The 72,089-nt window shown below is 46.4% G+C and overlaps 1 protein-coding gene across 6 annotated transcripts; it reads right to left on the minus strand.

Moving 5' to 3' along the window:
* Positions 1-19,107: 19,107 nt before the first annotated feature.
* Positions 19,108-58,918, minus strand: LOC138771558 (uncharacterized). 6 transcript variants are annotated; one of them, XR_011359643.1, is made up of 22 exons: positions 49,069-49,078; positions 48,848-48,972; positions 34,230-34,251; positions 34,114-34,132; positions 33,942-33,983; positions 33,341-33,376; positions 32,140-32,178; positions 31,126-31,176; positions 30,910-30,957; positions 30,592-30,630; positions 30,017-30,058; positions 29,438-29,473; positions 25,126-25,164; positions 24,096-24,146; positions 23,570-23,617; positions 23,355-23,402; positions 23,135-23,182; positions 22,717-22,767; positions 22,429-22,461; positions 22,104-22,151; positions 21,902-21,984; positions 19,108-19,649 (listed from the first exon to the last, which is right to left on the minus strand). XR_011359643.1 is itself a non-coding variant. In XM_069951378.1 (21 exons), the coding sequence occupies exons 2-20, from the start codon at positions 48,929-48,931 to the stop codon at positions 22,106-22,108; spliced, it is 822 nt and encodes a 273-aa protein (XP_069807479.1). In that variant the 5' UTR covers positions 48,932-48,972; positions 58,825-58,918; the 3' UTR covers positions 21,693-21,984; positions 22,104-22,105. The 6 variants fall into 6 exon arrangements, 5 of the variants coding, with proteins under 5 accessions (XP_069807483.1, XP_069807482.1, XP_069807479.1 ...); XM_069951378.1 differs by lacking the exons at positions 19,108-19,649; positions 49,069-49,078 and adding an exon at positions 58,825-58,918 and having other exon boundaries at positions 21,693-21,984; XM_069951377.1 differs by lacking the exon at positions 19,108-19,649 and having other exon boundaries at positions 21,693-21,984.
* Between the last annotated feature and the right edge of the window lie 13,171 nt (positions 58,919-72,089).

The following is a 72,089-nucleotide window of genomic DNA, read 5'->3' on the forward strand; positions in this document are numbered from 1 at the left end:
AGCTTCTCTCCTCCATGGTTTTCTACTTTCTCCTTGTTTTTTGAGGTGGGCCGTTCTGACCCACGTGCACCTCGGTGCTAAGTTCTTCATTTGTGTTCACTGTCCCGTTCAGTGTTGTTGGTGTTCGTCCATTTGTTGTCTGTCTGTATATCTCTTCCGCTTCTTACTTTTCCCCCTTCCCCCACCTTCGCTTCTTCCTCCCTCCCCCCCACCCCCCCCCTCGCTTCTTCCCTTTCCTGGGGCGAGTGTGCAGGAGGACGTGAACTGGCCATGGCGTCTGCTTCACAATCGGAATTTCTGGTGGGGACCTTGAATGTGAAAGGTCTTAATGACCCAGGTAAAAGGTCCATCTTACTTAGCTTCCTGAAGGCACAGCGTGTACAGGTCGCCTTACTTCAGGAGACTCATATTAAGGCTAACTCTTTATTCAATCTCTCTAACAGGTGGTTCCCGTATGCCTACCATAGTCACACTGATGATTCCAAAGCACGGGGCGTGAGCATTTTGGTATCCCGCTCCCTTCCCTGGGAGTTCCTTGATTCTCGCTGTGATAGTGAAGGCAGGCTTCTGATGGTGAAAGGTAAAATTGCCTCGTCCATCTACACCTTAGTGTCAATATACCTGCCTAACACCGGTCAGGATTCAGTGCTGAAACGCTTTTTGGAGCTGGTGGAGGACTTCTCAGAAGGGGTGACTGTCATGGGGGGCGACTTTAACGTAGCTTTAGATCCAAAGACAGACACTTCCACGGGTCACTCTCACCTGCCTGCGGCGGTGGTTAAGAGGGTTAACGCATCATTACATGCCCATCAGTACATAGACACGTGGAGAACACTACATCCTCGTGACAAAGACTTCACCTTTTACTCTCCGGTCAGAGACATGTACTCCCGACTAGACTACTGCTTTCTCCATCATAGGGACCTGCATCTCCTTACAGGAGCGAGAATAGGGTCTATCACCTTTTCTGACCATGCGATGGCCACGGTGGAGCTTTCTCTCCCCCAACCCATCCCTCGTCAATGGAATTGGAAACTGAATACCTCGCTCCTTTCTGACGTAGCGGCCCGGGAGGATCTTAAGAAGTCCCTAACCGACTATTTCACGACAAATGCTTCAGACGACATCTCCCCAGGGATCCTGTGGGAGGCTCATAAATGCGTAGCCAGGGGCATTTTGATTAAACACGGTTCTAGACTCAAAAAGGACCATGCCGCTAAGACCTTGCAGCTCTTGGGAAGGGTGGAGGAGCTGGAAACTTTGCATAAACGCACTCCTACGGAAGACACCAGGGTGACTTTATTGCAAACCCGCGACCTTCTGAGAGCACACCTTACTAAGAATGCCCGGTCTAAACTGGCTAAATGCAGGCGCCACTTTTACGAACACGGTAATAAATGCGGGCGCTCACTAGCTAGGGCGCTCCGGACACAACATCAACAGTCCTATATCCCGTTCGTCCAAACGGGCCCGACTACACGGGCTAACACACCAGGGGCAATAGCGGCGGCTTTTAAACAGTTTTATGCCACCTTGTACTCTGTGGACACAGACAATCCGGCGACGCTGGACACGACGTTCCGTGACAAAATCCGTCGATATATTACACAATCGGGAATGCCCGCGCTGTCGGCGGAGGATGTTGAGGCCCTGGAGGCGCCAATTTCAGCTGGGGAGTTAGCACTGGCGATCAAATCCACACAAACTGGCAAATCCCCGGGTCCGGATGGGTTTGGTCTGACATATTATAAGACGTTCCAGGAAGAGCTGTCCCCACACTTCCTGGCCGCTTATAATTCCATCTCACGGGGGGCCTCCCTGCCGAGTGACTCCACACGCGCTCATGTGGTGGTCATACCCAAGCCAGGGAAGGATAGTACCCTTTGCTCTAACTATAGACCAATATCGTTACTTAATGTAGATCTTAAACTATTTGCCAAGATACTTGCCTCACGATTGGTGGCCCTCCTGGACCGCATCATTCACCCAGACCAAGCGGGCTTTATGCCTGGTAGAGAGGCGCGCGACAACACCATGAAGGCCATTAACCTGATTCATAAAGCCAACCTGTCTAGCTCGCCGCTAATGCTGCTCTCAACAGACGCAGAAAAGGCTTTCGATAGGGTTAACTGGTCCTTCATGGTGGAAACATTGAAGTTTATTGGTCTGGGCCCCTCCTTCCTGGCTTGGGTCATGTCCTTATATGCCTCACCAAGCGCACAAGTCAAAGCGAATGGCATCCTCTCGGAAGGCTTTCCGATTCGGAACGGCACTCGCCAGGGGTGCCCTCTGTCTCCCCTGATTTTTATTTTAACCTTGGAGCCATTTTTGTGTCATGTCAGGGCAAACCCGAACGTCAATGGGATGACGATACGGAGGACGCAGTATAAAATAGCGGCCTATGCCGATGATCTGTTGTTCTTCATTACCGACCCCCTCATTGCATTGCCAAATTTAATGAGAGAGTTCGCCACCTATGCCAGACTTTCTAATTTTAAAATAAACTTCACCAAATCGGAGGCATTGAACATCTCCTTGCCTATGGAGATGGTCAATCGCCTCCGTTCTTCTTTCAGTTTTTCTTGGTCTGCTGAGGCTATCAAATACTTAGGTATTTATGTGGCCGCCGACCTCAGTACCCTGTATCAACGTAACTATCTGCCGTTGCTGAATGCCGTCAAGGCTGACTGCACTCGCTGGGTGAAAGGACTCCACACGTGGTTTGGGCGTTGCGCCATTTATAAAATGAATATTCTACCCAGACTCTTGTTCTTGCTCCAGTGCCTCCCCATCCGCATCCCGACAGCCTTTTTCCGTTCCATATCCTCCATCCAAACTAAATTTATTTGGGGTGGCAAACCAGCGCGCATCCGGAAATCATTACTCACATGCCCAAAGGAACGTGGAGGGATTGGACTGCCTGACATTAAAAAGTACTACCTGGCCACAATCGTACACGGGCTTGCCACTGAATAGTGTAGCGTGGCTACCGGTGGAACGCCTTAATGATCTTAAATATCATCCCACCATTGGCCCAGCGTTGGCGACATGCTCAGATAGGACGCTTAGACAAGCTTTCCTGCCACCCATTTCCAGCATGACCCCCATTTTGGGGAATCCCGACTTCACCCCCTGCCTGACGGACAAGGTATTCCGAGACTGGATAGTGGCTGGGAACCATAGAGCCAAGTTTTATATACAGAATGGAGACTGGCTCTCTGCGGAAACCCTACTAGCGCTGACGGAACCGTGTGCCTTGGGACATTGGAGGGTAATGCAACTGAGACATTATCTGCTATCTCTGCCCCAGGCAACCCAATTTACCCGTGCACTCACGGATTTTGAGGAGCTCTGCAACTCCCAGGAACCGCTCAGACACACCCTTTCTATTGTATACCAGTTATTACAGGCCAATCCGGAGGAGACCCCACCACCCTATCTCCTTAAATGGGAAGCCGATCTGGGACTTAATCTTACTGAGGCCCAGAGATCGGGAATTTTCTATCTGACGCACAAGTCCTCCATCAGCTCCAAATTTCAGGAAGCTAACTACAAACTCCTCTCGCGGTGGTACAGAGTACCGTCCAAACTACACTCCCTTATCCCCCAGGTTGACCCTAACTGCTGGAGATGTGGGGAGGCTGAGGGGACATTCCTACATGTGTTCTGGGAATGCCCACGCTTGCTTGACTTTTGGTCAGTTGTAATTGAAACCATCAAGAAGGTGACCGGCCTGTCCATGCGTTTGGGTCCGGCCCTGTTCTTACTCCACCACAGCGAGATCCCTCTAAAGGCATACAAACATTCTTTGCTGAGTTACTTAGTAATGGCGGCCAGAGCATGTATTCCTCTCTGTTGGAAACAACGCTCCCCTCCCTCCCCTTCGCTCTGGGTCGCCAAAGTAAATGACGTAATGTGGATGGAAGATCTCACTGCAGAACTTCATTCCAAAAATAAAAACTTCCACTCCACTTGGGCTCCTTGGACTACCTTCCAGGAGACGGATGCCTATAGAGATCTCCTGCGTACTGCTGATGCCTCCCGGACGGGACCTTTACCTGAGGTAAGATGAAACTGAGTGTATGAAGAACACATCATGGCGCAACAAATGACACCTCACACAGCCCCATAGACCAAAGGATAAAAGCGCTATAAACATGGGAATGGAGCGATTTTAAGAAACATATATTTGTTATACAATGGTTTGAATTTTTTACAGGCCATCAGATACAATGAAAGTTATACATGTTACATATTGTTGTAATCGTAACAACTTGAGGAACATATATAACAAGTCAGTTTTACCCCAGGATGAACGGTGTAAAAACGAAAATCCCCCAAATAAAAGAAATGCGTTTTTTTTTCTCAATTTCACCACACATTGAATTTATTTCTGGTTTCGCAGTGTACTTTATGAAAAAATTCAGCATGTCTTTGCAAAGTACAATTAGTGGCGCAAAAAATAAGGGCTCATGTGGGTTTCTAGGTGAAAAAATGCAAGTGCTATGGCCTTTTAAGCACAAGGAGGGAAAAACGAAAACGCAAAAATTTAAATTGGCCTTGTCCTCTAAGGGTTAATAAAAAAGGTTTGGTTTTTTTTCACATATTTTTATCAGAAACCCCCTGGGGGACTTCTATATACACAGCACTGATCTCCCATTGAGATCAATGCTGTGTATATAATAGATCCATCAGATCAGTGTTCTATTATACTGGCATGCTGCAGACCACATACATAGATTGCCCAGACGGGATCGGCGTCATTCTGACGCTTAGTCCCGGCCGGCTCAGTATGAGAGTTCTCCCCTCTGCAATCACATCACAGGGGGGGAGATCCCGCCACTAGACACCAGGGATAGGGGCCAAGCACTATTCAAATGCAGCTGTTAGCTTTGACAGCTGCATTTGAATAGTTAATTAGCCAGCAGTGGTGATCGTCCGCACCGGCTAATACCCACGGCCCCCAGCTGCACATAGCAACTGGGGACCGCAGGCTGCAGAGAGGTCTCACGTAGAGCTCTCTGCTTCCCCCTTAATGGCCACATGACGGGTATACCCGCCATGCGTTGTTAAGGGGTTAAAATTGATTTTACCCGGAATTCTCCTTTAAGGACTGAGGCAATTTTCTTTTTTGCGCTATCATTTTGTCCTCTTTGTGTCCTCCTAGCGCTTGCATTTTTTTACCTACAGACCCACATAAGCCCTTATTTTTTTGTGACACTAATTGTACTTTGCAATGACAGACTTAGTTTTCCATAAAATATGCTGCGAAACAAAAAAAAAATTATCTGTGCAGTGAAATGGAAAAAAACTTGCAATTATTTTTATTTTGAGGGGTTTTGTGATTACACCATTTGCCCTATGGTAAAACATGTTTTCTGTGTTCCCCCAAACCGCTTGTACCTTCAAATAGCTGAAGGTCAAAGGTCAAAGATCTGTCCTGCGGTCTGTTTGGCAGGTGATGCAATTATTGTGCTAAAAAACTACTTTTAAACTGGCAGCCCTGTGCCCTACGGGAGTGGCCTAGATTGTGTATGCATTAGGCTGGCACACCCTATCTGTCCCTCCTCCCCGCCCCCCTCATCATTAGGAATGCTCCAGGCAGATTGCCTCCTATTCATCAGCTGTGAGAGGGCAGCACATGGGCTGGATCATTAAGACACCTGTGCAAATGTTCAGCATGGAGAAAATGTTCTCGGGCATTCCTAATGATGAAGAGGGTGGGGAGCAGGGACGGAGGGGTGGCGCAAAGTTAGGGCACAGATACTCCCGTAGGGCCCGGGGCTGCCAGTTTGTTTTTTAGCACAATAAGTGCATCACCTGCCAAACGGATCGTGGGACAGATCTTGGATTAAAAGCAGCTATCTGAAGGTACACATGATTTGGGGGGGGCAGATTGTGGGTACAGAGTCGCTCTTAACCAAGTCACAATTTTGAAAAACTGTGAGCTCTTCTTGCAAAATGCTCTCAATGCAAGTTACTCTTAAATGAAGGTACCACTGTACTTCCCATCTTTTTACTTTTGTATTCAGGAAGATTGTGTAAAGCGATGCGCAGTGTGTACAGAGGATAGAAGGAGTAGTGAGTTGAATTAAGAGAGCGAGCAGCAGGCATTGGTGCAGAGTAAGTTGTCTAACCTGGGGGGCTCAGGACCGTGCCAGTTCCTCTTAGTCACCATACGTAACACCCATAGTATCTACCTTACCCTGAGGGACACCTCTTCTGTGGCCTTCAAAAACGAATCTAGTGTCAGGTCTTTACCTCATCTCAGAGGGTAACAGTTTTCAAGGACCTCCCAGCCGTCTGTGGCTTAGTGACCTCTGGTCGGGCTCATACCACGTCTACCACTGGGAGTCCACCCATGTGATTTCTCTCTGTCACCTCAGGGGGGTGAACTAACTCAGGACACTCACTGTCCCCACATGGATTAACCCTTTGCCATCTGCTGTTACCTTGTTTTCCTTGAAACTGTACCTGGTTGAAGAACTGTGCTTCCATGCATGTGGATGATTTTCTGTTAAACAAAGTTACCATAATATTATACCCCTCTCTGCTTTCTTTGTCTTCCTCCCTGTGACCTGACATAACACACACCTGCAGAACACCACTCTACCATCAGCCAGGCACTTTAGTCAGGGGTGCCCCAGGGGAGAACTAGGGGGACTACCATCATCATCTCTTGGACTGATATTGAACATGGTGTAATTATACGAAAGAGACAGCAGGTGGCGCCAGCTGGCTGTATTCCTTACATCATACAGGTTCCTATATTGCATCGCAGGTGGCGCTATCTGGCAGTATTCCTTACATCACACAGGTTCCTATATTACACAGCAGCTGCTCCTCTTGCTGGGCCCAGTGGCGTGTGTCTGTAATCCCAGCTACCTGGGAGGCTCAGGCTGTTGGATCACTTGTTTCCAGGAGTTCTGCTCTTCCCTGTGCTATGCTGATCGGGTGTCCGCACTAAGATCAGTGTCAATATGGTGACTCTGGGAAAGCTTAGAGCTACCAGGTTGTCTAAGGAGGGATGAACCAGCCCAGGTCGGTAACAGCTCAGGTCTCATTCCCCAAGCTGATCAGTAGTGGGACTGCACCTGTGAGTAGCCGATGTAGAGCAGCCTGGACAATACAGTGAGACACAGACTTTTTACCAGGGCTGTGTAGTCGGAGTTGTGGAGTCAGAGTCGGAGCTAGTTTTGGCTGAAGTCGGAGTCGGAGTTGGAGTTGGAAAAAAATGTACCGACTCCGACTCCAGCTTTAAAAAAATCTTTCAAACATTTAGAATTGAGCTTTGATATAAATTTTATAAGTTTTGCTCATCAATATATATTATGAGCAACATTCTAATAGGTCACTGAGCTATTGTTTCTGAGCTGGAAGAGCCATTGTGTGGGGGGAGATCTGTGCTGTTCTCTTCCTGGATGCTAGATGACTGTATATGAGCAGCAGTGTAATATGGAGATATCCTGTGTAATATAGAGGAGAAGGAGACATAAGTAGTGTAGCAGTAACATCTGTCCTGTGGTGTTTTCTCTATTGGAGAAGATTGTGTGTTTTTCTTCAGTGTTCCATGGCTGCAGCTGTGTGTGTGTGTGTGTGTGTGTGTGCGCGCGCTATGGCTGCAGCAGGCTGTGTGTATGAGTGTGTGTGTGCTATGGCTGCAGAAAGCTATGTGTGTATGCTATGGCTGTAGCAGGCTGTGTGTGTGTGCTCATGCGTGCCCCCACAGTGCCCCTCAACATCGCTATGTGTGACCCCTCTATATCACTATGGCTGACCCCTCTGTATCACAGGTATCTGGCATTGTTAGCAGTGTTTCTTTGTGTATGGTGAATATTTAGTTAGAAACATAGAAGACTGTCAGCAGGAAAAGACCACTTGCTCCATCTAGTCTAGTTGTGAGTAGTTCAGGACATGGAGGCTGGAGACTGGCTGCATCCACTGCACACACAGGAGAAGCTGCTTTATACCTAGTATTCCCTTATTCACTCAGAAGTTGCACCATGATCATGTAGGACATTAGGGAGAAGTTGCTGAGCCAGTGTGATAATATTTCCCCTGGTATCTGACCGGCCATTTATGAAGGAGCAGGAGTTGGAGTCGGGAGTCTGAGTCGGTCCTGATAAAATTCAGGAGTCGGAGTTGGAGTCGGTCCTGATAAGATTCAGGAGTCGGAGTTGGAGTCGGAGCTGCGGCTAACCGACTCCACAGCCCTGTCTGCAGGGCCATTTCGAAGGAAGTATTGTGCTATCTGGTGTAATCCAAGCCAGGGTCTATTCATCCTTGTTACACCTAGTCGCTGACTAGAGTGCATCCCGGCCAGCTGTACTGATTCCCCTGGATATAATAGCTCTGCATAGAGCTGTGCTTAGTGCACAACCAACTAAGGTGAGTGTGCAGTTACAGGCACCTTGTCTGCACTGTTTGTCTGACCTACTTTATACCAGGGCTGTAAACTCGGAGCTAGTTTTGGGTGGAGTTGGAGTCATGAAAAATTTACCCACTCCGACTCCAGCTTTTAAAAAATCTTTATAAGTTTTGCTCATCAATATATTTTATGAGCAACATTCTAATAGGACACTGCCCCTATTAGATAAGGGTGAAAAAGTTGTCGGTCACTATTTGGCAGTTTGTTTCTGAGCTTAAAGAGTCCATTGTTTGGGGGGAGATCTGTGCTGTTCTCTTCCTGGATGTTGGATGATTGTATATGAGCAGCAGTGTAATGAAAAGGAGGATGAGAAGCCATAAGCCATAAGAAGTGTAGACTGTGTGTTTGTGCGCTATGACTGCAGCAGATTATGTGTGTGTGTGCTATGGCTACAAGTTTATTAGGTATGCATTAAAAGTACATCTAGTACCAATATTTACAATGAAAGATTCTCCAAACAACATAAGGCCATATCAGAGAGCTAAAAGTCAGTCTGTCTCGTCGTGTCTAGGAACCATCTGTCCAATGTCCACAGATATCAATTCCAAAGTTCAAACACTCACAGAAATTTCTGACAGCTCTCGACCAATTCATAAATGCCAATGCACAACAATATGTATCGTGCTCTTAGTGGTCCAAAACCATAATGTCCAGTTGGAGCCAGGAGACTGTTAGACCATATTTCCCATTAAACCATCTCTCCCAACGCGTTTCAGTACCACCGTACGTTACGTCATCAGGGGCCGTAGGGTAAAGGGTCAGTATAAGTAAGGGTACATAGATCATGTCACATAACAAAAACAATATTCATAGGCATGTTTAATACGCCAATAGGTAATGTGACAGCAATTAATTGTTAATGTTGCCGCCTACTGTACTCACTGTGCCCCCATATAAGCGACCCTCGGGATGATGTCTCACGTGATAATTCTGCACATGTGGACACTGTGTGATATAGAGGGATAGTATCAATGCATGCAGTCATGTAACCTCAAGTTACTCAATATATGTGTACTGTCATACTAAATCCCCTATTAGGGTCTATCGAGACACAGGTTGGTATGTGTAACCGTTTAACCTATGAGCAAATCATTAGACTAGAGCCAAAATCTAGAACAGAGCTAAAAGTTTGCAAGAAACAAAATGGAAGGCCGTAACCTGTTACTTACAGTATGCGTGCAGCTTGGAGGTGTGCTCCTGACATCTGCTTTGGCAGAGTGCCGGGAGTGCCGCCAGCCGCTAACTCTTGTAGCTGCTGCACGGCCCGGCGCGTCTGACGTCACACGTACCAAAGGCGCGCGCTGGAGACTCGTCCCTCCCCCTGCACGCCCGAGAGATGACATGGTGCTCGTGGGAGTGCCAATTCTAGATGTAGCAGGCAAAGTTAAGGGCTTCATTAAGACCGTGAGGTGTGATGGTCTGCAGGGTATAAATCCATCTTGTTTCTTCTGGAGTAATGTTTTATCCATGTCTCCCCCTCGAGGGGATGGATTGAGGCTTTCTATGGCTATGAATTTGAACGTATCATTGTTACCTCCATGGTGTTCGCTGGCGTGTATAGCTAGAGGAGTATCCCGTTTGTTCCTTATATCCCCTAGATGTTCTAAGATACGTTTTCTCCACTCCCTTATAGTTTTGCCCACATACTGTTTCCCACACTAACAAGTAGCCAAATAGATCACAGCTTTGGAGCTGCAGTTAATAAAGGAGCTAATTTTGTAGGTCTTGGATGTTTGGCTACTTCTGAATGTCTTAGTTTTGAGCACAGTAGGACAGGCCCTGCAGTGTCCACAGCTGTATGTACCTGCACCCTGTTGTGTATATAACCATGTTTTGGGTTTTTCAACAGGTGATAGATGGCTTTGTGTCACCTTATCACCTAAACTCCCTTCCGGTAGGTGATTAAAGGATAATCTCCTATGACTTCGCTCAAATCCGGATCCATTTTAAGGATGTTCCAATGTTTTCTAAAGATTTCCCTGATTGGTCCAGATTCACTATCATAAGTTTCTATAATACGCATAAGCCCCTTGGATTCTTCTCTCTTCCTGGGGTTCAGTAGCTCCTCCCTCTGTTTATTTTGGGCTAGATGGAAGGCATCCCTTAATGTATAGTCCGGGTATCCCCTTTCCCTGAATCTGTCCCTAAGGTCTTTAGCTTGCTTAAGGAAATCATCCTCCGCCGAACAATTTCTTCTAATACGGAGGTATTGTCCCCTAGGGATTCCCCTCTTGAAGGGTGCTGGGTGACAACTTTCCCACTCTAGAAGGCTATTCGTAGCCGTCTTTTTCCTAAAGATGGTCGTCTCAAGATACCCCTGTGTGGTTTTCGTGATCTTAACGTCCAGGAACGTCAGGGAGAGCTCATCGATTTCATAAGTGAATCTCAATCCTATCTTCTTATTATTCAGTAGATCGATAAAACGGGAGAACTCTGCTCTGGTCCCTTCCCACAGGATGAAAATATCATCAATGAAACGTGACCAATAGGTTGGCATGGCTCCAAACGTCTCTCTCTCGTCGCTAAAAACAACGTTGGCCTCCCACCAACCCAGGAGCAAATTTGCGTATGTGGGGGCACAAGGGCTCCCCATCGCGGTGCCCCTGAGTTGGTGGTAATAGCAGCCATCAAATAAAAAGAAGTTTCTAGTTAAGATGAATTTAACTAGACAAAGAACAAACTCATTATGCCGTTGCATATGTGTGCCCCTTGTAGAAAGGAAGTGACCCACCGCTTTCAGTGTCCAATCATGTGGAATAGAAGAGTAAAGGGCCTCCACATCAATGCTATCAAGTAAAGTGTTCGGTTCAACTATGAGGTGTTCAATATTTTTTAGTAAATCCATTGTGTCCCTTGTGTATGATGGGAGGGCTACAACAAATTCTCTAAGGACTTTATCCACATATATTCCTAGATTATGCGTGATACTCCCAATACTGGAGACTATTGGTCTAGCCTTTAGTGGTGTTGTCCCCTTATGGATCTTTGGCAGTGCGTAAAATGTAGGAGTAATGGGTGCCCTGGGGAGGAGAAAGAGAAATTCATTCTCATCAATTAGATCTAGCTCTCTGGCTTGTCGTAGGATCCCTTTTAACTCATCAGTATAGGTTTTTGTGGGGTTAGCAGTCAAGATTTCATAGGTGTTCTGGTCCTTCAAAAGTCTGACACACATATCTACATAGTCCTTCCTGTTCAGCAACACGATATTACCCCCTTTATCCGCAGACTTGATTACAAGTTGGGGATTCTTTTGCAGGTCTCTAAGTGCCGAACGTTGGCTGTAGCTGAGGTTGTGGAAGTGCTGTGTTGGTGTCAGCTGTTGAAGGTCCCTAGTTACCAAGTCCTGGAATACCTCAATACAAGAGATGCCTCCCACCGGTGGGAACTTGGTGCTTTTAGGCTTACAATCTGTGAAGGGGCCGCTTCCCCTAGATCTCGTGTTAGTCTCAAGTAGTCCCGTAAGCTCCCTAACTGCAGGTAGGTCTTCTATACAGATGCCAAGCTCCTGGCAGTCCCTTCTGTCCTTCTGTCTGTATGTTTTGTGCCATTTCAGTTTTCTTGTAAACAGATTGATGTCCTTCGTCCAGATGAATGGGTCATAGTCAGTGGTGGGTACAAAAGAAAGGCCATATGAGAGTACTTTTATGTGTTCATCGGTTACGGGGACGGTGGACAAGTTTAAGACCTGGGTCTGTTCTACCGTCCCATGTGTTTTGTGCCTTGTGGTGGTTGTTGACGGGATGGAGGTCCATACTTTCCCCTCCCCCGTTTCTTCCCTAAAAAAGGTTGGGCTGAGGAAGGTGCATACGATGTAGAAGAGCTGTCGCCACATGTGTTGTTGTTATATTGTCCAGATGCGGGCGGTCTACTACGTGACCTATTAGGGTCGTCTCTAGTCCTCCCTGTTCTCCTGTTTCCCTCCCTTGGTTGGGTGTCAGTGTCAGAGGCCTCTGTATCTGATGATGACAGGTCCGTTTCCTGCTCCCTACTCTTCTTTTTTTTTTCCAAAACTGTATAGGCTCTGTTCTCTCTGAAATCCTGGAGATCCCTGGAGAATTGAGCGTGCTTCCTTTCCTTCAGATGGTATTGGTAGTGTTCAACTGATGATTTCAGTTGGTCCTCCTTGTTAGCAAATTCCGGGTCACTACAAAATTTTAGCACAATCTCCTTTTGTTCCGCTAATTTTTTACTAGCTACCTCTAAGTTAGTTTTTTCTTCTTCTAGGAGAAAAGCCAGTGTTCATGTTCATTGCCTATACAAGAAAAACTGGCCCCTACATCGCCATACCTGCCTTTGGTAATTCTCTTAATGCCAACCCCTTACACTTGAGGTTCACATTGGAGTGGAATACCTAAAGCATTTCCTTTATAGACTTAACTTTAGTTGGCAATATACACGAACAGACAGTGAGTACCAACACGTATCACAAGCCCATAGCTGGCAATACTATTGTTCGCCCAATCATGCCATCCACCGCACACAATTAAAGCTGAACCACTAGGGGAACTCACAAGAGCAAAACGTAATTGCTCTGGTGAGGGGATGTGGCTACAAGAAAAACGCCAAGTGTTGGACGGATTGTCCGAACGTGGCTATAAAAATGGATGATAGATCGTGCTGAGAAGAGGGTAGCTGGATGCACACGTGACACTAAATAGGGGAACTTCTTGGTCATTCTTCTACTAAATTCCCCTCTTTGTTGACTGGTTGTCAGGCCAGGCTGTGAAGGCCTCATCCCCTGGAGCAGCAGGAGAAGGATACAGGTAGAATATGAAGCGATAGAGGAGACTGACAAAAAGCTCAACAACTGGAGAACGTCCGGCAGATGAGGAGCGGGCGTGACGCCCCTGAGGATCAGGTGGGGACAGAGATGGCTGAGCCGCAGGTATCACCTCATACATAGACCCACATTAGATTTCCACTGTGGTTATTGGTGTGGAAATGGCACAGATTTTCCCTTTGACAAATAATCCCACAAGATTTCTGCTGCACTTAATCCCTCCTTGACTGTAGTGCTGCAAAAAATTTTTTAGAAAAAAAAAAAGATACGAAGATGGTAAATAAAGATATTGGGGGAGATTTATTAAACCTTATGAGGAACTATATGTTCCTATAGTGCACGGAGCGCTGAGGATGAGAAGGATTCTTGTTTTCATCCTCAGCACCGTTTCCGGGTTATGAGGAGATTAATCCGTATGCTAATAAGTTGTTTTGGTGCACTGTCCAGCCCGCTCTGCTGATATTCATTAGGGGGAGGGGGGGGGAGCGGCCAGGGGGCAGATCAGTACATGTTGGAGCTGTAGCCCCACCCTCAGTGCACAAAAACAACTTATAACATAGGGATTTAACTCCTAATATCACAGAAATTGTGCTGAGGATGAATGGAAGAAACGTAACTTCATCCTCAGCGCCCTGTGTGAGAGACAGTGGCATAGCTATAGGGGTCGCAGCGATCGCCATGGCGACAGGGCCACTTGTCTCTGAGCATTCCGAGAAGCTGCGGCCGCGCAGCTTCTCGGGATGCACAGATCGCTTTGATGTTCCGCCCGCACAGTGAGCGGGCGGAACATTAAAGCGATCAGAATACATGAGCAGGACCTGTCAGCGTCCTATTCCTGTATTCCCTCCCATAGGCTGCCGGCACTTCATACCAGCAGCCTATGGGACGCCGGGACGTGACCTCTCCGGCAGGCGTGATGATGTGACGTCATCACGCCTGCCGGAAGTCCCGTGCCTGTGGCTCGCAAGATGGAGCCAGAAGAGGAGGAAGAGCTGCTGCCTGCAGCCACACAGGTGAGTATGATGTTTGTTTTTTTAGGGGCACCTCTGGGGGCATTATTAGTTCATGTGGGCACCTCTGGGGGCATTATTAGTTCATGGGGGCACCTCTGGGGGCATTATTAGTTCATGGGGGGCACCTCTGGGGGCCTTATTAGTATATGGGGGCACCTCTAGGGGCATTATTAACTCATGGGGGCACCTCTGGGGGCATTATTAGTATATGGAGGCACCTCTGGGGGCATTATTAGTTCATGGGGGCTTCTCTGGGTGCATTATTAGTATATGGGGGCACCTCTGGGGGCATTATTAGTTCATGGGGGCACCTCTGGGGGCATTATTAGTATATGGGGACACCTCTGGGGGCATTATTAGTTCATAGGGGGCACCTCTGGGGGCATTATTAGTTCATGGGGGCATCTCTGGGGGCATTATTAGTATATGGGGACACCTCTGGGGGCATTATTAGTTCATAGGGGGCACCTCTGGGGGCATTATTAGTTCATGGGGGCACCTCTGGGGGCATTATTATTATATGGGGGCACCTCTGGGGGCATTATTAGTTTATAGGGGGCACCTCTGGGGGCATTATTAGTTCATGGGGGGCACCTCTGGGGGCATTATTAGTATATGGGGGCACCTCTGGGGCAATATTAACTCATGGGGGCACCTCTGTGGGCATTATTAGTATATGGGGGCACCTCTGGGGGCATTATTAGTTCATGGGGGCTTCTCTGGGGGCATTATTAGTATATGCAGGCACCTCTGTGGGCATTATTAGTTCATGGGGGCTTCTCTGGGTGCATTATTAGTATATGGGGGCACCTCTGGGGGCATTATTAGTTCATAGGGGGCACCTCTGGGGGCATTTTTAGTTCATGGGGGCATCTCTGGGGGCATTATTAGTATATGGGGACACCTCTGGGGGCATTATTAGTTCATAGGGGGCACCTCTGGGGGCATTATTAGTTCATGGGGGCACCTCTGGGGGCATTATTAGTTCATAGGGGGCACCTCTTGGGGCATTATTAGTATATGGGGGCACCTCTGGGGGCATTATTAGTATATGGGGGCACCTCTGGGGGCATTATTAACTCATGGGGGCACCTCTGGGGGCATTATTAGTATATGGGGGCACCTCTGGGGGCATTATTAGTTTATAGGGGGCACCTCTGGCGGCATTATTAGTTCATGGGGGCACCTCTGGGGGCATTATTAGTTCATGGGGGGCACCTCTGGGGGCATTATTAGTATATGGGGGCACCTCTGGGGCAATATTAACTCATGGGGGCACCTCTGGGGGCATTATTAGTATATGGGGGCACCTCTGGGGGCATTATTAGTTCATAGGGGGCACCTCTGGGGGCATTATCAGTATATGGGGGCACCTCTGGGGGCATTATTAGTTCATAGGGGGGCACCTCTTGGGGCATTATTAGTTCATAGGGGGCACCTCTTGGGGCATTATTAGTTCATGGGGGCACCTCTGGGGGCATTATTAGTATATGGGGACACCTCTGTGGGCATTATTAGTTCATGAGGGCACCTCTGGGGGCATTATTAGTATATGGGGCATCTCTGGGGGCATAAGTTCATGGGGGCACCTCTGGGGGCATTATTAGTTCATGGAGGCACCTCTGGAGGCATTATTAGTATATGGGGGACCTCTGGGGGCATTATTAGTATATGGGGGCACCTCTGGGGGCATTATTAGTTCATAGGGAGCACCTCTGGGGGCATTATCAGTATATGGGGGCACCTCTGGGGGCATTATTAGTTCATAGGGGGGCACCTCTTGGTGCATTATTAGTTCATGGGGGCACCTCTGGGGGCATTATTAGTATATGGGGGCACCTCTGTGGGCATTATTAGTTCATGAGGGCACCTCTGGGGGCATTATTAGTATTTGGGGCATCTCTGGGGGCATAAGTTCATGGGGGCACCTCTGGGGGCATTATTAGTTCATGGAGGCACCTCTGGAGGCATTATTAGTATATGGGGGCACCTCTGGGGGCATTATTGGTATATGGGGGCACCTCTGGGGGCATTATAAGTATATGGGGGCACCTCTGGGGGCATTATTAGTTCATAGGGGGCACCTCTGGGGGCATTATTAGTTCATGGGGGCACCTCTAGGGGCATTATTAGTTCATGGGGGCACCTCTGGGGGCATTATTAGTATTTGGGGGCACCTCTGGGGGCATTATTAGTTCATAGGGGGCACCTCTGGGGGCATTATTAGTTCATAGGGGGCACCTCTAGGGGCATTATTAGTTCATAGGGGGCACCTCTGGGGGAATTATTAGTTCATGGGGGCACCTCTGGGGGCATTATTAGTATATGAGGGCACCTATGGGGGCATTATTAGTATATAGGGGCACCTCTGGGGGCATTATTAGTATATGGGGGCACCTCTGGGGGCAATGTTAGTATATGAAGGGACCTCTGGGGGCATTATTAGCTCATAAGGGCACCTCTGGGGGCATTATTAGTTCATGGAGGCACCTCTGGGGGCATTATTAGTATATAGGGGCACCTCTTGGGGCATTATTAGTATATGGGGGCACCTCTCGGGGCAATGTTAGTATATAAAGGGACCTCTGGGGGCATTATTAGCTCATAAGGCACCTCTGGGGGCATTATTAGTTCATGGAGGCACCTCTGGGGGCATTATTAGTATATAGGGGCACCTCTAGGGGCATTATTAGTATATAGGGGCACCTCTGGGGCCATTATTAGTTCATGGGGGGCACCTCTGGGGGCATTATTAGCTCATGGGGGCATCTCTGGGGGCATTATTAGCTCATGGGGGCACCTCTGGGGGCATTATTAGCTCATGGGGGCACAGCAGGGAATCCTACATACAGGGGGCACAGCAGGGGATCCTACATACAGGGGGCATCCCAAACAGCGCAGTTACTTTGGGAGCCTACAGGAGGGAGAAAGGGAAGGAAGTTGCTATAAATGTGCGGAGCCTAAATTGCTTGTCTCGCAGGTTCTGAAAAGATGAAACGTATCTGGAAGGAATCATCATGGAGGTCTGGGCCGGATGGAGAGGAAAAGGGAAAGTGACGCCTCAGATCAAAGAAGACGTCACCTGTGAGTCCCTATTTGACACTTTTCTTATTTTGTAGAACATCATTTAGTAGGGGTGCCCCGAGGTGACAGCTACTACATTATCTGTACTCAGAGATATCACTGTTATCTGTGGTGTTACATAGGACTGCAGGTGATATCAGGTGACTTCCCCAGGTTGCAGAAGTTCAAACTTCATCGTGTCCTGCTGACAGTTTATTATGGGAGTTGTAGTTTTGCAGCATGTGGCTCTTCAGGTTGCAGCACTAAAACCCCCATTGTTTCCAACTGGCAGTTTATGATGAGAGTTGTAGTTTTTCAGCTGGAGAGTCAAAGATCGGAATACAATGATAAGACAATGAAACAGTACAGTCCATTAATTATAGGGGGAAGTAGTGCAGTACATGAGGTGGAGGCAGTGACAGTGCATTAGAACATGGTGGCACATTAGAGTAATTGGATATAACGTTAGATATGACTTTGCCTGATCGGGTGAGATGGGGGGCCCCAAGCTAACATTTTGCACCAGGACCCATCAGCCTTTAGCTACGCCCCTGGTGAGAGATATCACCAGTAGTAATAGTTTCCCTTTAACATTGCAGTACAAAGTGTATAACACTGTCATTAGTTCTGTAGGTGTTCAATGGATGACAGCTTCGCTTTAAAGGAATTATCTAGGATTAGAAAAACATTCTTCCACAAATAGCGACATACGTGTCCTCAGGTTGTGTGTGGTATTACAACTCAGTTCCATTGACTTCAGTGGATCTAAGCTGCAATTCCATAAACAAACTGAGGACAGGAGTGGTGCTGTTTCTATAGGAATACGGTCATGTTTTACTAATCCTGGATAACCTCTTTAAGGTTTTTAGTCTGGTTTTGCCAAACAAATAAAGGTTGTTCTGAAGACGCAAAAATACCCCCCTTAATTTACTAATACATTGCTTTAATAAAGTTACATTACTTTGTAAGATAACTTTATGAAAATAAATGTATGTATTTTTGTAGCAAATAGTCGACCATTTATTCATACATTTCCAGCAGGAATAAAAGGAGTGACACAATGCAGAGCTCAGAAGAGACGCTCCACAATTGCTTTCGGGAATATGAGTTTTTCCTAAACCAGACATGTCAGGAGAGCTGACCGATCCTCCAGATCCTCTGATCAGTGCTTTACTCTCTCATATAGTCGGCAGTGTGATAACTTGTGTACAAATGATTCTGACCACTGTATGGCGGTATTATTGGCTGTATTGTTCTTTGTGTAGCGGTAATGGATACTTGTCACCTGTGCCTGATCATGTGACTTGGTGTTTCCATGGTCCACTGTTATTTTCCTTCTTATGACCATAGTGTAGTTCTCATGTTTAAGCAGGTATCGAAGACTGTCATAAAGTAAAGCAAGAGTGCCGTGACATGCGTTGTGTACTGCAATAGGAGGTAACACCCCCCCCCCCTACACACCTAATGGGGAAATTGCCTAACTACCGGGGGCATCTACTTATGAGGGGGGATTAACCTACTGCACTTCTGCCCCTTCATTCTAGCAATCAGTAAGGGTCTCAGCACCTTTTCCCCACCCACACAATCTTCTAGCGTGTCACTATGACATATCAGAAGTTTGTCCAAATAATAGGAAACCTTTAAAAAATGTTAAATAAAAAAATATAAGAAAACTGCCCACTTGATGAAAATTTAACCCCCTTTTTCCCATTTTTCAAATAAAAATGTAACTAAAAACAGCCAGACTTGGTATCACCATGTGCGGAATGATCCGGACACTACCTGGAAGTAAAGACACAGACACAAAGATGTAACGGGGCAAAAAAAGATATTTTATTTCAAGTTATAGGGAGAGTAATTTTACATGTATGACTGTGGGGGCTGTTAGGCTGAGATGATCCTGAGGAAGGCAAAAACCCCTAAGAGGGAAGAGTCAATTGTCCTCAAGGGGAAAAATTCCTTCCCGACCCCAAATGTGGCGATCAGAGCAAGTCCCAGGATCACAGCCGCTATCTATGTGTAGTGCATGTTTATGTGTATATATATATATATATATGTGTGTGTGTGTGTGTAGTCGTCATGTGTCTGTGAGGTGCGATACTTACTAGGCCTGTAGCGGAGAGTTCAGGGATAATAGCGCTGTGGTAAGATCACTGGTGTCAATGGCCCCAGGGCTAGAACAAGCAGCTATTATTCCTGAACTCTCCAGGTGCCAGATGGGAAATACTCACCGGCTGCTCCTGGGGTGTAGAGGGTCATCAGGAGGTGGTGGTTTCTGATGCCAGACGGATATTGGAGGATGCCCAGTCAAGTTCTGCTGGATGTTAATTTGCCTACGGATGCTACAGACACCTCCTCCAGACTCCTACAGATGTTTAAAGGAGTCTTCTCCCCCTTTTTCTGATGTTATAGGGGGCCTCCTCCTTTTCCCCATTTGAGGCAAATGAACCCCAATGATGTTAATGGCGCCTCATTTGCCTCTAGGTGTTACAGTGGTTATCTGGGGAGCTGAACAGGCATTTCCTTTCCTCTCTCACCGGCATCTCACTTCCAGTTTGGTGACATCTCATCCCAACAACTTCTGACCTGGTATAGGTGGCGGCTGAGGTGGGAGATCAGGTACTATGGTGTGATAACCACATGTGGGTGAAACCAGTCCCACCGGTAGTGGCCAATATATGCATAATGATGGAATATCATGTGTACATTGGCTACCACTGGTTTCACCCACATGTGAGAATCGCAACCCAGTACCTGCCCCACTGTCTCAGCTCGCCGCCTTTATGCCAAGTCAGATAGTGTAGAATGAGAAGACACCAAACCGGAGGAGAGACAAAAGGAAAGATAATGCCTTCTAGCTCCCTAGCTAACTTATCTAAGGGCGCCTCCTCCAGACCCCTCTAGGTGTTCTTAGAGTCTAGTCCTCCTATTTTTGATGGTAAAGGGGGCTCCTCCTTCCCCCATGTGAGGCAAATAAACCCACCTGATGTTACGGGCCCCTAATTTGCCTCTAGATGTTAAAAGGGGTTATCTGGGGAGCTGAAAAGATATTTCCACCATTACCAGCATCTCACTTCCAGTTCGGACTGACCTCATTCCAACATCTTCTGACCTGGCAAAGGTCTGAGACAGTAGATCAGGTACTATGGTGTGATCGCCAAATGTGGGTGAAACTCACCGCCAGCAGTGGTCAATGTACGCGCAATGTTGTGATGACATCGGCAACATTGTTTGTATATTGGCTGCCACTGGTTTCACCCACATGCAACAATCGCAACAAAGTACCTGCCCCACTGTCTCAGGCCGCCTCCGTTTTGCTAGGTAAGAAGATGATGGTGTGAGAGGAGACCAAACCAGAAGTGAGAAGCCGGCGAGGAAGGAAATGCCTTTTTAGTTACTTAGATAACCCCTTTAAGGGCACCTCCTCCAGACCCCTCTAGGTGTTGTGAGTGTCTACTCCTCCTATCTCTGATGGTAAAAGTAGCCTCCTCCTTCCCCATGTGTGGTAAATATATCCTCCGGATGTTATGGGCGCCCCATTTACCACTTGATATTAAAAGGGGTTATCTGGGGAGCTGAAAAGATATTTCCACCATTACCAGCATCTCACTTCCAGTTGGGACTCATCTCATCCCAACATCTTCTGACCTGGCAAAGGTCTGAGACAGTAGATCAGGTACTATGGTGTGATCAACACATGTGGGTGAAACTCGCCGCCAGCAGTGGTCAATGTACGGGCAATGTTGTGATGACAGCGGCAACATTGTTTGTACATTGGCCGCCACTGGTTTCACCTGCATGCACCAATCACAACAAAGTACCTGCCCCACTGTCTCAGGCCGCCTCCGTTTTGCCAGATAAAAAGATGATGGTGCGAGAGTAGACCAAACCAGAAGTGAGACACCGGCGAGGAAGGAAATGCCTTTTTAGTTGCCTAGATAACTCCTTTAAGGGCGCCTCCTCCAGACCCTCTTGGTGTTCTTAGAGTCTAGTCCTCCTATTTTTGGTGGTAAAAGGGGGCTCCTCCTTCCCCCTTGTGAGGCAAATAAATCCTCCAGATGTAACTGGCCCCTAATTTGCCTCTAGATGTTAAAAAGGGGTTATCTGGGGAGCTAAAAAGATATTTCCACCATTACCAGCATCTCACTTCCAGTTCGGACTCATCTCATTCCAACATCTTCTGACCTGGCAAAGGTCTGAGACAGTAGATCAGGTATTATGGTGTGATCACCACATGTGGGTGAAACTTGCTGCCAGCAGTGGTCAATGTACGGGCAATGTTGTGATGACAGTGGCAACATTGTTTGTACATTGGCCGCCACTGGTTTCACCCGCATGCGACAATCACAACAAAGTACCTGCCCCACTGTCTCAGGCCGCCTCCGTTTTGCCAGGTAAGAAGATGATGGTGCGAGAGGAGACCAAACCAGACGTGAGACGCCGGCGAGGAAGGAAACGCCTTTTTAGTTGCCTAGATAACCTCTTTAAGGGCACCTCCTCCAGACCCCTCTAGGTGTTGTGAGTGTCTACTCCTCCTATCTATGATGGTAAAAGGGGGCTCCTCCTCCCCCATGTGTGGTAAATGTATCCTCCGGATGTTATGGGCGTCCCATTTACCACTTGATGTTGCGGACGCCTCCTCCTCCAGACAGCTCCAGATGGTCGGGTGTCTTCTCCTCACTCTGGCGGCGCTGTGTTACCTAGATAGGATATATAACAAGCAATGTGTTAATAATGACAGGTTACATATATAGGCTCCATATGAATATACAGTCAGAATAAAAGTGATCTGAGGTGTGATGGGATTTTGGGTACTCACCTTTACTCCTCCTTGGTGGCGCAGCAGCAGCAGAACAGCGCCCGCAGTCTATAAGGGAAGGAGAAAAACCAGCATGACTTTCCTGAGATCAGACCCGTCAGCAGTGATGGGGAATAGACATTACACTGGAGAGAGGGGACTCAGTGCTATCCTAGTGGGTGAGATACAGGCGGCACCATGTCACTTGTATGTCTGTATTATGTACATGAGGCCTTTCGTGGTTATTATATGTGACTGGTAATATAATATATAGTGATGACATGAGGATATACAGTGCAGCAATAGAGTTGTGTTATCATGTAAATGTATCATCCCATATATTTACCTGGATAAGATGGATCTCCTCCTGCTGCTGCTTCTGTCGAGGAGAAATGACCAAGAAATGGAGGGAAATCAATGGTTAGTGTAAGGAAACCAGAATTTCGGAGCACATTATATAGAAACAATGCTCTTTTACCAGCTCTATTCACACCTGCAGTAATATACTATTCACCATTACCCACAATAGAAATTAGATCCCACCTCCAAATAGAGCGCCCCCGTCCTCTCTCTATATACAGCATGATAAATAACAATTCCTTGCTTCACAATGTTATAGGTTTTGTTTCATTACCTGGGGATCTCCACGGCCGTCCCTTTGTCCTCCTCGTCCTCCTCTTCTTCTCTGTGTATAGAACGTAAACCATCTCATATATAAATATATTGTTATATTACACATTAAATATTTTATTGTAAAGAAGGTGATTGCAATAGTAATGTAGTGAGCTGTACACTGCTCTATACAATGACCATATAGTACTGTATATTGCAGGTACAGCCAGCTAAAGTATAAAGTGTACGGGGACCTTAACAACTAAGTCCCAGTGTCAGCAGTTTGTAATGTGAATAAATGCTGTTAAAATAAATAGAAAAATATGATTCTATGTCTAACTAGAGCGCCCCCTATCCTGCCCTCCCACTGCTCTTCTCTCTATACAGGATGGGAAAAAAATAAATGTGTATTCACAATACTATAAGCTTTGAGCCCTCACCTGGGGATGTCGTCAGCCACGTCCTCTTCCTCGTCGACGTCGATTTCACTGTGTAGAGAACATACAGCAGCTTATATATATATATATATATATATATATATATATATATATATATATATACACACACATATTCTGTCTTCCTGTCGCTCCTCTCTCTATACAGTATATTAAAAAAAAAAAAAAACTTGTATTCACAATTCTATAAGCTTTGAGCCCTTACCTGGGGATGTCCGCAGCCGCGCCATCTTCCTCGTCGTCGTCGATTTCACTGTGAACATACACCAGCTTGTATGTATTATATATATATATATATATATATATATATATATACACACACACATATACACATCCTGTCTTCCTGACGCTCCTCTCTCTATACAGGATGGTAAAAAAAATAAACATGTATTCACAATGCAATAAGCTTTGAGCCCTCACCTGGAAAAGTCTGCAGCCTCGTCCGCCTCCTCCTCTTCGTCAGTCTCACTGTATATAGAACATAAACCAGCTTGTGTGTATAAATATATATAGACATTTATTAAGACTGGAGTAAATCCAGCAGGACCTGTACCTACCACAAGGCAGCTGCAGAAATCTACAAGTGCTCCGCAGCAGGTATATAAATCTACAAGTGCTCCGCAGCAGGTGTAGAAATCTACAAGTGCTCCGCAGCAGGTATAGAAATCTACAAGTGCTCCGCAGCAGGTGTAGGTTTCTGCCCTGATTTTTCCCTGTTTTTCGGCATAAACCAGGATAAATTAGTAGCAGATGGAGGCCACAGCTTTTTGTGCCCCTTTCTCAATGTGCTCAGGGCTGCACATATATAAATCTGCCCCATAGTTTTTGGGGATATGGAAATATAAATATGAGTTTTTGGCGCGGAACATAGATATAAATGGACTCATATAATCAATCTATATCATGGAGATGGATGATTATATCTCCGCTGCTTCTTCATACTTACACGATGGTCTCCAGGCTCGGGATCCAACCGTGAAGCGGGTACTTGTCGTCTCTGTAATAGAGAACATAGGGTTGGTTAGGATGATTTTCAGAAAATGTTATTTATTGTGACATCTCAATAAGAACATGAAATCCATCAGGATATTTATTAACCCCTTGTCATCACTGCCAGTTTTCCCCTTAAGGGGATGTGCACATTGAGGAATAGGCGAGGAATTTAAAGCGGGATCCGCTCTTAGGGTGTGTTCACTCTTCAGAATCTGCACGGATAATCTCCAGTGGATTCCGCCGCTCGCCCCTGCTCGCACATGTGTGCCTCTCCACCTGACCCATTCTATGGTCGGGCAGATTCCGACATCTGCCCAAAGAATTGACATGCCAATTCTTTGGGCGGATGGCGGAATCCCCCCGACCATAGAATGGAGTCAATGGAACAGGAGGAGATGCGGGCAGTGGAATCCGTGGCAGGTTATCCGTGCGGATTCCATAATGTGAGCACACCCTAAATTTCTGCTTGAAATTCTTCCCATAAAATTTAAATAGAGCAATTCCATTGTGTTCAATGGTATTTCTGCTCTGTTGTTCACACAGCAGAATTTTCTGCCGCGCATCCGCCTTCCGACAAAGAATTGACTTGTCAATTTTTTGGGCCGATTCCAGCAGGGGAATCCTATAGCAGTCATGCTTCTGCTTGAATTCCGCTTGAATTCTGCTCCTATTCTGCCAGAGCTGAATAGATGAATTTCAAGCAGAAAACTTTCCTCTTCAATTCCTCGCTGGTAACCCGCCTCGGATTAGGCCACTTGCGCTGGAACGCATCTCCACCCATGCCATAGACTCTGTTCTATGGTCGGTTATATTCCGCCATCCACCCGAAGAATTGACAAGTCAATTCTTTGGGTGGACGGCGGAATCCGTCCGACCATAAAATGGAGTCTATGGCAAGGGCAGAAATGTGTGCGAGCGGGGGCGAAAACTATTGTAAAAATAATTTATTAGATTTTTTTGCTATTTTCGTGTAGTGTAATTACCTGAATATCCACGGGGCGTCCATCACGGCCATCTTCCACCTATTACATAATAATAAAAATAATAATTGCATATTATAAAGGGGATATTAGTCTGTCCTCCAAGTGCTGCATGTTGGGGGAAGTTTTATAGAAACATGTACATTGGAAATCCACTGGCCCAGATTTATTAGATGATCTGACTATAAATGCGCTGTTAGCACTGGGTATTTGGGTTGGAATATTTTTGTGACAATTTTGCACAAAATCTATGCAAAAAAAACTCTGTATAAAGTACAATATGTGAGTTCACCTTAAAAAAAAGTTTTCTTACTTTTTTATATTAAATCAAAGGACATTTTTTTTAAATACCCAAGGGGATGTTGCTAGGCATCAGATCCCTCCTGTGTACCTGTAAGTGTCTTTAAGGTGTGGCTTAACCTGTAAAGTGCCACTGCTTCCCTAGCTCCAAGCCCCCCCTTAGCCTTTCCCCTATCAGCGAGACTGATTGTTTTGGCTTGGCCGTCAGTCAGGATGATAGAGGAGACTTATGCTACATTTACACGGAACAGTAATTCGCCTGATCGTACGATTAACGATGTCGGAGTAGCAGGTTTTTTTTCATAACGATCAGCATTTAGACGGTACGATATGTCGTACGAAAATTCGTTTTGCGATCGTTTTAAGATCGCTTAAGCCGGCTGAAAGCCCGCCCGCCCGGGGGCGAACGGGCGGCGGGGGTGGCGATCGAGCAGGCGCAGGGGGCTGTAGGATGCGTGGCCGGGCATCGGAGGAGCGGGGGTCGGGCTGCGGGCGGGTGGACTTTCACGACGACCGTTTACACAAAGCGATCAGCGAAATTTTTGCGAACGACCGTCGATGATTTGAGAAGTTGTTCAAAGATGAAAATTAACGATTTCTCGCTCGTTGTTTGATCGTTCACTGCGTTTACACGTACGATTATCGTTCGAATTCAACCGTTATCGTGCAAATTTGCACGATAATCGTTACGTGTAAACGCAGCATTATGGTGCGTTTACACAGACAGATTTATCTGACAGATCTTTGAATCCAAAACCAGGAACAGACTATAAACAGGGATCAGGTCAGAAAGGAAAGACTGGGATCTATCCCCTTTTCAAATCCATTCCTGGCCTTGGCTTCAAAAATCTGTCAGATAAATCTTTCTGTGTAAACGCACCCTTAGTTCAGACAAATCGCCATGTTACACGGCCTGATTGACAATGTAAATGAGCACCAATCTGCTAGATCGACGTTTATTTACTGAGCCTATTACCCAGCTCAATAATCGTGCAGCATGGACTGTATATATATTTGTTGTTAGTGATGTCTGTGTAGCCCTTGCCTTTAGTGTAAAATAATAAAGTATATACATACCTGCCACGCTCCCCAATGCTTCTACCCAGTCCCGGTATCTTCCTGGCTGCTGCTGCCGGGATGATACCGAGGAGCAGGCAGAAGCACCGGAGAGTGTGGCAGGTATGTATATACTTTATTATTTTCTTTACACAGCCATCAGCCATCAGCCGCACATCACTATTACATGTAGAGATATGCAGTCGGCGACTGATGATTTTAGGTTAGGACCAAAAGACACGGTCGCTCTTTATTACACGGAGCAATGATCCACTGAATGGTCCTGATCCGGCAGATTCCGCTCAGTGTAATAAGGAAGAGCAGCTACCTAAACTCTTGTATGTATTTAGTGCTACGCCCACACTGATAGAGAGAAAATATTTTAAAAGAATAAAGGTGATGTTAAATGCATTAATATGGGGACGGAAAAGAGTAAGAACAAAACTGGAGAACTTATGTATCCCAATGACAAGAGATGGATTGGGGGTCCCAGACGTGGAAAAATACTATTATGCTTCTCAAATATATTGGTTGGCCAGATGGAAGCAGGATGGGGCAATAGCATTAGTAATGGAACTTGGGATATTTTTCAAATCCTGGAGACAGGAGTTCTGGGGAAGAAAGCTTGGAGTAATGTGGTCATGGTAAAGACCTTAGTTAGAACATAGGAGTGGGTAAAAAAAAATCTCTAAATAATCAGGGAGTAATGGAATTTGCCCCATTATGGTTAAATGATGAGTTAGGAGAAGTTAGGAAATTGGGAGTAGTACAAGTATTGGATGGGGTGGGGGTGAGAACAGAGATATAATAGACGGAAACATCATAAAGAGTTGGGACAGTCTAAAAGCAGAATACAAGATAGAGGAAAGACACTGGTTCTCTTATGTTAGATGCAGAAAAGCGTTAGTTGCAAGTCAGAATAATAGTAAGTTGCAAGGATGTAGCCCCAGCCCATTAGTTACAAAATTAAGGAGTGGATCAATTAAAAAGAAAGAGATCACAACAATATACTCGCACCTTATAATGGAACAACATATAGGGACTAAAAGTAAGGATAAATGGGAGGGAGTAATCGGGAGGATAGATGAAGATAGGTGGGAGAAAGTGTTGAGAAGTATTAAGGAAGTGTCAAGAGTGGGTAACTATAGAATAATTCACTTCAGCCTAGTACATGAATGATACTACACCCCAAGGCTCCTCTTTAGAATAGGGAAGTGGAAGGATAGGAAGTGTCCGAGATGTGGCTGTGGGGAGGCGGATTGTGCTCACATGCTCTGGTCATGCAGCTCTTTACAGGAGGACTGGGGGAGAGAGCACAAAGTAATGGAAGAAAAGAGCAAGGTGAGATGTGAGCTGGACCCAGTTACTGCTTTGTTGGGAGATATTACAAATATTAAAGCAAGAAAAAGGAGTAAGAAAATGGTACAGAGAATGCTTATTTATGCTAGACGTATTCTAATGAAACAATGGATGGCTCCCTGGACACCAAGTAGTGAGAAATGGGAAAGGCGCTATTATAAGTGTGAAGGAGAAGGGAACTAGAGGTTAGGGGTTGAAAGGGGTTTCTTATGGCAGACTGGGGGGGGGGGGGGGTATTTGGCGAATTTCTGTATGGTGTTTTTTTTCTGTAACACATGTTTGTATATGGAAAACTGTTATGATGCAGTAATGATGTTATTTTTATGGAAAAATGGAAGGGAAATTTTTTTTAAAAATAAAGAGATTATAATATATAAATAAAAAAATAAGGAAGAGCAGCAGCGGATCAGCTGGGCCACAGCTCCTGGTCACTCATGGTCACAACTAAGAGCTGCAATGGGAGGAGATTCAGTGCCTGGGAATATCCCCGTGTGTATGTCTACAAGGCTGTTACTTCTGGTATCCGGCTCTGTCTCTGCTTTATATTTATTGGAATTCTTATCAAAAACCTCCCTTTCCTTATTAGCAGAAAAATGCTGGAGCCGGATGAGATGTGAAAGTCACCGCCATCAATGCTTTTGTCTACTTGGTGTTTTCCGTCACTTTGGGACCTTGGTGTGTGCTCTAGGTATGGCGTCTTTTCTTTACATATGTGTTGTGTGTTTTGTTACGTTTTTTGTTTTTCACTTTACAGTTCATGTGATTGAGGTTGGTTTCACACATGACAGTTTTTTTGGAAATCTGCCGCTGTAATTATTGAGCCAAAGCCAGGAGTGGATCCGGCAGGTAGGAGACATATAAGCGCTTCCTTTATTGTACCCATTACTTTGAATCCACTTCTGGTTTTGGCTCAAAAACTGCAATGGCAGCTTTCCAAAAAAACTGGCATGTGTAAATGCAGCCTCAAAGGGAAACCAATGAATCACATGATCTGCTATGGGGGAAAACACCACAAAAATCAGACACAAGAAAAACACTTTATTTAAACAAAATGCGGCAAGGTTTGCTAGAAAACAATACAAGTAATGTAACATTAAAAAAAGAGAAAAATATTTCAAATCAACTGGTGACTGAAAATGCCAGAGATTTGTAATCTATGAAAAAATCTCAAGTCTGCCATTACTTATCAGCTGCTGTATGTCCTGCATGATGTGGTGTTTGCTTAGTAGTCTGGAGAGCAGGAGAGGTTTTCTATGGGGATTTGCTGCTGCTCTGGACAGTTCATGACATACACAGAGGTGGCAGCAGAGAGCACTGTGTCAGACTGGAAAGAATACACCACTTCCTGCAGAACATAAAGCAGCTGATAAGTACCGGAAGAATTGAGATTTGTAAGTAAATTACAAATCTCTGGCACTCTGTAGCACCTGTTGATTTGAAAGATTTATTTATTTATTTTTTTGCTGAATTACCCCTTTAAAAAAAAGAAAGCTCCAAATGCTGTTTTTCATAGGTTTGTTTTTTAATACCAGATCCCCCTGCAAACTTGTCTGTGTGACTGATTATATTACTATACTATATGTTACTGTGAGATACTTACTCCAAATGCTCCAGACGTTCATCGATGTCGTCGCTGCTGTTGGTGATAGAATAGAGAAGATAGTGAGAACCAAACACACATTAGAGACATCAGTTTTCTGGCCAATAAGAAAAGGATAGTTCTGCAAACATTTTTTTTTCTTTCAAATCAGCTGGTGCCAGAAAAGAGCAAGAGATTTGTAATTTACTTCCATTAAAAAATCCCAAGTCCTCCATTACTTATCAGCTGCTGAATGTCCTGCAGGAAGTGGTATTCTTTCCAGTCTGAACAGCAGGAAAGGTTTTCTAAGGAGATTTGCTACAGCTCTGGGCAGTTCCTGTCCCAGACAGAGGTGGGAGCAGGGAGCAACTGTGTTAGACTGTAAAGAATACACCACTTCCGGCAGGACATACAGCAGCTGATAAGTATTGGAGATTTTTTTTTTTTATAGAAGTAAATTACAAATCTCTGCCACTTTCCGGCAACAGTTGATTTGAAAGAATTTTTTGGCTGAATTACCCCTTTAAAAAATTTTAAATAAAAAATCTCCTTACACTAAGTTTTATATGCTTGTTTAAGACGAGGCTATGAGATACTTACTCCCAATCGTCCGAATCCTCCGCGATGTCGTCGATGTCCCTCCTGTTAGTGATAGAATAGAGAAGATAGTGAAAACCTAACACACATTAGAGACATCAGTGATGATCGGTGTCTATAGGGGAGGAATTATGGGGTCACACAAGTTTTACATTTTTAGTTTTACATTTAACCAAATGCTACAAATTTTGCTAGAAAAAATACAACTAATGTAAAATTAAAGGGATAGTTCAGCAAAAAAAGTTTTTCTTTCAAAACAGCTGGTGCCAGAAAGTGCCAGAGATTTGTAATTTACTTCCATTAAAGAATCTCAAGTCCTCCATTACTTCTCAGCTGCTGTATGTCCTACAGGAAGGGGTATTCTTTCTATTGTGGAAAGCAGGAGAGGTTTTCTATGGTGATTCTATGCTGAGAAGTACTGGAATTTTTTTCTAATACAAGTGAATTACAAATCTTTGGCACTTTCTGGCTACAGCTAATTTGAAAGAATTTTTTTGCTGAATTACCCCTTTAAAAAAACTCCTAACACTGTAATTTTCATAGGCTTGTTGTTTAAGACGAGACTATGAGATACTTACTCCCAATCCTCTGTGTCCTCCTCGGTGTCGTCCTCGCTCCTGTAAGTGATAGAATAGAGAAGATAGTGAAAACCAGACACACATTAGAGACATCAGTTTTCTGGCAGAACGTCATTAATAAGAGACAATAATGATATTTAGAGACATCCTCACGATGATCGGAGTCTATAGGGGAAGATGCAGTAAAAATAAATAGAAAATAGGATTCTATGTGTAACTAGAGCGCCCCCTATCCTGTCCTCCCCACGCTCCTCTCTCTATACAGGATGGTTAAAGAATAAACATGTATTCCCAATACTATAAGGTTTGAGCCCTCACCAGGGGATGTCCGCAGCCTCGTCCTCTTCCTCCTCTTCGTCAGTCTCACTGTATATAGATCAGAAACCAGCTTGTGTGTTAAATCTGCCCCATAGTGTTTGGGGATATGTGAATATACATATGTGAGTGTTTGGTGGGGAACACAGATATAAATGGACTCATATTGTCATATCATGTAGCTGGATGATTATATCTCCGCTGCTTCTTCATACTTACACGATGGTCTCCAGGCTCGGGATCCAACTGTAGAGCGGGTACTTGTCGTCTCTGTAACAGAGAACATAGGGTTGGTTAGGAGGATTGGTACTTGGTCCCATTTGAAACTATCAGAAAATGTTATTTATTGTGACATCTCAATAAGAACATGAAATCCATCAGGATATTTACTAACCCCTTGTCATCACTGCCAGTTTTCCCCTTGAGGAATAGGCCAGGAATTTGAAGCAGGATCTGCTCTTAGGGTGTGTTCACACTTCAGAATCTGCACGGATAATCTCCAGTGTATTCCGCCGCTCGCCCCTGCTCGCACCTGTGTGCCTCTCCACCTGTCCCATAGACTCCATTCTATAATCGGGCGGATTCCGACATCTGCCCAAAGAATTGACATGTCAATTCTTTGTGCGGATGGCGGAATCCCCTGACCATAGAATGGAGTCAATGGAACAGGAGGAGATGCGAGCAGTGGAATCCGTGGCAGGTTATTCGTGCAGATTCCATAATGTGAACACACCCTAAATTTCCGCGTGAAATTCTTCCCATAAATTATGAATAGAGCAATTTTCTATTGTGTTCAATGGGATTTCCGCTCTGTTATTCACACAGCAGAATTTTCCATCAGAATTTTCTGACACGGATCCGCCATCCGACAAAGAATTGACATGTAAATTTTTTGGGCCGATTCCTCCAGGGGAATCCTATAGAAGTCAATGGGGTTTGAATTCTGCTCCTATTCTGCCAGAGCTGAATAGAGGAATTTCAAGCAGAAAACTTTCCTCTTCAATTACTTACTAGTAACCCGCCTCGGATTAGGCCACACGCGCTGGACCACATCTCCACCCGTGCCATAGACTCCGTTCTAGTGACAAGTCAATTCTTTGGGTAGGGTGGCGGAATCTGACCGGCCATAGAACGGAGTCTATGGAACGGGCAGAGATTTGTGCGAGGGGGGCAAAAGCTATTGTAAAAATGATTTATTTGATTTTTTCTGCTGTTTTAATGTAGTGTAATTACCTGAAAATCCACGGGGCGTCCATCACGGCCATCTTCCACCTATTACATAATAATAAAAAATAATTGCATATTATAAAGGGGATATTAGTCTGTCCTCCAAGTGCTGCATATTGGGGGAGGTTTTATAGAAACATGTACATTGGAAATCCACTGGCCCAGATTTATTAGACCAGATGATGGGACTATAAATGCGCTGTTAGCACTGGGGATTTGGGATGAGATGTGAAAGTCACCACAATCATTGATTTTGTCTTCTTGGTGGTTTCCGTCACTTTGGGACCTTGGTGTGTGCTCTAGGTATGGCGTCTATTCTTTACATATGTGTTGTGTGTTTTGTTAAAGGGGTACTCCAGTGGGGGGGCACTTTTTTACTGGGACGGGGCAAGAGGTGGCCGAGGAAAAAGCCGTCCACTCACCTCCCCGGTTCCAGCGGCAGGTCCCGCATCGCGGTGCTCCGGTGCCCGATTCCCAGCCGCTTCCCGAGACGTGACTTCTCAGGTCCGCTCAGCCACTCAGTGAAGGAGGCGGGATCTGAGCGGACTTGAAACGGATCCCGCCTCCTTCACTTCAAATGGATGGATGACATTTATATTTTTGTATATTTATTTTTGATTGTTGATATGCAATGACATTCGTTGTAAAGAAAAAAAAAGTTTTTGTTTTTTCACTTTACAGTTCATGTGATTGAGGTTGGTTTCACACACTGGAATTCACACACTGGAATTTTTGAGCCAAAGCCAGGAGTGGATCCGGCAGGTAGGAGACATATAAGCGCTCCCTATATTGTACCCATTACTTTGAATCCATTGAACCCATTACTTTGAAAATCTTAAGTCTTCCATTACTTATCAGCTGCTGCATGTCCTGCATGATGTGGTGTATTCTTTCCAGTCTGGAGAGTAGAAGTGGGTTTTCTATGGGGATTTGCTGCTGCTCTGGACAGTTCATGACATGGACAGAGGTGGTAGCAGAGAGCACTGTGTCAGACTGGAAAGAATACACCACTTCCTGCAGGACGTGCAGCAGCTGATAAGTACTGGAAGAGTTGAGATTTTTAAGTAAATGACAAATCTCTGGCACTAAAAAATCAGAAAGCTCCAAATGCTGTTTTTCAAAGTTTTGTTTTTTAATACGTGATCCCCTGCAAACATGTCTGTGACTGATTATATTACTATACTATATGTTACTGTGAGATACTTACTCCAAATCCTCCAGACGCTCATCGATGTCGTCGCTGCTGTTGGTGATAGAATAGAGAAGATGGTGAGAACCAAACACACGTTGGAGACATCAGTTTTCTGGCAGAACTTCACCAATAAGAAGGTAGTAGAAAGGATTGTTAAGCAAAAAGTTTTTCCTTTCAAACCAGCTGGTGCCAGAAAAGTGCCAGAGATTTAGAGATTTGTAATTTACTTCCATTAAAAAATCCCAAGTCATCCATTACTTATCAGCTGCTGAATGTCCTGCAGGAAGTGGTATTCTTTCCAGTCTGGAAAGCAGGAAAGGTTTTCTATGGGGATTTGCTACAGTGCAGTTCCTGTCCCAGACTTAGATGGCAGCATAGAGCAACTGTGTCAGACTGGAAAGAATACACCACTTCATGCAGGACATATAGCAGCTGATAAGTATTGGAGATTTTTTTATATTGAAGTAAATTACAAATCTCTGGCACTTTCTGGCACCTGTTGATTCAAAAGAATTTTTTTTTGCTGAATTACCCCTCAAAAAACAAAAAAAAAAAGCTCCTAACACCTGTAATTTTTATAGGCTTGTTGTTGAAGACGAGACTATGAGATACTTACTCCCAATCGTCTGAATCCTCCGCGATGTCGTCGATGTCGCTCCTGTTAGTGATAGAATAGAGAAGATAGTGAAAACCTAACACACATTAGAGACATCAGTGATGATCGGGGTCTATAGGGGAGGAATTATAGGGTCACACAAGTTTTATATCTTCAGTTTAGATTTACTCACCCGAAATCCGATTCTTCATCTAAAGAAAAAAACAATAGAAAAGCGTTAGTTTAGAGAACTGCTTTATACATTGTAGAGATACATAGATACATAGAGATATTATAGACAAAACTCACCCTCGCCGTCATCCAGTCCAGCCTGAAATAGGAAATAGAGAGAGTAAGCAGAGGACATTGGTATATTGCTGAGCATGAGACCTCCTTCTGTGCCCATCTGACCTATGTGCTTGGATGGGATAGGGTGTAGGTGGGGGCACTATTACACTGCTCATCCAGGATTAGACACACAGTCACTTCTTCCAAAAACAGACGGGGGGCTGATTTAGTGGGCTATGAAGTAAAATGGTCAGATTTGTAATCCCGCTGTCAGTCCGCTCTGTGGAGAAGGTGGGGGGCAGCCCGAGGACCATATGGATAACATCTAGGTTTTTCCATGTGGTCCTGGGGCTGTCTCTACCTTTTCCACGGAGAGGGCGGACAGCGGGATTACTAAGCCGATCACATTGCTCTTGCATACTGCTCCCCAGTATCTTCATTGCTTCTGCCCGCTGTCCTTAGCCGCTGGTGGAACTTCAGAGACGGTCTGTGAAGTTCCACTGGCAGCTGCGGACAACGGGCAGAAGCCAGGAAAATATGGGGGAGCGGGCAGAAGCATCGGGGAGCGGGCAGAGGTATGTATATACTTTATTATTTTCTTTATACAGTCATCATCCATCGGCCGTGCATCGTTATTACACGTAGTGATGCGCAGTCGGCGGCCAATGTTTGTAGGTCAGGACCAAAAATAACCAATCAGTCGATGATCATTGTCTTTATTACAAGGAGCAATAATCTGCAGAATCGGAGCTCTGGCTAGGAGGACCCCACTCTTTTCTAGCTGGGTGTCTGTTTGTGAACCGGCACACTTATGTTTGTGAACAGGTGTGAAGTATCTTTTCAACGCAAGGTATTTCTAGTTTTTTACACTCATACTTCTACTTATACCTTTGCCATCTTTGTCTTGGCCAATTGTTTTTTTTTTCTTTATTGAAAAATACAATTACAAACGGTAAAACGAGATATCTGAACAAGAGAGATATTGCAAACCTGATTGTGGCAATCCATTTCTGAGAAAATTCTGTTTTGGTTTTTTTTTATGTGCTACATGACCACCTTCCCATTGGAAAATTTGCCCTTGATCCAATATGGCGGCCATCAAAATGGTGACGGAATATCAATAAAAAGTACAAATTCCCCAAACCAGCGCCGCAGATGAATATAATGAAGGTAGATGAGTAATCAGTGTCTGTGGATAATTTTATTAGAATCCCATCCAGTACACATTGGGGTAATATACCGTCATATTGTGTCACACATACATATACATATACCGTCATATTGTGTTGCATAGAAAACTCTCCTATATACTGCACACCCTATTTGTGGTAAAATGCGGACAATAAACTAACAAATCCGTGTAAGCTTTTATCTTAGATCTAGGGGATTATGTGAGTTATCCAGAATTATAAATGTATTGATTTATTTATTTCTGATTTATTTCAAGAACAGCGCCATGCTGATCCTCAGGTGTTATGTGGTATTACAACTCAGTTTTATTCACTTCACTAGAAAATGTGCTGCAATACCACAGAAAAACCGGGGACAATAGTGGCGCTGTTTATGGATGGGAGCAGCGATGGCCCAGATGTATCAAACTGTTGTTGTTGTTGGCAGTGTCAAACAACGGTCACTGTTTTATTTCTATTTGGATTGTAGGCAGATTTGGGTGTGCCTGGAATCCAATTAACCATAGACATCTGTTCAATATACAGCCATCAGAATGGCCATACAGTTCAATGTGTGCACAGTTTGAACAACGGCCGTTGTTCCTGCACTAGCGGCCGTAAATAATAGACAAGTCAATTGTTTGTGTGGCTGTAGCTAACAACCGCCATTGTTCAATACAGCGTGTGAATAAAAGATGCTGTTTGCATAGAGTTCAATGCAGTGCATTATTTTATCACAAGAACGGCCGTTCTTGTCATAAAAAATACATTGTGTGCGCATAGCTTAACACTGAAACTGGTGTCGCTGGCCCACAGCAACCAATCACAGCTCAGCTTTCAGGTGAATCTGTCAGGTCCACAGCAACCAATCACAGCTCAGCTTTCAGGGGAATCTGTCAGGTCCATACCAGGTACAGAGCTGCAGACACAGGCAGAGAGGTGATAGAGAGAGAATACAAGGGAAGCCTGGGTCTTTGCTGACGGCCATTTGCAGAGTTATACAATTGCATTTTCTATGCGCTCAATCATTTATTTCCTCTTGACACCCCGACCTCACTCACATATAGGAACCTACGCGCTATAGACACCCAACAACTGCTAGATACCGTACAGTTATCATTGCCCCCCACCTCTTCCCTCTCCTGTCCTAATTTGGCTGCCAAACAATACCACGTCACCCTCAAAACCACCCTGGACAAACTTGCACCCCCTATACCCCAAACAGGAAAGTGCCCGCGATTCCGGACTGGTAGAGAGCCAGCCTCGGCCGCCGTCCGATCACCCGCACACCCCCATCCCCCCCGCACCGCACACTCTGCCTGGCACTACAGGGCTGGCCGGCCAGAGTGCGGTGCAGATCCCCGCCCGCGCCGCCTAACCCCCAGTACCCGCTACCAACACCCCCGCCCCACCCCGCCACCGCCGCTCACCACCGGAACTCCGGCTCTCATCTGACCCTCTCCCCCCCCCCCCCCCCCCCCGCCTTCCCCGGGAACCTCCGACCGCCGCCGCCGCCCGGACCTCAGCACTGCACTCTGACCCGGACCCCAACCTCGCGGCCCCGACAGAGCAGGATGCAGGACAGGTGAGATTACCCCTTAGGACTACTACTCCCACCATGCTCTGCTGTCAGGCCATGATGGGAGTTGTAGTTCTGCAGCCTGTGGCCCTCCAGGTTGCAGAACTACAACTCCCACCATATCTTGCTGACAGGTCATGATGGGACTTGTACTTCTGCAGCCTGTGGCCATCCAGGTTGCAGAAGTACAACTCCCATCATGGCTCTGCTGGCAGGCCATGATGGGAGTTGTAGTTCTGCAGTCTGTGGCCATCCAGGTTGCAGACCTACAACTCTCATCATGCCTTGCTGACAGGCCATGATGGGAGTTGTAGTTCTGCAGTCTGTGGCCATCCAGGTTGCAGACTTACAACTCCCATCATGCCTTGCTGACAGGCCATGATGGGAGTTGTAGTTCTGCAGTCTGTGGCCATCCAGGTACACGGGTACCTGTGATTTATGTTGGCATACTAGACCATATTATCTCATCAGGAAATCCTGAAGGTTTTTCCTGATGGTTTCCTGATGGTAAAAACGGATTACTGTCAGGAAATCCTGATACTTTCCTGATGACATTTGAGGCCTCCTGATCAGGATTTCCTGACAGTAAAAACTGACACGGACGTGTGAATGGGGCCTCAGATGGTGTTCTAGGTGTGCTGAACGTCTGTGGAGGAAATCCAAGACAACAGCCAACCTTCTACATTATAAGTCTATGCTTAGAAGCTACTACTCTGCTCTTCACTCTGCTAAGCAATCCTACTTTACCACTTTGATCTCTTCTCTTTCCCATAACCCAAAACGTCTCTTTGATACCCTCAACTCTCTCCTTAAACCCAAACCTCAGACACCCATCACTAACCTCTGTGCTGAAGACTTAGCCAACTACTTCAAGGACAAAATAGACACAATCCGCCAGGAGATCATCTCCCATTCCCCAGGTAATATTAATCCTATTCCCTCTCACTGTTCCTCCTCATCCTCTCAGCCTTTGAGCCAGTGACAGAGGAGGAAGTCTCCAGACTCCTCTCCTCCTCTCGCCCCACCACCTGCCCTAGTGACCCTATTCCCTCACACCTCGTCCAGTCTCTCTCTCCTGTTGTCACTACCTACCTTACTAAGATCTTCAACCTCTCCCTCTCCTCTGGCATCTTCCCCTCGACTTTCAAACACTCCACCATCACTCCATTACTGAAAAAACCCTCTCTTCCTTTTATCTCTAAATTGTTGGAACGTCTGGTCTATTCAAGCCTAACTCGCTACCTCTCTGAAAACTCTCTTCTTGACCCCCTTCAGTCTGGTTTCCGTCCTCACCACTCTACAGAAACTGCCCTGACTAAAGTCTCTAATGATCTCCTCTCCGCCGAATCTAAAGGTGACCATTCACTTCTCATTCTCCTGGATCTGCAGCTTTTGACACTGTAGCCCACCAGCTCCTCCTCTCCATGCTCTGCTCTATCTGTATGTGACACTGTAGCCCACCAGCTCCTCCTCTCCACGCTCCGCTCTATCTGTATGTGACACTGTAGACCACCAGCTCCTCCTCTCCATGCTCTGCTCTATCTGTATGTGACACTGTAGCCCACCAGCTCCTCCTCTCCATGCTCTGCTCTATCTGTATGTGACACTGTAGACCACCAGCTCCTCCTCTCCATGCTCTGCTCTATCTGTATGTGACACTGTAGCCCACCAGCTCCTCCTCTCCATGCTCTGCTCTATCTGTATGTGACACTGTAGCCCACCAGCTCCTCCTCTCCATGCTCCGCTCTATCTGTATGTGACACTGTAGACCACCAGCTCCTCCTCTCCATGCTCTGCTCTATCTGTATGTGACACTGTAGCCCACCAGCTCCTCCTCTCCATGCTCCGCTCTATCTGTATGTGACACTGTAGACCCACCAGCTCCTCCTCTCCATGCTCTGCTCTATCTGTATGTGACACTGTAGCCCACCAGCTCCTCCTCTCCATGCTCTGCTCTATCTGTATGTGACACTGTAGACCACCAGCTCCTCCTCTCCACGCTCTGCTCTATCTGTATGTGACACTGTAGACCACCAGCTCCTCCTCTCCATGCTCTGCTCTATCTGTATGTGACACTGTAGACCACCAGCTCCTCCTCTCCATGCTCTGCTCTATCTGTATGTGACACTGTAGCCCACCAGCTCCTCCTCTCCATGCTCTGCTCTATCTGTATGTGACACTGTAGACCACCAGCTCCTCCTCTCCATGCTCTGCTCTATCTGTATGTGACACTGTAGACCACCAGCTCCTCCTCTCCATGCTCTGCTCTATCTGTATGTGACACTGTAGACCCACCAGCTCCTCCTCTCCATGCTCTGCTCTATCTGTATGTGACACTGTAGACCACCAGCTCCTCCTCTCCATGCTCTGCTCTATCTGTATGTGACACTGTAGACCACCAGCTCCTCCTCTCCATGCTCTGCTCTATCTGTATGTGACACTGTAGACCACCAGCTCCTCCTCTCCACGCTCCGCTCTATCGGCCTCAAGGACTCTGCTCTTTCCTGGTTCTCCTCCTATCTCTCCGACCGCTCCTTTAGCGTATCACTTTCTGGCTCCACCTCATCTTCTCTCCCCCTTACAGTCGGGGTTCCTCAGGGATCAGTCCTGGGTCCTCACCTTTTCTTACTTTACACTTTACCCATCGGACAAATCATCAGCAAGTTTGGTTTTCAGTACCATCTCTATGCTGATGATACCCAGCTACATACCTCCTCCCGTGATATCACCCCCGCTCTTCTACAGAACACCAGTAACTGTCTGTCTGCCGTCTCTAATGCTATGTCCTCCCTATTCCTAAAACTCAACCTTGCTAAGACTGAGCTGCTTGTCTTCCCTCCCTCTGCTAACCGCCCCCCACCTGACATCTCTGTCTGTGGTGCAACCATAACCCCTACACAACAAGCCCGCTGCCTTGGGGTTATATTTGACTCGGATCTGTCCTTCACTCCTCATATTAAATCTCTTTCACGTTCCTGTAATCTGCATCTAAAAAACATTTCTAAAATCCGTCCCTTCCTTCCTGTCGAATCTGCTAAAACTCTCATTGTCGCTCTTATTCATTCCCTTCTAGACTACTGCAATTCCTTACTAATCGGCCTTCCATCCTCTAAACTCTCCTCTCTCCAGTCCATTCTCAATACAGCGGCCAGGCTCATCTCCATGTCCAGCCGCTATACAGATGCCTCCCCCCTGTGCCAGTCACTACATTGGCTCCCTATTAAACACAGGATTCAATACAAACTCCTCCTGCTCACCCATAAAGCCCTCCAGTGTACTGCACCTCCCTATATCTCCTCCCTCATCTCTGTCTACTGCCCGTCCCTTACGCTCCTCTAACGACTTACGATTAACGTCCACCTTAATCCGCACCTCTCACTCCCGTCTCCAGGACTTCACCCGAGCTGCACCAGTTCTATGGAATGCATTACCCAAGACTGTCAGACTCACCTCCAATACACAAAGCTTCAAACGTGCCCTCAAAACTCATCTGTTCAAGCAGGCTTACCAGGTTCCCTAATTTTGACTGCTACCCTAAAACCCAACACCCCCCCCCCCCCTACACACACACACACACCAAGAATTTAAGCACTTAGACCTGTGCATGCAGGCATTGGCTGGTGACAGGTTCACCCACCCTTACTTGCACTGCCTTATTTATAAAGATGGCAGGACCACAAGAACAATGATGCACTTTGCCATTATGTCTCGCACCCCCTCCTGATAGTGTGTAAGCTCATGCATGCGAGCAGGGACCTCACTCCTCTTGTATGGATAACTATATGTATATCTCTGTAATGTCTGATTTCTGTCTATGTATGTACCCCCAGAATTGTTAAGTGCTGCGGAATCTGTTGGCGCTATATAGATAAAAATTATTATTATTATAAATTATTCCCTAATCTACAAAGCAGAAATCTGCAACATAAAATTCACAGTATAAAATCTGCAGCAAACACAGTACATGTGAATGTTCCCTTAAAGACAAAGCAGCATGTGCTACATTTAGGCTGGATGTCCCCAAAGTATCCAAAAAACAAAAACTCCAGTATTGCTGCATGGTATAGACCAGTCCCCATATGTATACTGCTAGTAGATGAATGGTGGTCTGCTCATCCTGAATGTGCAGGGTAGGAGGATGGAGATAGTAGGGAGCAGCTTTGTACCTAATGGGCCCCATGTCAGGTGCACCAAACTACCCCTGCTCGCTCAGAGACCTGTCAGGGCAAAAATGCCCTAATGTGGGTGGAGCCATATGCTACACCCAGGGCATGTGACTGTGCCAACATGTGATGTTCTTTTTGGGCCATTTTTTATGTGTATTTTTTTTACAACTTGGCCCCGGCTACAAGCTGCTGTAACAATCTCCCCGACTATTCCTTTTGGATGGAACCAGTTTGGAGTACAGTAAATGATAGGGTGACCATAGGGCATTGGAGAGGAATTGGACCGGGCAGTGGTCGCTTTTATTAGGGTGCTTACACCCCGACAGGTCCCTTAGCAAGCAGGGGTAGTTTGGTGCACCTGACATAGGGCCTATTAGGGACATGGGTGCTCCCTACTATCTCTATCCTCCTACCCTGCACATTCGGGATGAGCAGACTACCATTGATCTACAAGCAGTATACATATGGTGAGATCGTCATATACTTTAGTACAGGGGCGTTGCTAGGGTCCTAAAACATCCGGGGCATGGGCCCTCTGAGTGCCGTCATAAGCGGATAGTAATAATGCCCCCTGCTGAGTCCCCATATAGTAATAAGGCCTCCTGCTGTACCCTCCATATAGTAATAATGCCCCCTGCTGTGTCCCCATATAGTAATAAGGCCTTCTGCTGTACCCTCCATATAGTAATAATGCCCCCTCTGCTGTTAACCCACAATTAACCCGATCACCATCCCCACGCACACTACCCCACCTGACCCCCTTCACTAACACACTACCCCACCTGACCTCCTCCACACACTACCCCTCACATACACACTATGCCATTTGACCCCCCCACACACACACATAGTGCCCCTTATGATAGCTAATGCCCCCACAGTACCTCATATAGTAGCCAATCCCCCCACAGTGCCCCATATAGTAGCCAATCCCCCCACAGTGCCCCATATAGTAGCCAATCCCCCCACAGTGCCCCATATAGTAGCCAATCCCCCCATAGTGCCTGGTATAGTATCTAATCCCCCCAATAGTGGCCCATATAGTATCCAATACCCCCTTAGTGCCTATATAGTATCCAATACCCCCATTAGTGCCCCATATAGTAGCCAATCCCCCCACAGTGCCTCATATAGTAGCCAATCCCCCACAGTGCCCCATATAGTAGCCAATACCCCATAGTGCCTGGTATAGTATCTAATCCACCCATAGCGCCCGGTATAGTATCTAGTGCCCCATATAGTATCCACTACCCCGAATAGTTCCCCATATAGTATCCAATACCCCCCAATAGTGCCCCATATAGTAGCCAATACCCCCATAGTTCCCCATATAGTATCCAATCTCCCCAATAGTGCCCCATATAGTAGCCAATACCCCCATATAGTAGCCAATACCCCCATAATGCCCATATAGTATCCAGTACCCACCAATAGTGCCCCATTTAGTAGCCAATACCCCCCAATGGTGCCCCATATAGTATCTAATACCCCCCATATAGTAGCCAATACGCCCCAATAGTGCCTCATATAGTCACCCAATCCAGACCCTCCCCTCTGTGCAGTGCCCTACTATTGACACCAGCCCGGCCAGCGCACTTCCCCACCAGAAAAAAAACAAAAACAAAACCTCACCTGTCACCCGTTCCCAGCAGCTCCTCTCCCGGCAGCGCGCGGTCTTCTGTGATCTTCCGCTGCAGGCAGCATAGTACAGAGACGCTGCTTGGGTCGCTTGCCCCTGCAGCCTCTATAATTCATGATAGAGGCTGCCTGACACATCCGGTAGTGTCTCTTTACCATGCTGCCGGCACTGGAAGATCACAGGAGACCGCGGGCCGCTGGGAGAGGAGCTGCAGCACTGCCCGTTCCAAAAGTATCTAGCAGCGGGCGGCCTCCTTATGACAACGTGCCCGGACGTGCTCCTCCAATCCAATCAGCTCAGAGCGGGAGCTTGGGGCCGCTGCGGTGGGCCGTGGTGCACGCATCCAATCAACACATGCGCCACGGCCTGTCGCACCGGCCCCACGCTCCCGCTCTGTGCTGATTGGATTGGAGAAGCACGCTCGGGCAGGCAGTAGGTGAGGCGGAGGGGCAGTCGCGGCCATCAAAAGAGCCACATCTGGCCTGCAAGACCGGGGCAGCAAAGATCCGTGGCAGAAGCCTCAGTGTTAAACAGAGACTCTATGAGAGGGCTCACACGCTTCCTCTCTCCTCCGCTCTCCGCTCCAAGAATTGACATGTCAACGCCGCTTGACATTGAGGCAGGCGGCACCCTTACAGTTTGGGGTCTACAGTATAGCAGCTTTTTGCCAGTAATTGTATGTTACACCTAATAATAAATCAGAGTGCATTCTAATATATATATATATATATATATATATATATATATGTATATATACAGTGCCGGACTGGGTCCCTCCGCCTGCACACTGGCTGTCTGACAGCTGGGCCCCAGACAGTAATACAGTGCTGCTGTCATCACCTGACTAGGCCCCAGCCTCGGCCCCAGCCTCAGACGCAGCAGCACTGTATTACTCTCTGGGGGCCCTGCCCAACATTCTGTTTGTGGGGGACCGCGGCCGCCGGATCCACTTGAGGCCGCTCTGCCCCTTTAAATTACCCTCCAATAGGAGCAGACGTGCCGCGCGCAGGCACGTCTGCTAGAGCGTCCTCCTCCCAGTGACATCACTTCCTGGACGCACACCGGTGCAGAGGAACAAGGAGCGGAGGCCAGGAGGCCTGAAGAGGGAAGAAGCCCAGGACGCTGCATGGGACCGGAGCTCCAGGAGGGAGAGAGACTGCTGGGGATCGCTGTGAGAGGTGAGTAGGTTTTTATTATTTTGTTTTTAATTCTACATGGGGGATGCTGCACAGAGGGGCTATGTATTGGGGGATGCTGCACAGAGGGGCTATGTATTGGGGGATGCTGCACAGAGGGACTATGTATTGGGGAATGCTGCACAGAGGGGCTATGTATTGGGGGATGCTGCACAGAGGGGCTATGTATTGGGGGATGCTGCACAGAGGGGGGCTATGTATTGGGGAATGCTGCACAGAGGGGCTATGTATTGGAGGATGCTGCACAGAGGGGCTATGTATTGGGGGATGCTGCACAGAGGGGGCTATGTATTGGGGGATGCTGCACAGAGGGGCTATGTATTGGGGGATGCTGCACAGAGGGGGGCTATGTATTGGGGGATGCTGCACAGAGGGGCTATGTATTGGAGGGATGCTGCACAGAGGGGCTATGTATTGGGGGATGCTTCACAGAGGGGCTATGTATTGGGGGATGCTGCACAGAGGGGCTATGTATTGGGGGATGCTGCACAGAGGGGGGCTATGCATTGGGGGATGCTGCACAGAGGGGCTATGTATTGTGGGGGATGCTGCACAAAGGGGGGCTGCACAGAGGGGGGCTATGCATTGGGGATGCTGCACAGAGGGGTTATGTATTGGGGGATGCTGCACAGAGGGGGGCTATGTATTGGGGAATGCTGCACAGAGGGGGCTATGTATTGGGGGAATGCTGCACAGAGGGGCTATGTATTGGGGGAATGCTGCACAGAGGGGCTATGTATTGGGGAATGCTGCACAGAGGGGCTATGTATTGGGGGATGCTGCACAGAGGGGCTATGTATTGGGGGATGCTGCACAGAGGGGCTATGTTTTGGGGGATGCTGCACAGAGGGGCTATGTATTGGGGGATGCTGCACAGAGGGGCTATGTATTGGGGGATGCTGCACAGAGGGGCTATGTATTGGGGGATGCTGCACAGAGGGGCTATGTATTGGGGGATGCTGCACAGAGGGGCTATGTATTGGGGGATGCTGCACAGAGGGGCTATGTATTGGGGGATGCTGCACAGAGGGGGCTATGTATTGGGGGATGCTGCACAGAGGGGCTATGTATTGGGGGATGCTGCACAGAGGGGCTATGTATTGGGGGGATGCTGCACAGAGGGGGCTATGTATTGGGGGATGCTGCACAGAGGGGCTATGTATTGGGGGATGCTGCACAGAGGGGCTATGTATTGGGGGGATGCTGCACAGAGGGGCTATGTATTGGGGGGATGCTGCACAGAGGGGCTATGTATTGGGGGGATGCTGCACAGAGGGGCTATGTATTGGGGGATGCTGCACAGAGGGGCTATGTATTGGGGGATGCTGCACAGAGGGGCTATGTATTGGGGGGATGCTGCACAGAGGGGCTATGTATTGGGGGATGCTGCACAGAGGGGCTATGTATTGGGGGATGCTGCACAGAGGGGCTATGTATTGGGGGATGCTGCACAGAGGGGCTATGTATTGGGGGATGCTGCACAGAGGGGCTATGTATTGGGGGATGCTGCACAGAGGGGCTATGTATTGGGGGATGCTGCACAGAGGGGCTATGTATTGGGGGGATGCTGCACAGAGGGGCTATGTATTGGGGGATGCTGCACAGAGGGGCTATGTATTGGGGGATGCTGCACAGAGGGGGCTATGTATTGGGGGATGCTGCACAGAGGGGCTATGTATTGGGGGGATGCTGCACAGAGGGGGCTATGTATTGGGGGATGCTGCACAGAGGGGCTATGTATTGTGGGGATGCTGCACAGAGGGGCTATGTATTGGGGGATGCTGCACAGAGGGGGTTATGTATTGGGGGATGCTGCACAGAGAGGGGCTATGTATTGGGGGATGCTGCACAGAGGGGCTATGTACTGGGGGATGCTGCACAGAGGGGCTATGTATTGGGGGATGCTGCACAGAGGGGCTATGTATTGGAGGATTCTGCACAGAGGGGGCTATGTATTGGGGGGATGCTGCACAGAGGGGGCTATGTATTGGAGGATGCTGCACAGAGGGGCTATGTATTGGGGGGATGCTGCACAGTGTGGCTATATTTTGGGGGATGCTGCACAGAGGGGGCTATGTATTGGGGGATGCTGCACAGAGGGGTTATGTATTGTGGGGGAATGCTGCACAGAGGGGGGCTATGTATTGGGGGATGCTGCACAGAGGGGCTATGTATTGGGGGATGCTGCACAGAGGGGGGCTATGTATTGGGGGATGCTGCACAGAGGGGCTATGTATTGGGGGATGCTGCACAGAGGGGCTCTATTTTGGGGGATGCTGCACAGAGGGGGCTATGTATTGGGGGATGCTGCACAGAGGGGCTATGTATTGGAGGATGCTGCACAGAGGGGGGCTATGTATTGGGGGACGCTGCACAGAGGGGTTATGTATTGGGGGATGCTGCACAGAGGGGCTATGTATTGGGGGATGCTGCGCAGAGGGGCTATGTATTGGGGGGATGCTGCACAGAGGGGGCTATGTATTGGGGGATGCTGCGCAGAGGGGTTATATATTGGGGGATGCTGCACAGAGGGGCTATATTTTGGGGGATGCTGCACAGAGGGGGTAATGTATTGGGGGGATGCTGCACAGAGGGGGCTATGCATTCTGATCTCCCATACAGCATCCAGTGTACAATACACCTAAGATCCTCCAACTATAACAGCTGGAGACACTACAACTCCCAACATTTACTGACAGTCTACAGCTCTTAGAATATGTTGGGATTTGTAGTACAGTGAATAGACAATCCTATGATAACAACTGGCGCTGTAGAGATTTATCGCTGGACCTTCAGGATCCTCTACATAGCAATTATTTTTAAAGGGTCATCCTCTCAGAAACTACAACTCTCATTATACCCTGAGAGATTTAGTGTAGGGTATTCTGAGAGTTCTAGTTCGACTGAAAACATGTTATTCATTAGGAAGTTGTCACAGATACTGATGAATCAAGGAAAGGGTCGGGTCAGCATGTCCTGTCTCACTGGATTTTTATTGGTGGGCCCCAAGGATCATTTCCTCTGGTGGGCCCCAGGTACCCCAGTCCGACACTGTGTATATATATATATATATATATATATATATATATATATATATATGTTTATTTATTTTTATTTAAAGGAGTACTCCAGTCATCATGCAAAAAATAAAATTTATTCTTAGAACGTATCTAGCAGACAATACACAGAACCCTGCTGACATGGTCATTTTTGTAATTACATATCAATAAATAGTTGTACCATGCCGGGTTTGTTACATCGCGCTCTCCTCCAGTGCTCTCCTCCATTTGCGGCAAATCCGGAGCTCCATGCAGTCTCACACACGGAGAGTGACCGGCACAGTTCCTCACCGCTCACAGCTCGGCCGCTATGGAGGATGACCGGGCTGCTGTGCACTGCGGGGGTCCATAGCTGTGCTGCTTGACAACGTCCCGGCTCTACAAGCAGATGGGGAAGCCTGTCATGGAATCCTCCCCCCCCCCCCCCATTACAATGCGGAGGAGATGCTGCCGTGCGAGTGGTGGGGGGAGGATTCCACTACAGGCTTCCCCATCTGCCCGTATAGCCGGGACAATGTACAGCAGTCGTTGTGCCTTCCCTTCCATAGGCCATCCTCAGAACATTGTGCAAGAGCAGCGGTGGCCCCGTTCATCCATAGGGCACCTCCCCCTTGACAAACCCGAGCGACATGTCAGCGGTGCTGTATGATGGGGGATTACACTCCAGGCTTCCCTGTCTGCCTGTAGAGCCCCTAGAGGGACAATGTCCAGCGGCACCCCTCTTGTATGTCAGCATCTCAGTGGCTGTGTAATGGGGGGGGGGGATATCACTGCAGGCTTCCCTGCCACCCCCTCTGTGACTCCCCAGCTGTTAAATTCTTTATTTAGAGAAACAGCAGGGAAACACAACAACACTCCAGTGCGCCAGTACACATAGCAAGTTGCGCACCAAAATAACACAGGAGCAGCTGTGTACAACTCCCATTATGCCCTGGTGACATTACATGACGGGAGTTGTAGTGATGCAACTTGGAGAGCTCCAGATTGCAGAACTACAACTCCCATCTTGTACCATCACCACAATGAGGATGGGGCTTGTAGTTATGCAACCAGGAGAACTCCAAGTTGGAAAACTACAACTCCCATAAAGTGTTGTCCCCACACAATGATTATGGGAGTTGTAGTTCTACAACCTAGAGCATTCCTGGTTGCATAATTACAACTCCCATCTTGTACCATCACCACAACATGAGGATGGGGCTTGTAGTTATGCAACCAGGAGAGCTTCAGGTTGCAGAACTACAAATCCCATACTGTACCATATATATTATAATTATTTTTTATTATTTGACCTTAGAGATCACACTGTAGGCCCTGATCCAGTGATAGCATTGTCACATATTACTGCACATCTGGATAAAGTCTTAGGCCAGGCCCATGGCTTATGTGTGCTATGTGATTTCTCCCTCTACCTTATAGGAGTATATTCCTTCCTATGTCCGCAGAGGTGCTGGAGATCACATAACACACACAGTGCATGAGCCCGGCCATAGACCACAGCCACCACCCAGCAGTTATCATGGCCCAACTAAGCCCCGCCCCCTGCATGGAACATGGCAAAATGGCAGTTGGAAATGGCTGAACATGGGGAATAAGTAACAGGGTGTAAGGTATTTATAGCTCCCCATTCTACACATCTCCTCCCATCACCACTGTCTCCTATGGGGGGGGGGCACCTATGTGATCATGTGACCAGGGAGGAGTATCTACAGGTACAGATACTCCTGGACAGGACACCCCACTATGTACACAACCCCATCTCTATACAAACATCCCACAGTGTATCCTATCTGCTATACCCTGCTATACTGGATGGGGAATTCTCACTCACATGTTCCTCGTAGACAACGGGAAAGTCTGTATCCTCCACGAACTGGTCCTCCTCGCTGTAGATGATGTTCAGCTCTTCCTCCATGACTATAAGTCTTCTCCTGTCGTCAATCTCTCACAAATCGCCTATGTGTGTGAGAAAATAAAAGATTACATGGAGAAAACTGATTAAAAATAGAAAATAACAAAAAATACCAGGAGCCAATGGATATGCATACTTACAGTCCAACTACTAATAAAGCTCTGAAGGGTCCAGTTTGTAAACAAATGACATCATGATTTTCAATAATCTTTATTTAAACATCTTAATACAAACACTTGTACTAACCATACAATGAACAGTCGGCCATTGGCAGGAATTAGGGTGAATAAAATCTTGGTCTATGCGCTCGGCTGTAGTATTTTCTTATGATTTATACTGATATTTGATAATGTTGCTCAATAAATAAAAAAAAATACATTTGATAAAAGGTTGCATTCCCTTCCTATAAGAATAGTTTTTCCCATATAATTACTATTTTATTCATAGTTTTATATAAGGGTAATAAGTGATTATTATTACATATCTGCCGCTTCTTTCCCGCCTGCTGTGCCTGTGTAGGGTTCAGGTCTCTTTTGGGGTTTAGTGTTTATGTTCATCTTGACTATTGTGCACAGTTTGCCATAGGCGGCCATTATAACAAATATGTGTATGGAGAAGTCCAGTCTCCTACACTCAATACACTTCAGCCTGTGACAATATGGGGCATTGCATCTGGTTACAGGGCGCATAGCTAACTACTATTGTTATTGTATATGGCGACAGAGAGCCTCTCTAGCTACATAGGGCATTGTTTCTGGCTTCAGGGGCCACTGTATCTGGGTATAGGGGCCATAATGTATATGGTTAAAGGAGACATTGGGCGACATGTATCATTACAAAAATGCGTATTTTTCGGCGGAAATGGGCGATTTGCGAATATTTTATTTGCAAAACGGCCACTTGCGAATAAAATATTTGCAAATCGCCCCTTTCCACTGGGTACGCCGGGGGGGGGCGGGGAGGGGGGTGTGGAGGGGGCAGAACTGGGGGCGCGGTTTATCATTTTTAACACTAAAAGATACGCCGAAAACCTACTTCACCTTTCAGGTGGCGTAAGTTTTCGGCTGTGTGCACCAACGCGCACGGGATTTATGTAGAGGCGGTCCACCTCTACATAAATCTCCGTAGCGCCGGAGATGCGGGGACATTTATAAGTCCGGCGTAAAAAACGCTGGACTTAATAAATGTCCCCCATTGTGTTTTGTTATGGGGGGCGTATCTAGTGGTAAGGGTCATTCCAACTGGGGCACATTGTATCTGGCTATAGCAGACATGGAATTTGATCCAGGTAGTATATCTAGTAACAAGGGATATTGTATCTGGTTATAGGGGCATTGTATCTAGTTATAGGGGTATTGTATCTGGTTATAGGGGTATTGTATCTGGTTATAGGGGCATTGTATCTGGTTATAGGGGCATTGTATCTGGTTATAGGGGTATTGTATCTGGTTATATGGGTATTGTATCTGGTTATAGAGGTATTGTATCTGGTTATAGAGGTATTGTATCTAGTTATAGGGGCATTGTATCTGGTTATAGGGGCATTGTATCTGGTTATAGGGGCATTGTATCTGGTTATAGGGGCATTGTATCTGGTTATAGGGGTATTGTATCTGGTTATAGGGGCATTGTATCTGGTTATAGGGGCATTGTATCTGGTTATAGGGGTATTGTATCTGGTTATAGGGGCATTGTATCTGGTTATAGGGGCATTGTATCTGGTTATAGGGGCATTGTATCTGGTTATAGGGGTATTGTATCTGGTTATAGGGGCATTGTATCTGGTTATAGGGGTATTGTATCTGGGGAAGGGGCATTACTAATGGCTACAGGGCTCCATATTAATGGGGAAGGGGCATTACTAATGGCTACAGGGCTCCATATTACTGGGGAAGGGGCATTACTAATGGCTACAGGGCTCCATATTACTGGGGAAGGGGCATTACTAATGGCTACAGGGCTCCATATTACTGGGGAAGGGGCATTACTAATGGCTACAGGGGGCACTGTTACTGGGGGAGGGGCATTACTAATGGCTACAGGGGGCACTGTTACTGGGGGAGGGGCCTTACTAATGGCTACAGGGGACACTAATATTTGAGAAGGAAGCATAATAACTGGGACATACAGGTCAGTCACATTGTTATTGAGGGATCTGATCTGGAAAGGAGCTGCTGACAGAGCCTATGGCTGCAGTGGGATCTTAGTCCTTGGGGTCTCATTGAGTAAATCATATCACTTGGGGGTACTCTTCTTCCTTCTCTAATACCTGACCCTCTGCATCTCTTTCCTTCTGCCTAAATTCCTTTTTCCTTTTGTCTATTCCTATTTTAAGGATTCTCCTTAAGTGTTAGCGTCATCTCAAACTATACAGTCTGTAGCTGTATTTCAGTTTTTCTCCAAGATCTCAAGCATTCGATATAAGTATTCAGCAGGACTCGCTTAGATGATTCTATACTGAAGTTCTAGTATTTTCTTAAAGGGGTTGTCCAGCAAAAATCTTTTTCTTTCATATCAACTGGTGTCAGAAAGTTATATAGATTTGTAATTTACCTCTATCAAAAAATCTCAAGTCTTCTCATACTTAGCTGATACTTAGCTGATACTTAACTCATTAGCTGCTGTATGTCCTGCAGGAAATGTTTTATTTTCAGACTGAGGCAGTGCTCTCTGCTGACATCTCTGGCCGAGACAGGAACTGTCCAGTGCAGGAGAGGTTTTCTATGGGGATTCATAGAAAACCGAGAGAGAGAGTTCCTGTCTTGGCCAGAGAGGACAGCAGAGAGCATTGTGTCAATCTGAAAATAAAACAACAATTCCTGCAGGACATACAGCAACTAATAAGTATAGAAAGACTTGAGATTTTTTAAAAGAAGTAAATTACAAATCTGTATAACTTTATGACCTCAGTTGATTTTCGCAGGATAACCCCTTTAAACCTTTAGAGATTGTGCCACACAATTCTGCCTGTAAACAGGCCCACTTATATACGTGTATAGCACAGTTCTATTGCTCACCTAGGCCCACCTAGATGGTTGTATGGCCTGACTCTAATATTTCCATAGGCCCACCCAGATGATCACAGAGCACAGCTCCAACAATCACCTAGGCCGAACTAGAGGGCTAAATAGCACAGTTCCCACTTTCATCTCGGCAATCATAGATAGTTATAGTTACTGTTTCAGTGTTAACCTAGGCCTACTTACATGATTATATAAGTCAGCTCCAATATTTGCCCAGTCCCACCCAGGTGAACATATAGCACAGCTCCAACAATCACCTAGACCCCTTCAGATAATTCTAAACCACCCTTAGTACCCATTTACACAGAAAGATTATCTGCCAGATTATCTGCTAAAGATTTGAAGCCAAAGACAGGAATGGATTTGAAAAAAGGAGAAATCTCAGGCTTTCCTTTATGACCTGATCTCTGTTTATAGTCTGTTTCTGGCTTTGGCTTCAAATCTTTGTCAGATAATCTGTCAGATAATCTTTCTGTGTAAATGGACCCCTGCAATGTTCACCCAAGCCCACCCAGGGTACTTCTCCTCCCCTGGACCATTTCTTTCCCTAATATTGCCCTCTTAAGGGGGGGAGCTCCCTGCAATACCTTTTTTCCCACCAGAATAGACACAATTTCTTCCCAATATTTTCTCAGTTGGGCACATGCCCAGAAGAAATGTAACATATATAATCCGTCTTCCCCTTGTAGTGTTTGGATTTTAATAATACCGTCACTCTGTGCAACCTCAGAGTCTTTTATCCTTTTGTCAGCATGTTTCAATTGAAAATAAGTGCAGATCGGTCAGGGTCCGGCTGCTGAGAACCCAAGGGGCTGGCGCCAGACCAAAATGATAGTTACACTTTAAGACTACCCTCCATGAATAAATCCATTACTGTATAACCTTTCTCCTTACGGAATCCCTGATTTGATAGTTTTAGAAACTCTGGAAAATTTCTAAACTTCCATGAATCCTGCAAATTCTTTTTGTTTGTGAGTAAGGAGACCTAACCAATCCTTCGCATTCCATATTATTCTTACTCCACCTCATTTTAATTTGACAAATAATTTTTTTCTCCTTCTTCCTTAGAAAAAGTTTTTATCTATTCTGAATCTTTGTGGCTAGGCTACTTGACACTCTAAGGGTGCCCTTACACATAGGTTTTTTTGGGCGTCAATGTGATGCATAGCATTTTTGCCTTTCAGTGTGAAAGTCTTTGAGACTTTGGCCGTTATTCGGGTCTGCATTTTTCCCCGAAGTTTGTATTCAGGTCAAGATGTTGACTTATCAGCAGCTAAGTGCTACTTTACCCACTGATTGGCTGAAACCAGCTCTCAGGGTATGCTGGGAGTTGTAGTCTCTGAGAGAACAACACTTTAATAAATCAGTGTGTGCAGAGTCTCCTAGTGGCTGCAATCTGTGGGTGACAAGCATCAGCCCTGAAGGTCCAGCAATACATCTGTCTACAGCGGTAGTTATCAGAGGATTGTACTACTGTACTACAACTCCCAGCATATCCTGAGGGCTGCAGACTGTCAGTACATGCTGGGAGTTGTAGTGCCTGCAACAGTTGTAGTTGGGTCCTATACACTGGATGCTTTGTGGCATATAAGAATACATAGATCTGTGGGGGCTCAGTGTAGGGAAGTGACCCCAGAACATCACTAATAGGGTAGGGGTAGATGTTTTTGTTCTTTCCCCTATTAGTGCTGTTCTGGGGTCTCTCCTCTACACTGAGCCCCCACAGATCTATGTATTCTTATATGCCACAAAGCATCCAGTGTATGATGCACCTAGGACCCAACTACAACAGCTACAGGCACTACAACTCCCAGCATTTACTTACAGTCTGCAGCCCTCAGGATATATGCTGGGAGTTGTAGTACTTGCAGCTCTTGTAGTTGGGTCCTAGTTTAAAAGTTTGCGCTAGTGTACTGTAGTGACCGCGGGGCTGTGTCAGTACACTACTGCAATCCAGTGGTGTAGCTATAGGGGTCGCATCGGTCACCAGGGGGAGAATCTGGGGAGGCAGGGGGAGCAGCTGGGGAGCAGGGTTAACAGCTGTGGGGCAGAGGGAGCAGCTGGGGGGCAGGGGGAGCAGCTGAGGTGGCACGGGGAGTAGATGGGGGCAGGAGGAGCAGCTGGGATGAAAGGGGCAGGGGGAACAGCTGGGGGGCAGTGGCAGAAGATGGGGGAAGGGGGAGCAACTGTGGGGCAGAGGGATCAGCTGGGGTAAGGGGGAGCAGCTGGGGTGGCAGAGGGAGAAGATTTGGGGCAGGGGGAGCAGCTAGGGTGGCAGGGGGAGTAGATGGGACAGGAGGAGCATTTGGGGTGACAGGGGCAGCAACTGGAGTGGCAGTGGTAGTAGATGGGGGCAGAAGGAGCAGCTTGGGTGACAGGCAGGGGGAGCAGATTGGGGCAGCTGGGGTGACAGGGAGAAGATGGGGGCAGCTGGGGTGGCAGAGGAGAAGATGGAGTGGCAGGGGGAGAAGATGGGGGGCAGGGGAGCAGCTGGGGTGGCAGGGGGAGAAGATGGGGGCAGGGGGAGCACAGACAGCCTCTATTACAGGCCAGAAGCTCACAGCTACAGCCTCACGGTACCCGAACTTCTCTCCTGCTTGAGAATTTCGGGACCGCAGGGCTGCAGCTGTGAGCTTCCGGCCTGTGATAGATCCTGGGCCTATGGCGGCAGGGGTTCTAAATATTTTTTTAATAAAAAAACATTTGCTTCCCTGCGGGTGCCGCCTCCCGCAAAGCGCCGCCCTAGGCACCGAACCATGGGTGCCTAGTGGCAAATACGGCCCTGTATGTACACAGTGACCCCAGCAGCAGAATAGTGAGTGCTGCTCTGGAGTATAATACAGGATGTAACTCAGAATCAGTACAGGATAAGTAATGTAATTTATGTACACAGTGACCCCACCATCAGAATAGTGAGTGCTGGCGTGGAGTATAATACAGGATGTAACTCAGAATCAGTACAGGATAAGTAATGTAATGTATATACACAGCGACCCCCATTAGCAGAATAGTGAGTGCAGCTCTGCAGTATAATACAGGATGTAACTCAGGATCAGTACAGGATCAGTAATGTAATGTATGTACACAGTGACCCCACCAGCAGAATAGTGAGTGCAGCTCTGGAGTATAATACAGGATGTAACTCAGGATCAGTACAGGATAAGTAATGTATGTACATAGTGACCCCACCAGCAGAATAGTGAGTGCAGCTCTGCAGTATAATACAGGATGTAACTCAGTTTCTCCAATTATTTTCTCTATATTATCTATATTTAATCTGTGCAATGCTAAATAGGGATAAAAGAAGTTCTATGCAGCCTTATAGCTGTATAGCACATCTGGAGTAATACTACTGTAGTGTAGGACCATGCTGGGACATCTCATTACTCATGTATAAATAATGAGCGGCTTCCACACAACCTCGGATGTAACAGACCCAGAAATGTTATTAACGAATTAAAATCAATCAGGGCACATTTTCGTCTGTGGAAGGGGAACGCACGCCGAGGGCCGGTGGGCCACCAGCCAATATCTTCCATGCCTTGCAGAATCACTAAGTCACATAGCATAAAGCAGGAGACATAACACAGCTTGGGAAACATTTCAAGTATTACATGTCATAGAAAGCTATGCTGTGACCTTGTCTGAGCAACAACATTCAAGGACGAGTCTTCTGATATTAGAGAAGGTGTCTAAGGGAACACAATGCGGTCCCTACTAGGACAGGTTCATGTCATTGCAGCCCTCTACACTGGGACAGGATCATCCCCCCTGACTTATTTCTTAATGTTAATACAGATGAGACATCCAGAGCAGTCTCCTACTATTCATATAAAGAGTGGTCCTGACTCTAACTTCTCATATCTTCCTTTATTTGGCTTACAGCTCTAAATTTTCTGCAACAATAAAATTCTTATCATCTGCGGCCACCACTAGGGGGCACTAACTGAAGACACATCATGACTGATAATAATAGTGATCATACATTTGTATACAGTGAGCTCACAAACCTACAATCTTACGGTTGGGGTCTATTCACATAGATACAGTCATATGAGACAATAGTGAGTGCAGCTGTGCAGTATAATACAGGATGTAACTGTGATCAATTGTTGCATTTTTGGTAATATTTTTAAATTTTAATGTAATAAAATGCACAAATGTGAACAGAGAGCGATAGTTTTAGTGGCTGGAGGACAGTGATCCTGCAGAGTCCTGAGATGTGAGTAAGACCTGATTTCAGCACCAGCTCTCCGGACAGCTCCAAGTGCTGAATCCCTATAGAGAAGCAGAGTAGCAGAGATTTATAACTACAGGCTCATCGGGAGGTACTACAAGGCTCAGCATACCTTCTGCCAGGAAATATCAGGTCGCTCCCTGGTCCTAAAAGGATTTATCCTCTTCCCATAGTGAATCCTGGTGCCATCTATACCCCAGGAAAGGGATGAGCACACACCCGGCTGTCCACATAATGGAGAACCTGACCCATCAGACCAGTCACCTTCTTCTATTGCTCCATGTTCAGTTCTCCATTACAGACACTACTGGGGGGGACAGGGACTACTGGGGTATGACTGGTCTGCAGGGCCTCATACATCTCATGTGTGATCTGACTCCTTTCCACCATAACCAGCAGGAATAATTTTTGTTTACAGGATGTAACTCAGGATTAGTACAGGATCAGTAATGTCATTTATGTACACAGTGACCCCACCAGCAGAATAGAGAGTGCAGCTCTGGGGTATGATACAGGATGCAACTCAAGATGAGTATAGGATCAGTTATGTAATGTATGTACACAGCATAGGACTGCCCCGGTATGAGGCCACCGTAACGTGGTGGGGTAGTTTACACCATTTTCAAGTGGTAACCAAGAGCCTCATTATTTTTGTGGAAGTTTTTTTGGCAGTTGGGGGGGGGGGGCTGCTTTTAACTATTTCCATGTTTGTAGTGGGTCTGTATCTTGCCATTGCGGTGAGCTGTTGCATTTTTCTATGTTTTTGTGTGTTATGTACACAGTGACCCCATCAGCAGAATAGTGAGTGCAGCTCTGGGGTATAATACAGGATATAACTCGGGATCAGTACAGGATAAGTAATTTAATGTAAGTACACAGTGACCTCGCCAGCAGAATAGTGAGTGCAGCTCTGCAGTATAAAGCCATGTTCACACCCTGGAACAGACTAGCCGTTCCCTGACCCGGTCAGTCTCTAAAAAAAAGATCTTTGGCGCCGCAGCGTTCTGATGCAGGCGCATCCATGTGCGCCCGCATCAGAACTCCCCACAGCACACAATGAAACTTCGGCCGGGGCCGCTCGCTTCATTTAGTGAACTGATATGGCTGAATAGTGGCCGCAGAAAACTGACATGTCAGTTCTTTGCAGCGCTGCAGGGTATCCCAGCTGAATCGTATACTATGGGGGAGATTTATGAAAGGATGTAAATATACACCTGGTGTAAACCGTCCACAGCAGCCAATCACAGCTCCTCTTCTATTTTACCAGTGCTGAAAGCTGAGCTGTGATTGGTTGCTGTGGGCAGTTTACACCAGGTGTATATTTACACCCTTTCATAAATCTCCCCCTATGTGTATATGCTCCAGCCGAGATCCCATAGAAGAAAAGGCAACGTATGTTTCCGTACAAAGTACGGCCGTTGTTGCCGATTTCAACAACTGCCGTACTTTTACGGAAACATCCTTTGTGTGAACATAGCCTAATACAGGACGTAACTCAGGATCAGTACAGGATAAGTAATGCATGTACACAGTGACCTCACCAGCAGAATAGTGAGTGCAGCTCTGGAATATAATACAGGATGTAGCTCAGGATCTGTACAGGATCAGTAATGTAATGTATGTACACAGTGACCCCACCAGCAGAATAGTGAGTGCAGCTCTGGAGTATATTACACCTTTGTTCATAGGCTGAGCCTAGTGTTGCAGTTAAGCCCCATTTGACACTACAGATGACATGTAAGTTATCTCTTCTGCTTGGAGCATACAAGTCTCTGTTACAGGTGAATGTGGGTCATCAGCTGTGGCCGCTCTCAGCCTCTTAGCCCTATTACACGGGACGATTATCGTGCGAAAAATCGTTAAATCGTTCGAATTTAAACAATAATCGTTCTGTGTAATTGCAGGCAACGATCGAAAAATCATTTGTATGTCGTTAATCGTTGATTTAGATCTAAACCTAAAATTATCGTTAATTGTTCGCTAATCGTTCGCTGTAATTCCACGTTCGTTCGCTCAAGTTCCGCATTTTTTCACTAATCATTCACTGTAATTGTACATTGTTCATTGTTTTTCTGGGATCAGAAGGAATAAACGATCATAGTAACGATCGCAATAACGTGTGGTGAACAATTTCAGGTTAACGATAAACATATATCTCGTTTGCGATCGTTAATTGTTAATCTTTAAAAATCGCTCAGTGTACACCTCTAGGATGAGATGTGACAAGTTCAATGTAGCTGCAGGATCAATACTTCCCATCCTCGTCTTTAATAAGTAATGGTGCGGGGGCGCCTGGAAAGATGCCCTTAGGCGACTGCCCACATGGCCACCGCTCCAGCACGGGCTCACCGGGAAATAAAGGATCCGGTTTTATCTTCTATATTTAATTGTGTAAAATAAAATCTGTGCAGTGTCTCCTTGGAGAAAACGATTCAGCACATTTACATCTCACCTTGTTTCCAGGCTGAAAATAACCCAAAAAAGAAGGTGAAAATATACAGGATATGAATGAGGGCACCCAGCTTTCCCAGAACCCTGCAGCCCAGGGATTGTATAGTCATTGTAGGAGTCTGGGAAAGCTGGGCGACAAAGCATGAAGGAGCTGTAGTCAGGGCCAGCGTCAGCACAGGGCTTACCTGGGCAAGTGCCGGGGCCCAAAGCATCTCTAGGGGCCCAGAGAGGGAGAGGGGCCCGGTTTTCTGATGTTCGGCCCGCTCACTGCAGTCCAGGGTGTGCACTGAACATCAGAAGACACAGGAGACGGAGCAGGACCTGCACAGAGAGAGAAAAGGGTGAAGGACCTGATCACATGACCTTAAGGTCCTCAACCTCTCAGTGTGGAGAGCAGCCCGACAGAGAGGAAGAGGGAGAAGACTGAGCTGTAACTGCTGTGTGTCAGTGTCCGAGTGTGTCAGTCAGTCGATCAGTATCTAGGTCAATAATGTATGTTTGTATATGTTAGTGGTGTCTCACGTTATTGTGCATAGTGTGTAAATGAGGGGCCCGCTGAGGCTTGGTCGCCCAAGAGCCCACAAAAACCTGGAGCCAGCCCTGGCTGTAGTAATACTCTCTCACATCCTGCTGTCCCAGATCAGACACTAATCCTATGTATTACTGGGAGATATGGTGCGTTTACACAGGCAGATAAATCTGACAGGTTTTGGATTTGAAAAGAGGAGAAATCTCAGTCTCTCCTTTGTGACCTGTTCCCTGTTTATAGTCTGTTCCTGGTTTTGGCTTCAAAAATCTGTCAGATAACTCTGTCTGTGTAAACACACCGATAGATAGAGAGATAGAGAGAGAGATAGATAGATAGATAGATAGATTCTGGCAGATATATAGGTAATCATAGAATAACATCCACCTGCTCCAGCCTCCAGTATTTAGGCTTATAGGGAACAGATTTTTTTATGTGATATTCTGCCCTCTTGTGGTACAAATGTAGAACTAGGATGATGCACTAGGATGATGCACTGCTGATTTTTTTGTTTGTTTGTTTTTTACATATAACTTGAGCACTAAAATCGTTAAACTCTATGGCCAGGTTCAGACTATGTAACTGTGCGGCTGTATTTGCGGCTGTAATTGTGCAGCGGTATTTTTGGTGGTTCATGCGTACGCTGGAAAGTATAGGATATACGGCTGCACAGTGCACACTATGTCTGAATCTACGGCCCGATCGTAAACGGACCCGTAAAAATGAACAAGACCATTGTTTGCGGCTGGACATGCGGCCGAGGATTGACAGGCGGTCCGTACGGAGTACTTCAAAAATAGCCGGCAATGATGCCGAATGCCGATGCCTCTAATAGTTAATATATTAAATTAATAAAACACATTCTCTTTGTAATAAAGTCCCTTTCGTTGGTCAATAATTTAATTCTAACGAATCCATCATTTTGCAATTAAATATACTGTTAAAATAAATAGATATATAAATAAATGTATATTTATATATATATTTATTTTTTGACAGTATATTTAATTGCACAATGATGGATTTGTTAGAATTAAATTATTGACCAACGAAACTGAATTTATTTCAACGAAAATGTGTTTTATTAATTAAATATTAATTAGTACAGGAAGCTCCATAAGCCGTTAATTCATATGCCGGCAATAGAGCTTTCTGTACTAATCATCACTTTACTTTAATGAAAACATCAAATGTTTCTTCTAATTATGTTATCACAATAGCATTATTAGAAGAAACATTTAGAATTATATGTGCGCTCAGCTGATTGGCTGATCGGCTCAGCGCACATATAATGAGCCGGTCCGCAGTACAGTGACTTCATTATGCTGCGGACCAGCGAAGAGGACACATCGGGGTGAGTATAGAGCTCTCCCCACCCCCTCCCCAGCACTGCACCCTTCCCAGCAAGGAAGGGGGGGTCAGTTAACCCCTTCCTTGCTGGGATGGGTGCAGTCTGACATCAGTCTGGCCCCCAAGGGGTTAAGGGGTATGCAATACATCCTCCCTTAACCCCTTGGGGGCCAGACTGTAAGCAGCGATCTGTAAAGATGCTGCATACTGTAAGGAGCACAACACCGCTCACAATGATGGGTGTTGTGCTCCTGTTTGTGTGTTTTTTGTGTGTTTCTCCCTTCTTGTTTTTCAGATATCGGTATCCTGTGGATTACGTCAGATTCCGTGGACTACGTCGATGACCAGCGTTTTTTTAATGTTTTTTTTTAATAAAATGGTCAATGAGGGGTGTGGGGGTGTTTTTATTTGAATTAAAAAAATTTTTAACTTGTGTCTTGTCTTTATTTCTATACTTTATAGACTTAGTAGTGGAAGCCGTCTAATAGACGGAATCCATTACTAAGTTGGGGCCTAGTGTTAGCCGGTATAAAATGGCTAACACTAACCCCCTATTATTACCCCAGTACCCAATGCCACCAGGGGTACTGGGAAGAGCCGGGTGCCAGTGGTCCCGGAGCGTCAAAATTGGCGCTCCTGGACCGGGCGGCAGCAGGCTGGTAAGATTTAGGCTGGGGAGGGCCTAAACCAATGGCTCTTCCCACCCTGGTGTTACCAGGCTGCTGTCGTTTGGTTTTTAACCCGGCTGGTTATAAAAATAGGGGGGACCCTATGCGTGTTTTTTTTAAATAAATAAATAATTAAAAAAAAACGCATAGGGTCCCCCCTATTTTTATAACCAGCCGGGTTAAAAACCAAACGACAGCAGCCTGGTAACACCAGGGTGGGAAGAGCCATTGGTTTAGGCCCTCCCCAGCCTAAATCTTACCAGCCTGCTGCCGCCCGGTCCAGGAGCGCCAATTTTGACGCTCCGGGACCACTGGCACCCGGCTCTTCCCAGTACCCCTGGTGGCATTGGGTACTGGGGTAATAATAGGGGGTTAGTGTTAGCCATTTTATACCGGCTAACACTAGGCCCCAACTTAGTAATGGATTCCGTCTATTAGACGGCTTCCACTACTAAGTCTATAAAGTAAAGAAATAAAAACAAGACACAAGTTAAAAAAATTTTTTATTCAAATAAAAACACCCCCACACCCCTCATTGACCATTTTATTAAAAAAAAACATTAAAAAAACGCTGGTCATCGACGTAGTCCACGGAATCCGACGTAATCCACAGGATACCGATATCTGAAAAACAAAAAGGGAGAAACACACAAAAAACACACAAACAGGAGCACAACACCCATCATTGTGAGAGGTGTAGTCCTCCTTACATTATACAGCATCTTTACAGATCGCTGCTTACAGTCTGGCCCCCAAGGGGTTAAGGGAGGATGTATTGCATCCCCCTTAACCCCTTGGGGGCCAGACTGATGTCAGACTGCACCCATCCCAGCAAGGAAGGGGTTAAGTGACCCCCCTTCCTTGCTGGGAGGGGTGCAGTGCTGTGGAGGGGGTGGGGAGAGCTCTATACTCACCCCGATGTGTCCTCTTCGCTGGTCCGCAGCACAATGAAGTCACTGTACTGCGGACCGGCTCATTATATGTGCGCTCAGCCGAATCAGCCAATCAGCTGAGCGCACATATAATTCTAAATGTTTCTTCTAATAATGCTATTGTGATAACATAATTAGAAGAAACATTTGATGTTTTCATTAAAGTAAAGTGATGATTAGTACAGAAAGCTCTATTGCCGGCATATGAATTAACGGCTTATGGAGCTTCCTGTACTAATTCATATTTAATTAATAAAACACATTTTCGTTGAAATAAATTCAGTTTCGTTGGTCAATAATTTAATTCTAACGAATCCATCATTGTGCAATTAAATATACTGTCAAAAAATAAATATATATATAAATATACATTTATTTATATATCTATTTATTTTAACAGTATATTTAATTGCAAAATGATGGATTAGTTTAAATTTAATTGAACAACGAAAGGCACTTTATTACAACGAAAATGTGTTTTATTATTTTAATATATTAACCATGAGAGACATCGGCATCGGCATACTGCAGAGGATCGCAAACCCCGGTAATAGCAATTCATGTAAACTGTGTTCCCTGCTTTCCCAGATGCATCCAGAGGTGTTTGCATCACTTTCTTAACATTTTATTTGTTATTTTTAGTTGAACCAGATTTCAAAGTAAATGACCGTATGTTTTGAGCCGCATGTCTATTTTTTCCCACGGCCGTAGTTTCATCCGCACATTTACAGCCGCATAAAAAATACAGCCGCACAGTTACATAGTGTGAACCTAGCCTATGACTGTAAGTTAGAGGTACAAGGAGTTCCAGTCTTTGCCTTAGGAAACAAAAAAGCTAGAAGCAGTCCTGCGTACGCCACCATCACTAAATTATCACATTTCTGAGTGTGGGGAGGGGGTCGGGTTGCGGTTTTGGAGTCGCATGGCACTGTGTGTGTGTGGGGGGTGTGGGGGCCCAAGTTCACTTCTTGCACCAGGGCCCATGAGACATTAGCTACGCCCCGGGGTTAGGTCTTGTATATTTTTTGCTGGTGTCAGACACCCATTTAGGGTAGATGGTTGGGTATTATTTTGGTTAGGAGGAGATTGTGTGACTACATGCAGGCGGTACAGTTATGTGTGGGCGGGAGTCCCTGTCACCAGTGGGGGGATGTTGGTGATGCACAATGTCTGGTTTGGGGTCGGTCCGTACTCATGTGACCTATTAGTGGTCATTACTTGTCCAATCAAAGAAGGGAGGATAGCCCCTGGTAGCAGTTCAGGATGTGTAACCTGCCCCGGATACATACATAGTAGAGGTCATATAAGGGTCTTCTGTATAGAAACATAGAAGATTGTCGGCAGAAAAAGACCACTGGGTCCATCTAGTCTGCCCTTTTAGTATTTTCTTTCTTATTATCTTAGGATAGATATATGTTTATCCCAGGCGTGTTTAAATTCTGTTATTGTAGATTTACCAACCACCTCTGCTGGAAGTTTGTTCCAGGTATCTACTACTCTTTCAGTAAAATAATATTTTCTCACGTTGCTTCTGATCTTTCCCCCAGATAACCTCTCACTGTGTCCTCTTGTTCTTGCTAAAAACACTTCCCTCCTGAACCTTATTTAGTCCTTTAACATACTTAAATGTTTCAATCATGTCCTCCCTTTCTCTTCTTTCCTCCAGACTATACAGATTCAAATCATTAAGTCTTTCCTGATATGGTTTATGCCTCACACCCTCCACCATTTTTGTAGCCCTCTTTGGACCCGTTCTATTTTATCAATGTCCTTTTTTAGGTGAGGCCTCCAGAACTGGGCATAGTATTCCAGATGTGGCCTCACCAGAGCTCTATATAGCGGGATCACAGTCTCCCTCCTTCTACTGGTTATACCTCTAGCTATACACCCCAGCATGTGATTTGCTTTCCCCACCACCTGGTTGCACTGGTGACTCATTTTAAGGCTGTCAGAAATCACTACCCCTGAATCCTTCTCTTCTGAAGTCTTTTCCTACACAGTACTGCCGATGTGATACTCGGATAGAGGATTCCTCCTCCCAAAGTGCATTATTTTACATTTGGAAAAGTTGAACTTCAATTTCCAATGTTTGGACCACTTACCTAGCAAAGCTAAATCGTTTTCCATATTACTGACACCTCCAGGAATATCAACCCTATTGCACACTTTTGAGTTCCAGCTGATGTATATACTCTATTATACTTTGCACCGCAGTTCTATGATTTGTACACCGTGCCAACCGCTGTGTCTATGGAGCAGCCGGAAAGAGATCCGCTCCCTCCGCCCCCCCCCCCCCCCCCTTTACCATAGCAAGCCAGACGCTGCTTCCTGCATCTGGGCTGCTATGGATGACAGTGATCAGGCCCCTGCACTGAGGCAGGGACCTGATCAAATGAATGAGCTGTCAGCTTCTGACAGCTCATTCATTCTCTATAATACATTACAGCACTGATCATGTGCTGTAATGTATTATAGAGGTACCTGAAAAAGTGAAAGTACACACACACAAATACATACATACACAAATAAATAAATACATATATAAATACATAAATTAAATAAATAATTAAAAATAAATAGTTATACACGTTCCCCATCCCCCTTTATAAATGATCCCCTATAAATGAGATACATATATTTGGTATTGCCGTGCCCGTAATGACCCCGTCTATTAACCTGTTACATTAATTATCCCGCCCGATTAACGCCGAAAAAAAAATTGATAAAAAACTAATCAAAATGACAATTTTTTGTTAATCTCACCCTGCCTGGCTGACGCTCTCCCCCCACACATACTGGCTCCCGGTGTCCCCGACCGGCACGTGTGGGAGAGGACGGTCAGTGCGGACACTGGGGAGAGTTGCGGCCAGGTGGGAAGTCAGCCGGGATAAGGAGAAGTTTCCTCGGATCGTGTAAGAAGGAGGACGGGGGAGCGAAGGGGGCATGATGGCCCCTGTGTGATGAGCGGCTCCCCCTTGCTCCCGGCGGCATCAGCGGCAGCAGGCATGACCCAGCTACTACTCCCATCACCTGCTCATACTATGAGCTGGTGATGGGAGTAGTAGTTCAGTCTATATATTCAAGTGCAGCGTCGGCGACCGGGCGGCGGCTGGGGGCGGCGGTTCGGTGGGCTTACTGTGATGGATATCCAAATGTACTGATTGAATACATATATGGAATACTTTGGGGAGCGAGGACACTTGTTCCCCATAGTAGTCCATAGATGTATTCATTCAATAAAGCATACTGTACATTACATTACATTAGTTTACATAGACATCTATAGACTTCTACATATAGAGCCCCCCCCCCCCCCCCCCCGCTGGACACTGTATAGGAATTACATCCTTCGTCGTGACGTCACTGTTTCTGAGAGAATTCTAACACTCCATGATCTACTAAATTAAGGGAAATAGCCCTATATGTGCATTTCCTATAATTAATGTACATTAGAAATTTGTCTAAATTTCCATAAGTAATAACATATCAAAAAATAATTTTGGCCGGACTTCTCCTTTAAAATTTCTGCTAAACACCTGAAGGGTTAGTAAACTTATGATATGTTACTGTGAATACTTTCAGGGGTGCAGCTTTTACAGTGGAGGGATTTAACTAACATACAGGCCCCACAAATCCACTTCAGAACTGAACTGGTCCCTAATAAAATCAGAGCATGAAAATTTGAAAAATCACTGCAAAATTTTGACGCCCTCTAACATCCTAACAAGTAAAAGGACGTTCACCAAATGACGTCACCATAAAGCAGACATGTTGTAGATGTTGGAGTAATAATTAGTTTACGTAATATGACTATCTTTCTTAGGAAAATAGAGTTTTGAATATAAAGAAATGTAAATTGTTAAAATTTTTGCGCAAATCTTGTGTTTTTTTTTTTTTTTACAAAAAACTACTGAGTGTATCAACCAAAATATACCACAAACATAAAGAGGAATATGTCACAAAAAACAATCTCAGAATAACCATGATAATTAAAATCATCGCAGAGTTATCACTACATAAAGAGAGACAGGTCAGATTTGAAAAATAGGTCCTGGGCATTAAAGAGTCACTTGCAGAAATCAATAGTCCAGGCGATTTTAAGAAACTTTGTAATTGTGTTTATTAGGCAAATATGCCATTATCTGCATTTAAAAAGACTTTCCCCAGGTCCCCCCCTCCCTCCTCTTTTCCATTCACTGCAAAACACAGTGGTACCTCGGTTCTCGAACATAATCGGTTCTGGAAGGCTGTTCCAGAACCGAGCTGTCAGTTCCCATAGGGAACAATGTTAAACTGAATAATTGGTTCTTACACTCTGTGGGTCAGGTGCAGAGCATCCGGCCCACAGAGCGTAGAAACACTCCATATCCCCCGCAACAGTGAGAGGCAGGAGCGGGCGGCTATGTAAACTCCTCTCAGCTGACGGGGACACCCTGTAAAGAAGCGGGGATTCCCCTCATTATGATGGGATTACCCACTTCTTTACAGGGTGTCCCCGGCAGCTGAGAGGAGCAGGAGCTTGGCGGCAAGTTTAAATAGCCGCCCGCTCCTGCCTCTCACTGCGGGGATCACTCCTGCCTCGCACTGCTCAGTCCCCTCTGACCTGCTCTCCACATCCCCCCGCCGGCCCGGAGCGCTTCCTTCTTCCGCCTCTGAAGGGTGAAGGAGAGTCTTCAGAGGTAGATCATGGAGTGCCGCCCGCTCCTGCCTCTCAGTGTTCCCGAACACCTAACTGTCAGCTGAACATCAGTTCAGCTGACAGTTATCCCCCTGGTTTTGTTCGGATACCGAGCAAAACTTCAGGGGGAAATTTAATTCGAAGACCGAATAGTTTGAACTCCGAGGTGTTCGGGAACCAAGGTTTTACTGTATCAGGAAATTGTGACTTGTTGCCTCAGAGACAACCTTTCTGTTCTATAGAGAGGGGAGGGGGAGGAGGGATATGAGTCGGCAGCCAGAGGGGAGAACAAAGGATTACAGGCACTGAGCTGGGTGACAGCGTATTCAGAGGTCAGAGAGGTCAGTGCTGACTGTCAGAGGAGATAGATCATGTAGTTGTAAATTAACTCGTTGTTGTCCTGTCCTAGTGTCTCATTTCCCTCTCTCCGTAGGAGAGCTTCAAACTGCTTTTTCATGATAAAAATTTATTTTTCAGCTAATAAACCCAATTACAAAGTTCCTTAAAATCGCCTGTACTATTGATTTCTGAAAAAAAATTTTTAATGACAGTGACATTTTAAGGCCAAAATAGGCTGCGGAGGCAAGGGCTTAAAAGGGAACTCCAGCGAAAAAGAAAAAAATCTTTCAAATCAACTGGTGCAAGAAAGTGCCAGAGATTTGTAATTTACTTCTATTTAAAAAAAATCTCAAGTCTTTCAGTACTTATCATCTGCTGTATGACCTGCAGGAAGTGGTGTATTCTTTCCAGCCTAGAGAGCAGGAGAGGTTTTCTATGTGGATTTGTTACTGCTTTGGACAGTTCCTGACATGAACAGAGGTGGCAGCACAGACTGGAAAGAATATACCACTTCCTGCAGGACATTCAGGAGCTGATAAGTACTGGAAGACTGGAAATATTTTAATAGAAGTAAATTACAAATCTATATAACTTTGTCACACTAGTTGATTTGAAAGAAAACATTTTCTCTGGAGAATTTAAACTAGTTGAGCTTAGATATATCACCACATTGATATCATACACTAACTATTATTGACTATATGAGTGCTATTATAATGTTAGTGTACAGATCCTATACAGAGCTGGTATCTGACCACTGTATGGTGGTATTATTGGTTATATGAGTGCTTGTATAGTGGTAGTGTACAGATCCTATAGCTGGTATCCAGGGGCGGGCTGGGCCGGGGGGCAGGGGGGCACATGCCCCCCGGGCTGCTCTTCCCCCAGTTGTCAGGGCCGCATTGCTGCTGACAGCTGGCTGGAGTCCTCAGTGCCTCCCCTGCTTACAGCCCCGGCCCTCATCAGTCATATTTACCTGTGGCTGTGCTGTGGATCCAGTCTGTGCTGGAAGCGGCTGCTGAAGCCCCGCCCCCATGACGGTAAGCCCCGCCTCCTTTATGGCCATTATGCTTTCTATAAGCCTATGAGCAGGGCCGATTCTGGGGTTTGCCTCAGGCGGCCGCCCCCTGACAACACCAACCCCCCCCCCCCCCGCCGCCGTAACCGAATCACCCGCGCCTGCACCCCCCGCACCCCCCCCCCCCCCGCCGTAACCGAATCACCCGCGCCTGGACGCCCCGCACCCCCCCCCCCCCCCGGGCCGGCCCTGCAGCCACTCACCTGTCCTGCAGCAGCCGTCCCGTCCCGCTCACCGCTGTCTCCCGACCCTGCAGCCGCTCACCTGTCCTGCCGCAGCCGTCCCGTCCCACCGCTGTTCCTTTCCGCGCTCCAGTGCCGTCAGTCAGCAGCTGTCATCGCCCTCCAGAGAGTCGTGAGTGCCTGGGGTCAGCGGGGGCATCGCGGCCCCCGCTGACCACGGGCACTCACGACTCGCTGGAGGGCGATGACAGCTGCTGACTGACGGCGCGGGACAGCGGTAAGCGTTGGCGGCGGGACCGGACGGCTGCGGCAGGACAGGTGAGCGGCTGCAGGCGCAGGGCTGCTGTCTGCCGCCCCCTGCAGGGGCGCAGAATCTGCCGCCTGAGGCGGAATACTCATTCCGCCTCATGGCAGAAACGGCCCTGCCTATGAGGCTTATGGTAAAAAGCAAACTGCTGTACGCAGTATCTTCCTCCGGCCCCCAGAGTGCGCTCTCTCCTTCCAGCTGGTTCTCCTGTGTCTGGGCTAGAAGAGCCTGAAGACAGAGAAGATGGTGTCTGCAGGAAGCCAGGTACCTACACAGCAGGACATCTACACAGCAGGCCATAGGGCAGGGGGAGGGAACCAAGGCCCTCCAGCTGTTGCAGAACTACTACTACCATCATACCTGGGCAGCCATAGGCTGTCCATGCATGATGGGAGTTGTAGTTTTGCAACAGCTGAAGAGCCAAGGTTCCCTATCCCTGACATAGAGGATACATATACACAGGAGACCTACACAGGAGGATACATATATACAGGAGACCTACACAGGAGGATACATATATACAGGAGACCTACACAGGAGGATACATATATACAGGAGGAGACATACAGAGGAGTATATAGAGGATACATATATACAGGAGGAGACATATATACAGGGGTACATGGAGGATACATATATACAAGAGGAGACATACAGAGGAATTAGGGCTGAGTGAGTAAACAAATTAATTCGCCCAGAAGGTTAGAATCGATTAGCTTTTTGTAAAAATCTTAAATTAAATTTTCACAAAAAATCATTGCAGGCGGAGCAGCATGGATTGTCGGGTTGGCGGCCGGGCAAGAGGTGCAGGTCAAGCGGGCGGCGCGGAGGTGAGGTGCATGACGGGCTTATGGCGGTGCGTGGAGTGTCGCGCCGGAGGTGAGGTGCAGGGCGGTCGGGCAGTCCGCCTAACAGAGCCGCAACTGACCTGCCTGAGCTATAAATATCACGTCCTGCTCCCCTCCTGGCCACACGTGCAGGTCCCCGGTCTCTGGAGCAGGCCGCAGGGACTGTAGTGGTGATATCACCACTACAGTCCCTGCGGCCTCCTTCAAAGACTGGGGACCTGCATGTGTGGCGGGGAGGGGAACTTGTGTGCCAGGGTGAGAGGAAGAGGAGGAGGGCTATGTGCACTCCTGCCCCAATCACCTCCAGCTGCCCCAGTCCCCCTAGAGTCACCCCCAGTCTGCCTCAGTGCCCCTCAATCACCCCCAGTCTGCCCCAGTCCCCCTCAGTCACCCTCAGTCTTTCCCATTTCCCCTCCGTCATCCCCAGTCTGCCCCAGTCCCCCTTCAGTAAACTCCAACTGTCCCCAGTCCCCCTTTAGTCAACCCCAGTTTGCCCCATACACCCCCAGCTCTCCCAGTCACCCCCAGCTCCCCCAGTTTGCCCCGTACACCCCCAGCTCTCCCAGTCACCCCCAGTTTGCCCCATACACCCCCAGCTCTCCCAGTCACCCCCAGCTCCCCCAGTTTGCCCCATACACCCCCAGCTCTCCCAGTCACCCCCAGCTCCCCCAGTTTGCCCCATACACCCCCAGCTCTCCCAGTCACCCCCAGCTCCCCCAGTTTGCCCCATACACCCCCAGCTCTCCCAGTCAACCCCAGCTCCCCCAGTTTGCCCCATACACCCCCAGCTCTCCCAGTCACCCCCAGCTCCCCCAGTTTGCCCCGTACACCCCCAGCTCTCCCAGTCACCCCCAGCTGCCCCAGTTTCCCCCAGTGACCCCTCAGCTATACCCGTATTACTACTACACCCCTCATCTTTACCTGTACTACTACAGCCCACATCTGTACCTGTACTACTAATCCCCCTCATCTGTACTACTAATACACCCCTCATTTATACCTGTACTACCATACCCCTCATCTTTACCTGTACTACTACTACTAATGCCCCTCATCTGTATTACTAATACCCCCCATATCTATACCTGTACTACCTCACCCCTCATCTTTACCTGTACTACTACACCCCTTATTCACTATACCTCCACTACTACACCCTACCTAGATGGAGGCACCAGTGGTATGGTGGTATAAGTAACTATGTGGTGAAGGAGTGGTGATAATATTTGTTACTTATATAATGGTAATAGATGATGTGGCTATGGGGTCATAGAGCGCAGTTATGGGCGTGGCTATGTCCCTCTTTCCCCCCAGCAAAAGTTGGGGGGTATGCATATATACAGGAGTACATAGAGAAGACATATATACAGAAGTATATAGATGATACATACAGTATATACAGTAGTACATAGAGGAGACATATATACAGAAGTATATAGATGATACATATATACAGGAGTACATAGAGGATACATCATATATCCTCTATGTACTCCTGTATATATGCATCCTCTATGTACTGCTGTATATATGTCTCCTCTGTACTGCTGTATATATGTCTCCTCTATGTACTGCTGTATATATGTCTCCTCTATGTACTCCTGTATATATGCATCCTCTATGTACTGCTGTGTAGGTCTCCTCCTGTGTGTGTATATATATATATATATATATATATATATATATATATATAGTTACACTGATCCAAATTTTCCTGCATTGCATATTCCCTCGTGAATATATATATATATATATATATATATATATATATAATATATATATGTATATACGCACACACAGGAGGAGACCTACACAGCAGTACATAGAGGATACATATATACAGCAGTACATAGAGGATACATATATACAGGAGTAGACATACACAGCAGTACATAGAGGATACATATATACAGGAGTAGACATACACATCAGTACATAGAGGGGACATATATACAGGAGGAGACATATACAGGAGTACATAGAGGATACATATATACAGGAGTACATAGAGGATACATATAAGTATGTGTGTTTGTTGTTTTGTTTATTATTATTTTTACTAATGGGGGGTGCACACACGAGGGGGGTGTTCTAAAAAGAGGAATGCCTATACCCACAGGACCACAGCAGTGATATAAACTATTGTAAAAAAAAATACAGAAACCCCAGCTTTCCCAGCATCTTGTATTTGTAGTCAGTATAATGGAGGTCACCCAGCTTTTCCACCATCTTATACTCAGTATGATGGAGGTCACCCAGCTTTCCCAGCATCTTATAGTCAGTAGGATGGAGGTCACCCAGCTTTCTCACCATCTTATACTCAGTATGATGGAGATCACCCAGCTTTTCCACCATCTTATACTGCGTATGATGGAGGTCACCCAGCTTTCCCAGCATCTTATAGTCAGTAGGATGGAGGTCACCCAGCTTTCTCACCATCCTATACTCAGTAGGATGGAGGTCACCCAGCTTTCCAGCATCTTATACTCAGTATGATGGAGATCACCCAGCTTTCACAGCATCTTATACTCAGTTTGATGAA

The sequence above is a fragment of the Dendropsophus ebraccatus genome, chromosome 13 (assembly GCF_027789765.1).
Source record: "Dendropsophus ebraccatus isolate aDenEbr1 chromosome 13, aDenEbr1.pat, whole genome shotgun sequence".
Taxonomy (NCBI): Eukaryota; Metazoa; Chordata; class Amphibia; order Anura; family Hylidae; genus Dendropsophus; species Dendropsophus ebraccatus.

What these genes read in the sequence shown, in the direction of transcription:
- LOC138771558 (XM_069951378.1), bottom strand. Translation starts at nt 48,931, where the DNA reads ATGGAGGAAGAGCTGAACATCATCTACAGCGAGGAGGACCAGTTCGTG. An exon ending in GAGGATTCAGACGATTGGGA is followed by an intron (nt 33,377 to 33,941) that starts GTAAGTATCTCA and finishes TATCACCAACAG; the next exon opens with CAGCGACGACATCGATGAGC. An exon ending in CCGAGCCTGGAGACCATCGT is followed by an intron (nt 30,958 to 31,125) that starts GTAAGTATGAAG and finishes ATCTATATACAG; the next exon opens with TGAGACTGACGAAGAGGAGG.